General features: G+C 46.1%; 1 protein-coding gene across 4 annotated transcripts; it reads right to left on the reverse strand.

The window, feature by feature from the left end:
• Positions 1 to 26834: 26834 nt before the first annotated feature.
• LOC119968819 (interferon alpha/beta receptor 2-like) lies at positions 26835 to 58094 on the reverse strand. Of its 4 annotated transcripts, none has more exons than XM_038801646.1 (9): positions 57813 to 58092; positions 52088 to 52249; positions 51633 to 51714; positions 43859 to 43988; positions 41650 to 41873; positions 40823 to 41001; positions 36999 to 37170; positions 32683 to 32804; positions 26835 to 27913 (listed from the first exon to the last, which is right to left on the reverse strand). In XM_038801646.1, the coding sequence occupies exons 3-9, from the start codon at positions 51679 to 51681 to the stop codon at positions 27242 to 27244; spliced, it is 1548 nt and encodes a 515-aa protein (XP_038657574.1). In that variant the 5' UTR covers positions 51682 to 51714; positions 52088 to 52249; positions 57813 to 58092; the 3' UTR covers positions 26835 to 27241. The 4 variants fall into 4 exon arrangements, with proteins under 4 accessions (XP_038657574.1, XP_038657575.1, XP_038657578.1 ...); XM_038801647.1 differs by lacking the exon at positions 57813 to 58092 and adding an exon at positions 55724 to 55998; XM_038801650.1 differs by lacking the exon at positions 43859 to 43988 and having other exon boundaries at positions 57813 to 58094.
• Between the last annotated feature and the right edge of the window lie 13995 nt (positions 58095 to 72089).

Below are 72089 nucleotides of genomic sequence, written 5' to 3' on the forward strand. Positions count from 1 at the left end.
CTCCCTAATTCTTGAGACCATCTATGAACAGAAACTTAATCACCTGCCTTCAAAACCAGCAGGTATATTCTTGAGGGCCTGTACTGAAGAGACAGTACTAACGAAAGGTTACATCACAGTCAAGATTGAGCTAAATGGACAAACCGCAGTGTTACCATTCCATTTGGGGTGAGGAGGTTTTCCAGCTCTCTTTGGCCACTCTTGGCTGGAAAGGATTAAGTTGAAATGGAGCGCTATCAACAATTTAGTTGATTGAAAGTTAGACTTACAAACCTATAATGGAAAAAGACACAATGTGGTCCACACTGAAAGATGTACAAGCATCCCTGAAGATTAAGGAAAATAGCCATCTGAAATTTTTCAAGGCTAGAGCTGTACCTTTGCAATATGTCCAAAGGTTGAAGCGGAACTACTGAGACTTGTGGAAATAGGATTTTCCAACCTGTCACTAGTGACTGGGTAACCCCTACTGTACCTGTCATGAAATGGGATGGTACAATTTGTATCTGCAGAGACTTTAAGACAACAATCAATCCGGTACTACATGCGGATCAATACCCACTATTTGATCACAGGCCTAGCAGGATGACAAAAGTTCAACAAGGTTGACCTATCGCAGGTTTAACTGCAAATGAATGTGGCAGCTGAATCTCAACATCTACTTATCCAAGGCCGGAATTGAACCCAGTCCCTAGCACTGTGAAGCAGCAGCACTAACCACTGTGCCACCACAGTCGATTATCATATCTGGGCACCGTATTGAAAATGCACCCAACATCTGTGATGAATATAAGAAATTGGTATATATATCGTATTACATGTATTTGTTGCAGTAATGCTTTGAAGCCCGAGTTTGAGGCTGGTTTAGCACAGTGGGCTAAACAGCTGGCTTGTAATACAGAACAATGCCAGCAGCGCGGGTTCAATTCCTGTCCCGGCCTCCCTGAACAGGCACCGGAATGTGGTGACTAGGGGCTTTTCACAGTAACTTCATTGAAGCCTACTTGCGACAATAGCAATTATTATTATTTTTTAAAAACGCATTTTATTCCCGGGAAACTTTCTTCCCCGACGATCAACTATACAGTTTGTACAGATTTTCCTCCTTTTGCACCCCCTCCCCGTCACGCCCCCCCCATCACGCCCCCCCCGTCACGCCCCCCCCCCCCCCAACCCCTCCGCGACGAACAACTCCTCAAACACGAAACACGGTCACAAAGATCCCCCACCTTTTCTCAAAGTCCCCTGCTGAGCCCGTTAACTCATACTTTATCTTCTCTAACCGCAGGAAGTCGTACAGGTCACCCAAACATGCTGCTACCTCCGGTGGCGATGCCGACCGCCACTCCAGCAAAGTTCGTCGCCATACAATCAGAGAGGCGAAGGCCATGACATCAGCCTTCCTCCTCTTCATGAGCTCCGGCTTCTCTGAAACCCCAAATATCGCCACCAAAGGGTCCGGGTCCACCTCTTCCTCCACTGTCCTTGCTATGACCAGGAACACTCCTACCCACAATCTTCCCAGTTTTTCACGATCCCAAAACATGTGCACATGATTCGTTGGCCCCCGCGCACACCTCTCATTCTCATCTGCTACCCCCTGAAAGAATCCATTCATTCTCGCCCGAGTCTTATGCACCCTGTGCACCACCTTAAACTGTATCAGGCTCATTCTTGCACAAGAGGAGGTCCCGTTTACCCTTCGCAGTGCCTCACTCCGTACTCCCCAATTGATCTCCATTCCCAACTCTACTTCCCATTTCTCCTTGACCTTCACCACCCGCTCGCGTCCCTGCTCCCCCAGCCACTTACATATGTTCCCAATTCTTCCCTCCCCTTCCACATCTGGAAGCAGCAGTCGCTCCAGCAGGATGTATCCCGGCAATCTAGGGAACCCCTTCCAGACCTTTCGTGCAAAGTCCCTAACCTGTAGATACCTGAACTCACTACCTGTCGGCAGCTCTACCCTTCCCCTTAGCTCCTCCAGACTGGCGAACCCTACCTCCAAATACAAATCCCTCACCTTGACCAGCCCACTTCCCTCCACCTCCTGTATCCACTATCCATACCCCCGGCTCAAACCCATAATTCTCGCACAGAGGTGTAAGCACCGACATCCCTGCCACCCTAAAATGCCTCCTCAGCTGATTCCATATCTTCACCGTGGACTGCACCACTGGGCTCCCTGAATACCTACTCGGAGCCATTGGCAACGTTGCTGTCACCATAGCCCTCAAACTAGACCCCTTATAAGATTCCTCCTCCATCCTAACCCACTCTACTCCTTCTCCTTCCCACCACCGCCGCATCTTGTCCACATTCCCCGCCCAATAATAATGAAGCAAGTTTGGCAACACCAACCCCCCCTTGCTGCCTCTGTAGCAGGGTCCTCCCCACCCTCAGCAACCTTCCCCGCCCATACAAAGTCAGAGATGATTGTGTCCACTTTCCGAAAAAAGGCCTTTGGTATAAAGATCGGGAGAGCCTGAAAGATAAACAAGAACCTCGGCAGAATATTCATTTTTACCACTTGGACCCTCCCCACCAATGCTAAGTGCAGTGTATCCCACCTCATAAGATCCTCCCTGGCCTCCTCCACCAGCTTTGTTAAGTTCCATTTATGGAGTCCCGTCCATTCCCTCGCTACCTGAATCCTCAAGTACCTAAACCTATACCTTGCTACCGTAAATGGCATCCCCCCCAAATTAGCCCGCTGTGCCAGCTCATTCACCGGGAATACCTTGCTTTTCCCTACATTCAACTTGTATCCCGAGAACCCTCCAAACCTCCCCAGCAGGCCCATAATCCTTCCCATACTCTCCAACAGATCCAAAACATACAGCAAGAGGTAGGTCATTGGCATAGAGCGACATCCGATGCTCCCTCTGTCCCCTCATTATCCCCTGCCACTCTGCCGACCCCCTGAGAGCCATCGCCAATGGCTCTATGGCCAGCGCAAACAGCAGCGGCGACAGCGGGCACCCCTGCCTCGTACCCCTGTGTAAGTCAAAGCTTTGTGAGCTCATATCATTCGTCCTCACCCTCGCTCTTGGCGCTACATACAGCAACCATACGCATGCCACAAATCTCGGCCCAAACTCAAACCTTCCCAAAACTTCGAACAAGTACCGCCACTCCACCCGGTCAAATGCTTTCTCTGCGTCCATGGGCACCACCACCTCCGGTACCAGAGCTCCCAACGTATTCATCACCACATTCAACAGCCGTCTTATATTACTCACGAGCTGCCTGCCCTTCACAAAGCCTGTTTGATCTTCTGTAACCACCCCCGGGACACAATCCTCCATCCTCCCCGCCAACAACTTAGCCAATACTTTCACATCTGTGTTCAATAGTAATATGGGTCTATACAACCCACATTCCACTGGATCCTTCCCTTTTTTGGGGATTAGTGTGATTTTCGCCTGCTTCACCATCTCCGGCAACTCCCCTTCTCTAATGCTTCATTAAATGCCCCAACAGATGTGGTACCAGGTCCGCTGCAAATTCCTTATAACATTCTGCCGGGTACCCATCCGGCCCAGGGGCCTCCCTGACTTCATACCCCTGATACTTTCCAGCACCTCCCTCAGCCCCAGGGGCTCCTCCAACACCTGCCTCTTTGCTTCCTCCACCTGGGGACATTCCAGCTCATCCAGAAACCGCCCTGTTTCCCCCTCCTCTCCTCCTGGGTCTGCCTCTTAAAGTCCCTGGTAATACTCTCCAAATGCCTCATTTATCTTCCCTGGCTCTGACACCACATCCACAGCCCCAGTCCAGATCTTCAATATTTCCCTGGATGCAGCCTGCCTCCGCAGCTGGTGCACCAGCATGCGGCTCGCCTTCTCCCTGTATGCATATTGCACCACTCTTGCCCTACGCAGTTGCCCTACCGCCCTCCCCATTGTCAGCCTATCAAATTTCCCCTGCAACGTTTTCCTCCTCGCCAATCCCTCCACGGTGGGCACCCTCGAAAATCCCCTGTCCACCTCCACTATCTCGTTCACTAGACGGTCATGTTCCGCCCTCCTTTCCTTATTCGCACGAACCGTAAATGAGATAATTTCTCCCCGGACCACTGTCTTCAGTGCTTCCCAAAAAATGCCCGGCAACACCTCCCCAATCTGATTGAACTCCACATAATCCCGAATTGCCAATTGCACCTTATCACAAAAACCTCCATCTGCTGACAACCCCGAGTCAAACCTCCACCCCGGCCTCTGCTCTCGTCCCGTACTGAACCGAATATCCAGCCAGTGGGGTGCATGGTCTGAGATAACTATCCCCGCTTTCTCTGTCCCCTCCACCCCAACCAAAATCTCCCAACTCACTACAAAGTAATCGATCCTCGAATACACCTTATAGACGTGTGAAAAGAAGGAATGCTCCCTTCCCCAGGGTTCTTAAAGCGCCATGGATCCACCATACCCATCCTCTCCATAAACCTCCCCCAGCTCCCTTGCCATTCGTACCCTACCCATCGACCTGGGGCTCGATCTATCCACCCTCGGCTCCAAGACACAGTTAAAATCTCCTCCCATGATCAACTGGTGCATGCCCAAATCCGGGATTAGTGCCAGCAACCCCCTCATAAAACTCACATCATCTCAATTTGGGACATACACATTTATCAACACTACCGGTGCCCCTTCCAATACCCCACTCACAATCACATATCTCCCACCTGGATCCCTCACCTCCTCCGAACTCACGAATCCCATTTGTTTGCTCATTAAAATCGCCACACCCCTCAATGTCAAATCAAACCCCAAGTGAAAAACCTGCCCAACCCACCCCTTCCTTAACTTAACCTGGTCCCTCACAGGGAGGTGTGTCTCCTGCAAAAAGACCACCCCCGCTTTCAGGCTCCTGAGGTGCGCGAACACCCGCAACGTTTTAACCGGCCCATTCAGTCCCCGGACGTTCCACGTTACCAACCTTACCGGAGGCTTGCGCCTCCAATCCCCTCTACCGTCCGACATCTTCCCCACTTAACTCCTGCCCCTTTAATTCCACTCTGTACCTAGCCCATCCCGGATGGCCCCTTTCTTCACCCTTGACCATGTCATCCCTCACCCCCTGCCATGCCGCAGAACCGCCCCCCAACTTTTCCCCTTCTTCCCCCCCCCCCCACTTCCCCTTTCCCCCCTGCACCCGGCCACCCCTCTTGGCCTTCTCCCCCACCACCTCACTTCCGTTCACCAGCATAACCTGCTAGAGCGGCTGCACCACCCTAAAGGCACATCCTAATGACCTCCCCCCCCCCCCCCCCACCCACTACTCAGCTCAAAGAAGAAGGCCTCCTGCTGGCCTTACCCTCCCCCACCCAAACACGGACTTCTCCTGAACTCCAGGTAGCCTTCTCCAAAAGCAAACAAACAGATGTTGAACACAAACAGTCCCATAAAACAGGAGGGGGGATGGGAACATCCATCCCCACATAAACTTTTCACCCCGACAAATCCTTACAATCTCAACATTGAACAGAACCCCCCCCCATAAAAAAAGGTGAAAATCCCCCAAACCCTATACCCACTTCAAACATGCTCTCGACCATTACATAGTGCAAGCAACCCGGTTCCCAAGCATTATCTACTCAGCTCTCCCCCAGTTTATGCTCCTTAATAAAGTCTTTGGCCGCTTCTGGGGTCTCGAAAAAGTACTCCCGGCCTCCGAATGTCACCCATAATTATGCCGGGTAGAGCACCCCAAACTTGATCTGCCGCCGGTACAGCACCGCCTTGGCCTTGTTGAAACCTGCCCGCCATTTTGCCAACTGGGCTCTGATGTCCTGATAAATCCGGACGTTATTTCCCTCCCAGTCGCGGCTACGCTTCTCCCCGGCCCACCGTAGAATTTTCTCTTTCTCCACAAATTTATGGAGTCTCACGATCACCGCCCGCGGCGGCTCCCCAGCTCTAGGCTTCTGCCTCAGAGACCTATGCGCTCGGTCCACTTCAGGTGCCTTATCCAGCACCCCTTCTGCCACCAGTCACGCCAGCATCCATGAGACGTACCTCGTGGCACTCACACCTTCCACTCCTTCAGACAGGCCCACTATTCGCAGGTTCTGTCTTCTCGAGGTATTCTCCTGCTGCTCCACCTTTGCCCTCAGCGTTTTACAAAGGTCTCCTAGGAGCCCCACCTCCACCTCCAGAGCCACCACGCGATCGCTGTGGTCCGAGATCACTCCTTCTATCTCCCGAATCAGTTACCCCTGCACCTCCAAACACCTCTCCATCCCCTCCAATGTACTCTTCAGGGGTGCCACAGCTTCTGCAATGGCCTTTGCATGATCCTCACGCATTTCGTTCCTCTGTTTATGGAATTCCTCCTTGATAAAAGTCATCAGTTTCTGTATCTGGGGCTTTCCAGCTTACCCCTGCCCCGCCTGCCTGCTGGAAGAGGCTGTTGCTGCAGCACCAGACTGTTTCAGCTTTACAGTCAAATATCTCACTGCTTTCTGCCGGTTCTGGCAATCAGAAGGCATACCATAGCAGGGGTAAACAACTCCTCTAACATTCGCCTATGCCTTTTCATCAAATTTCCACCCGGATCTGCGTGCAAAGAGCCCTTTTCTGTGACTTTAAGCAGGAACAGCCCTGTATGTGACCACTCACTCCATGGTCACAACCGGGAGTCAGCGATTATTATTATTATTATTATGGTAGGGTGTGGCTATATTTGCTGCAGTAAAATGTTTAAATATCCTGGTTTAAAGACAGGCCAAGTGTAATTAAGAGATCGTAAAAGTTAGATCATTATTCTACGGGGACTTCCGGTGGCGGCAATGAGGAGCTAAGCCGCATATTCGGCAGCTCCCGCTGAGAATGGACTTTGGGGCTCTTTTCAGGGCCCCCAACGGAGCTGTGGCGGCAAATCCCAACGTGAGAAGAGGTCAGGAGTCGACCCCAACGGTCCTATGGTCCGGACCAGGAGTGGGGTAAGGAGAAAACCGGAGAAAGCACCCCTGAAAAAGCGGAGGAAGGAAGACAAAATGGCGGCCGGCGGAGGCCTTGAGGAGCTGAGGCAGTGGGCTCAGGAGCAGCAGGCGACTCTGCTGCGCTGCTTCCAGGAGCTTAAGTTGGAGCTGCTGGAGTCGCTGAAGGTAACCAACAGGGAGCTGATGGAGACCAGACAGCCCAGGGGGCTGCGATCCGGGTGCTGCAGCAGCAGGCCTCCGAAAGGGAGGATGAGGGCGTGGCCGTGGCGGGGAAGGTGGAGATGCACGAGACGCTCCATAAAAGATGGCAGGAGTGGTTCGAGGAGCTGGACAACCGGTCGAGGAGGAAGAATTTGCAGATCCTGGGCCTCACGGAGGGGCTGGAGGGGTCGGACCTGGCGGCCTATGTGGTGACAATGTTAAACTCGCTGATGGGGGCTAGGTCCTTCCAGGGGCCCCTGGAGTTAGAGGGGGCCCACAGAATTCTGGCTAGGAGGCCCAAGCCGATGGTGCGGTTCCATCGGTTCGTGGATCGTGAGTGTGTGCTCCGGTGGGCCAAGAAGGAGCGGAGCAGCAAGTGGGAGAACATGGAGGTGCGGATCTTCCAGGACTGGAGTGCGGAGGTGGCAAGGCGGAGGGCCGGGTTTAACCGGGCGAAGGCGGTGCTCCATAGACGGAGTGTGAAGTTCGGCATGTTGCAGCCGGCGCGTCTGTGGGTCACCTATAAGGATCGGCACCATTATTTTGTGTCCCCGGAGGAGGCGTGGGCCTTTGTTCAGGCCGCGAAATTGGACTCAAACTGAGGGTCTAAGATGGGGGAGGCTGTATAATATTGCATTTGTATTTGCTTGGTTTAATGTAGGATGTGGGTTGGCCTTAGGGTGGGTGGGGTGATGTCGATTTGTCTTTTTTGTATGGGTTTTTCTGCAGGGGTCGGGTGGATGGGTTCGGGCAGGGGGGTAACCGGGGAGTTCGGGGAGCTGGTGGGGGGGGGGGGACTGACAATGGGAGTAGCCATGGAGGAGGCGGGGCCCGGCAGGGCGAAAGCGCGGGCTTTCTGCGGGTTTCCCGCGCTGGGAGATGGTGGGGGTGGGGCCGGGGCTGAGAAGCGCGGGTCGTTGCTGGCTGTTTTCTTTTCCCGCGCAAGAGCCGGGGGGGGGGGGGGGGGGGGGGAGGACCCGCTGACGGGCATGATGGAGGAGGGGTAGTCCCACGTGGGGAGGAGTCGGAGGTAGGGCGGGAGTCGCCGGGGTCAGCAGAAGTTAGCTGGCTCACGGGAGTGCTATGGAGGGAGGGGCGCGGCTAGGAGGGGTCCTAGCCTTGGGGGGGGGGGGGGGGGTACCGGGTTGCTGCTGAAACGGTCAGGAAGGAGCTGGAGGACGCAGGGGGTGCTGGAGGGGGGGAGTTGCCGCCGTGGGAAACTGGCAGAGCGGGGGACGCTGGCCGGGGGTAGGAAAAGGATGGGGTATGGCTCGTCAGCAGGGGAGGGGGGCAGGGAGCCCTCTGATCCGGCTGCTAACCTGGAATGTGAGGGGGCTGAATGGGCGGGTCAAACGGGCCCGGGTATTTGCGCACCTGAAGGGGCTGAAGGCGGATGTGGCCATGCTCCAGGAGATACACCTGAGAGTGGCGGACCAGGTTCGGCTGAGGAAGGGGTGGGTGGGCCAAGTATTTCACTCAGGGCTGGATGAGAAGAGTAGGGGGGGTGGCGATCCTGGTGAGGAAGAAGGTGTCATTTGAGGCGTTAAATATGGTGGCTGACAGTGGCGGGAGATATGTGATGGTGAGTGGCAAGCTGCAGGGGGAGCGGGTGGTGCTGGTGAATGTAAACGCCCAAATTGGGACGATATGGGGTTTATGCGGTGTATGTTGGGCCGCATTCCGGACCTGGTGGTGGGGGGCCTGATCATGGGGGGGGACTTCAACACGGTACTGGATCCCCCATTGGATCGATCCAAGTCCCGGACGGGTAGGAGGCCGGCGGCGGCTAAGGTGCTGAGGGGATTTATGGACCAGATTGGGGGGGGGGGGGGGGGGGGTGGATCCCTGGAGGTTTGCGAGGCCTAGGGCCAGGGAATACTCGTTTTTCTCCCACGTACATAAGGCCTACTCGAGGATTGATTTTTTTGTCCTGAGTAGGGGGTTGGTTTCGAGGGTGGAGGATGTGGAATACTCCGCCATTGCCATTTCAGATCATGCCCCGCACTGGGTGGACCTCGGGCTGGGGGAAGGGAGGGACCAACGTCCGCTCTGGCGCATGGAGGTGGGGCTGTTGGCAGATGAGGAGGTGGCCGAGAGGGTTCGGGGGTGTATCGAGAGGTATCTTGAGGCCAATGACAACGGGGAAGTCCGAATGGGGACGGTCTGAAATTTTCCCTGAGGGGATCAGTACAAGGGTTTTTTAGGCGGTGGCAGCCTTTCCTGGACTTCCTGGCGGAACGGTAGGGAAATAGACTGGCAGCAGCAGCAGCAGCCCCGGGGGGGGGGGGGGGGGGGGGGGAGAGAGAGAGGGGGGGGGGGGGGTTTGGATCGGGGGGAGGGAGGTTTTTGTTCCCGTTCCAGTGTCTCCCCATCTTTATCCCGAAGGCCTTTTTTAGGAGGGTCAACAGGAGTATCACGGGATTTGTGTGGGCGCATGGGACTCCAAGGGTAAGAAGAGTGTTCCTGGAACGGGGCAGAGATAGGGGGGGGGGCTGGCATTGCCCAACCTCTGTGGGTACTATTGGGCTGCCAACACAGCGATGGTGCGTAAGTGGGTAATGGACGAGGAAGGGGCAGCATGGAAGAGGATGGAGGCGGCGTCATGTGTGGGCACGAGCCTGGAGGTGCTGGTAACGGCGCCGTTGCCGCTCCCTCCAACGAGGTATACCACGAGCCCGGTGGTGGCGGCTACCCTCAAAATTTGGGGGCAATGGAGACGGCACAGGGGAGAAGTGGGGGGCTCGATGGAGGCCCCGATACGGGGGAACCATCGGTTTGTCCCAGGGAGCATTGATGGCGGATTTCTGGGCTGGCACAGGGCAGGGGTTAGGAGGTTGAGGGACCTGTTTGTGGCGGGAACGTTCGCGAGCTTGGGGGAGTTAGAGGGGAAGTTTGGGCTCCCCCCGGGGAACATGTTTAGGTACACGCAGGTGAGGGCGTTTGCCAGGCAGCAGGTGGAGGGGTTCCCCTTGCTGCCCCCACAAGGGGTACGGGATAGGGTGCTCTCGGGGGTGTGGGTTGGAGGAGGGTGGATTTCGGACATATACCAGGTAATGCAGGAGGTGGACGAGGCCTCGGTGGAGGAACTGAAGAGTAAATGGGAAGAGGAGATGGGTGAGGAGATTGAGGAGGGGACGTGGGCGGATGCCCTGGAGAGAGTGAATTCCTCCTCTTCCTGTGCGAGGCTTAGCCTCATACAGTTCAAGGTGCTGCATAGGGCCCACATGACTGGGACGAGGATGAGTAGGTTTTTCGGGGGCGAGGACAGGTGTGCTAGGTGCTCGGGGAGCCCAGCGAACCACGCCCATATGTTTTGGACGTGCCCAGCGCTGGGGGAGTTTTGGGAGGGGGTAGCAAGGACGGTGTCGAGGGTGGTGGGATCCAGGGTCAAGCCAGGCTGGGGACTCGCAATTTTTGGGGTTGCAGTGGAGCCGGGAGTGCAGGAGGTGAAAGAGGCAGGTGTTCTGGCCTTTGCGTCCCTAGTAGCCCGGCGGAGGATTCTTCTTCAGTGGAACTGTGTACATGGGTCTGTGGCGGGTGCTATCTCTTTCCCTTTTGTTGCTGGGTGTTCTTTTGTTTTTTTGTTTTTCTTTTGTTTGTAGTTGCTTTTGAAGTTGGGTGGGAATTGTTCTTGGGGTGTTACCGCAGTTGTTTTGTTAATAGAGTTGAGTTGTTTATATTTTGTAAAAATTTCAATAAAAATTATTTTTACAAAAAAGATCATTATTCTCCAAGAAGAGGCTCTCATGGGTTTTTGTTATGATTTTTGGGGAGTAGATAATTGGAGATATTGGGAGTGAACTTCTAAGTGTGATAGTAAGTGGGAAATACCGACAGCTCCCCCGTGCTAAGTCTGGCAAGGCCATCACTGCTATAAAACATTAATTGGTTCATCGAACGAGGCCCCATGGGATTTACGCCGCAAATCATGGTTCACCAGCTGCTTTGCGCGGGACTACACTCGCCAGCCCCCCACTAACGAGTTACAGAAGCACTTAAAATTGCTCCTGCACAGCCAACCCCACTCCACTCGCAGCCATGCCGCCAGGGAAACCAGCCCCACGCTTTGGTGAGGCTGACCTGGGACGACTGTTGGACTCGGTGGAGGCCGGACGGGATGCCCTGTAAATCTGAAGGTTCAGGAGGGTCAGCCACAGGGCTGCCAACTCTGCCTGGAGGAATTGGCAGCGGGCATCAGCTTGGGGAGCATTACCAGGAGGACTGGCATCCAGTGTCACAAAAAGGTCAATGACCTCCACCGGGCCACGCGGGTAGGTTTGCACCAGAGTCTCTCTCTTCCCCCCCCCCCCCCCCCCCCCCCCCATACTCTCCTCCCATACTCCCTGAAAGGATCTTAGGATTGTGAAGTTTATTCAATTTCTGGTTACCGGTTGTTCTTGAGACATTGCTGAAACTCAGTAGAAATTCAAGTTAAAAACTTGTCAGGTGCAAATAAGAATTGTTTTATTTGAAGTTCATTGGTTACAACTTGAAAGTCATTTAAAAGGTAGTTTGTAGACAATTTGATTTTCTTCAAAGAATCACAGGAATTATCTTCTGAGACAATAGCCTGAACACAACTTTAAAAGTCAAAGTCTGAAGTCAAAGTCTGAAAATGAAATATGAATACAGAACTCTTTTCTAATTCTCTTCCTTTACTTTCTCTTTCTTCTCTCTCTCTTTGTCTCTTTCTGTTTCTCTTCTCTTTGTCTCTTTCTTTCTCTTTCTTTCTGTTTCTTTCCTTCTTTCTAAAATGGTGGCCAAATCATCCATGGATATACTATTTCATATCTGTCTTAAGCGATCCGATCACACCCCAATATAATCCTAATTGGTTTAAGTTAGACTCAAAACACATTTGATTTGATAACAAGCCGTCCATCTTCACGATGTAACGTTACTTCCAATTGTTGCTTGTCTGCAACAATGGAGACGTTATGTCATCTCATCATGGCATAATTCCGAAAATATAATTGAAACTGTCTTTTAACACAGTCTAAAATGTTTCGGCTTGCATAAGTTATGGAATGTGGTTCAGGCTGTTATCACAAGTGGTCTGAAATCATAACAATAGAGCCTTTAATGCTTCCACCTCATTGCCATGGGATTCAGCCCTTGTCCTTGGAAAAATGTGATGTTTTTATCAGTGGTTCTGTGTTTTCCAAACTCATGACTGAGTTTGGAAATTGTATGTTTCTTTCATTTTAAAACTGGGAATTAATATTTATGCTTTAAACAGCTTTTTACCTATATTAAGTGTATTTAAAATACCTGACTTCTACACTCCCCCTCAATAATCCCCGGCAATACTTCCCATTCCCCCCTCCATATGGCCTGTCCACCCAAGCCCCTCCCACAAACCCTAAGCTCCCACCTCTCGAGTAACTACACCTGTGGCTAATGATACCAGACGTTGGCCCATAACCTACGGGAGAGGGCCCAGACTGGTGATGGAGAGCCGGACATCAGAGTCTTCACCCCCAATGAGGTACGGTCCCTGGGGGTTATGGGGGTGTCTGAGGGCAGATCGGCCACCAACATGGAGGTGGACAGACGGCCCAGAGGTGAGGATCCACAGCCAACACCCAGATGAACTGTCAAACATCTGTTGTTACGACTGACCCATCCCTCCCACTGACAGGTCCATTTTCCCGCAGGACCTCCAGCCGACAGCAGCAGCCAAACCGGGTGGCGCCAGCAAAGCGTGGCACCAGGGCCAACACTGCTCGGGTGTGGATTCCAGTGAAGAGCTTGGTGCATGACATCAGCAGCATGAGTGGAGGTGATGCAGTCGGTAATGGCCATGGCTGAGGGCCTCGGTAGAATGCCCGACTTGCTGGGAATGTGACCCAGTACCAGGCGGACATTGATGAAGTGCTGCGGGATATGTCCCCATCTCAGATGGGAATGGCCGAGGCACTGTGGAACTTGTTCCAATCACAGGTGGGCATTGCCGGGGCACTGCAGAGCACACCCCAGTGACTGAGAGCATCGCCGAGAGTGTCAAAATCATGCTGCAGGCATTGGGGAGCCGCCAGGGATGGTAGAGCCAGAGGATGCAGGGGTAGCCGGGGCTCAAACCAGTTGCCCCTCCGTCCTAAGGTGAACTCCACAGCTATACAGGCACAGACAGGGAGGAGAGGACACCTGATGCCAACCCGGACCTATCCCATGAAGTGGAGGCAATCAGCGAGTGAAGGTGAGGATGATGGCCTCCCTGGCCTTGCTGGATTCTCGCTGCTGCCACCTTTCCCCCATCCTCCGGTTGGTCCTGTGGGTCTCCCTAGGTTCTTCCTCTAGCCCCTCCTCCGTCTCCTCGGTGACTACATATTCCACCCTTCCACTTCCAGAATATCATCCCACTGCTGTACTAAGATGCACAGAGCACAGCAGACCACAACAAAGCAGGAAACCCTCTTGGAGGTGTACTGGAGTGCACCGCCAGAGTGGTCGAGACATCGGAACCGCACTTTGAGCAGTCTGATGCACCGCTCAATGACAACCCGGCTGGCCTCATTGTATCGTTCTCCACATCAGTCACCAACTTCTGTACTGCCGTCATTAACCAGGTCCTGACCCAAGAGCCAACCAGCAATCCTGGGGTGGTTCTCAAAGAGGCTGGGGATGTCCAACTGCCCGAGGATGAAGCTGTCATGCGCACTCCCTGGGAAGCATGCATACATGTGCATGATCTTCATGATGTGGTTGCCCACGAGGTGGAACCCCTTCTTGTTGACCCCATTGACCGGCCGGAGTAACGGAGAATCCCGCTGGCGGGTGGGGCAGATATATGGCACGGCGGGGAGGAGAATCCAGCTGCTGGTCTGTTTGTATCTCTGGCCCTCTCTACCTTCTTACAAAATGACCCATCTTCAGTTCTTCACGCAGTCCTATTGCTTGCCTGCTGGCAGCTACAACATGGAGGAATCTCACCTCTATGATTTTGCACCCAAAGCACAGACGTGCCGGATGGGTGACCTTCTCCCTGCCGCTGCCTCAGGCGGAAAGACTCATCGTTCATATTTAAAGGCCGGTCGCGGCCGGCAGTCTTTTTTTTAAACTTTGAAACTTTATTTCTAATACCTAACTTTTCCAAATGTATGACTTTTTACTGCTAAAAATTAAAGCAACTTCAATTGAATATGTATATCCTTACATTTACACACAAACTTTGTTTTAAATATATTCCCATTTCTTTAGAAATTTAACCAATTAGAGAAAAAAGTACAATCTTGATTTTACTTTACAAACTCCGACTTTAGGGGAGGTTTGTAACTTGCCAAACACACACAATGTCACACTATTTCTTATTGGTTCCACTGCATTGCACTATCCAAACGTCCAAGTCACCTCCTGCTCCATTCTCACCAAAAGCACTTACTTTCCAGAGAATGTGACATAAAGTGATCCCCTATTGACTGGCCTCGTTTAATCAAACAAATTTTGTCCAAACGAACAAGTGTCTAAAAAGAGGTTAGGTGGGGTAACTGGGTTTATGGGAATAGGGTGGAGGTGTGGGCTTAAATAGGTGCTCTTTCCAGGAGCCGGTGCAGACTCGATTGGCCGAAAGGCCTCCTTCTGCACTGTAAATTCCATCTATGAACCTTATCAGTATTCCTACAAACCTGGCCTGGCTTCCTCTCACTGTATCCACCCCAGTCACAGACCACTTTCTGACCAGTGCTTACCGTTGTGGGAGTGCAAACGGACGTTTGCTGACTGTTGAACGGATTGACCAAGTAGCCGCAGGCTGCATACCGCCGATCGGTGACGGGGGACGGTCCGAGCAGCGCGCAAAGGACGAGCAATAGAGTGGAGCTCCAAGCTGGGGCCACCACTGTTAGCATCACGTCCTCGTGGACGCTCGTCAGCCCCAATCCCCCCCCTCCACTGCACTGAGCGCGGTGACCAGCACACAGCCCAGCCTTGTGCCGCCTGCCCCCTCAAACGCCGCAACCAATCGGGACTGCCCGCGGCCGGCATTCTTAAAAGCCGGTCGCGGCAGTTGGGAACTTCTTCCCGCGATCGGGAACGCCACAACTGATTGCTCCACGACCCTCCCGCGACCCACCTGCAGGTCCCGATCCTGAGTTTGAAAACCCCTGATGTAGGGCACTCCCAGACAGCTGGTGAGCGTAAGGTGGCAGCATGGCATCTGTTAGCCCTGGACCTGGGACATCCTGTCAATGGTGGAGAATCCTGCTGCCTGGGCACCTTCTGGGCCTGGGTCCATGTCAAAGTTTATATAGTTTGTTGCCCAGGCCAACAGGACGTCCTATTGGGATGCTAGGCGATAAACCCCGCATGCTTCATGGCACGCCTACCCACGGGGATCCACTTGGGAAATGCGAGGTGCTCACTACTACGGTTGTCAATTCCCAATTGGCAATAGTCTTCAGCCGCATGGACAGAGGCCTCTGCGGTTAGTGGGAGGTATGGGCGGTTGGCGGGCAAGACAAGCAGGGGCTAGTGTTGGCATGGCTGACTCAGAGGCGATTAAAGCCCCCTCCCAGCCAAAACTATGGGCAGCACCCCCTGCTCCGCCCCCAACCCCCCATGGTGGTCCACCCCAACCGAGGTTGGTCCCCAGTTGACCCCCATCCTCCCGAGCGCTGAGGCTGCAACCCCAGTGCCACTGAGCTCTTTGCCTGTGAGCGAAGATTGCTTCTCACCTCCTCGGGTCCCTCAGAAGCCCTTCCGCCAGCACTAATCAGCAGCTGCATGACCACTTGCTGGGGAGGCCATTAGATAGGAGCTCGCTCCCGTTAATTATATGGAGATTGGGCTTAAGCGATGGTTATTGGTTTCTCGCTATGCTAAGGTGCGATCTGGATTTCGGCAAGGGGTGCAGGCCGGTTAGATTTAAAGAGATCGGCACCCGGCACGGTTCTCAATTTTGGCTTCTCCGCGATTAAATGCCCTGATCTTGCTGTTGCTTAACAGCAATACGGCCACTAAATTGAGCTCGTTGCGTTTAAACTTAAGTAATTAGGTCATGGGGTTTAAGTGGGATAAAGCTGATGTAGTAATGAGTGGAACCAGGTCTGTGGCAGTCAATTTTGGAAGCTGTGAACTGTTCAGCAGCATTTGGCAAAAGGTTAAGCAGTAGTCCGACTACTCGGACAGAACTTCTCTCTCTCTCCAAGCAGCATTTCCAAGAAATCTCTATTCTAGACAACAAGTAATTCTGTGTTTACTAACTTTATTTAAAATTGTTTTTTGACCCGTGATGGATTTTGCTTGACTGGAAATGGAGAAGGCATCAGTTAGGAGTTGAAGTGTTGCATCTTATTGTTGAACAATTGACAGTTGAACAATGCTTAACTGATAGTAATAAGCTATAATTCTGTGATAAGGTAGTTTAATGCAGTGTTGTTAAGTTTGTTTTAATATACCATATCCCTATTTGAGTGTGGGATCTCTCATGGAGCAAAGAATCCTTCCCTCACATTGTACAAATTAAATTACGTATTGGGGTTTATGTCCACGAGGGGCTTTTCACAATAACGTCATTGCAATGTTGATGTAAGCCTACTTGTGACAATAAAGATGATTTCTTATTTTTATTTTACCCTGGTAAATGTTGGGGTCTGGTCTGGGATGGTGGTACATCACTGACCCATTATTGAAGTAAGAAGATGGACATCCAAAGGATTTGCCGCAACATTGAGACTGGATGATGGACCTCCTTCAGAACACCACATCTGGAAGATCCAGCTGAACATCCCCCAACCCACTGTAGTGGTGCTCCATGGTCCTGTGTGGGTGGTGGCCTCCATCCTGAATCTAGCCCCAGGCATTGTTCAGGTGAATCCCAACATCTGCATGCCATGTGTTCCAAATGCGTGCCAGTATGCGGTCAATTCCCACCCCACTTGACCCAGAGTAATAACACAATTGAATAAACCAATAATTATTGGAAAATACCCAAAGTTTTGTCCCAATAGTTACAGTCTGCGGGTTTGTAAATTTGAACAATTACTTTTTATTTATAAAAATAACTACAGTATTATGAACTATGAGCAGCAAATACAACTGGTTAACTGTTATTATTCCTAATCTCCCCCACACACACCCACCCACACCCCCACACACACCCCCCCCCCTCCCCTCAGGGATGGCGAAAAGTCAAGGTTCCGCTGTCTTAAAGCTAGCAACATCATATACTACGTTGCACTTCTTGAATTCCTCCTTCTATCTGCTACTTGACTTAAAGATACATGTCCATTAAGCATCCATGGATCAAAAATAATGGCAAAAAAAGGGGAAATAAGAGAATCAGCAGGAAGGACCCTTACACGTGTTTCACGCTCGCTTGTTTTCCCGCTAGCATCCAAGACAATTGGGTATTTGGAGGGGGCAGCCGGGGAGGTCAGACCTGCATTTGTATCCCATTAGCAGGATGTAAATGGGTTTAATTCCAGCCTCCAGTGGGGTTCCTGATCTACCATGGTAGGCAGCAGAAAATCCTGCAGTAAACCCACTGTGGCATAAAACAGATTTCTGGCCTCCCGCTGACCTCTTTCCTCCCTGCTCACTGTTAAACCCACCACTAGGCAGAATAGAGCCTTGCAAGTCTGAAACAGCCTGCAGATTTCAGTTAAGCACCGCCCGAGTGAAATCAAGATGTTACAGCATGTATTTTGCCAAAGTCAAAATAGAAATGCTCCTTGAAGATCCTGGCGGATGTTGCCTCCTGTTGATATGGGTTTTGTTCTCCACTTTCTTTTCCTTCAGTGCAGCTTATTCTCCCGTTGCCTCTCGTCATGCTGCAGGCCCAAGGAGGTAAAAACTCCCACACTCATGAGGGGGGAGAGCAAGCGGTCTGAGCAGAATTAGTGAAGCGAGAACCAATGCCTTCATTTTATGCCACACCACACCCTCTAAAATAGCTGCAAAACAAAACACCTCTTGCTCGGTAACTGCCAATAGAACCAAGTGGTTGATAATCCCTCCTTCCTTTTGCTAAATGCATATTCAAGTCTTGACAGTGCATGTTAGTTGAAGCATTCAGATTGAAAATGGCATACTAAATTCGAATCAGCATTACATGCTGAATATCGACTTTACATATTTTCTGTGCCTCTGCCAGTAACTTGCCTGAACTGCCATCTGCCATGGTCTGCACCACACACGTGCGTGTACAGCACAGGCACACTTTTGGACCAAACCTGCACAAGGTAGCACCCAAAAGATCAGTATCGTGTGGACAAATTTGCAGTTGTGCCATTATACACCAAGAAATGTTTGTCCTCAAGAAAGAGGTGTAATTGTGGAGCATTATGGAATCGTAGAAACCCTCCAGTGCAGAAGACCATTCAGCCCACCGAGTCTGCACTGACTCTGAAAGAGCACCCTACCTTGGCCTATCTTATTCACATACCTTTTGGACACTAATGGGGAAATTTAGCATGGCTAATCCTCCTAACCTGCACACCTTTGGACTGAGCACCCGGAAGAAACCCATGCAGACACAGGGAGAATGCGCAAACTCCACAGGGTCATCCAAGGCTGGAATTGAACCTGGGTCCCTCATGCTGAGGCAGCAGTGCCAACCACTGTGCCAACCTTAGTTTTGCAAGAAAATGAACTAATATTCCATATCCTCAATTTACATTTAATTGCATGTGGCACTACATACGAAAGTATTACTGTAGATGTCCGTAACAATCAGTCTTTCATTTTGTTGTAGTCTTGATCTCTAAATCCTTAATGCTATATAAATGCATATTCTTTGCCTCCTTCCCTTATAATCAAGACCAATCATATTCCTGTAAGTATGTGAGGGATGGCGGAGGGACATATTTTATTTACATTGTCAGAACTAAAGAGAGGGAGGTTCTGACAAAGAGCTGAACCGACTTGAAATGTCAAATCTGCTTGCTCTCCTTACAGATGCTGCCAGATTTTTCCAGCATTCTTTATTCTTGTTTCAGTCAGATTCCAGTATCTGGAGTACTTTTCTTATTTTATTTTTAGTTAAAGTTCACAGTGATATTACTCACCATCATACAACAGAAGTACAAATAGAGTCCTAAATCAGAGGAATAGTTAAAATAAAGATGTGATGTTAGACCAGAAAGGAATGTACCACATTTACTGTTGGGATGGATTCCCAGGGCAGAAGCAACTGCATTATATGTTATATTTATATTCAATATACACAGTTTGCTATCACACTAAGAATGTCTACATCCCACCCCAGGTAGAAGTGAGGAAGGCGCTGGACGAACTGTACACAGTCATAAACAACTACGAAACAGAACACCCGGAGGCCTTGTTCATTGTGGCTGGAGACTTCAACAAGGCCAACCTAAAGAGTGTACTGCCAAAATTCCACCAGCACATCTCCTGTCCCACCAGGGGCGGCAACACTCTTGACCACTGCTACTCAAAAATCAAGGGTGCCTACCGTTCCAGCCCCCGACCGCATTTTGGGAAATCAGACCATAAGACTGTGCTCCTTCTCCCGGCTTACAAGCAGAAACTCAAGCGGGAGAATCCAGCTAAGAAGGTTGTGCAGTGCTGGTCCGAGGAGACAGAAGAGCTCTTACGTGACTGCTCAGAGACAGTGGACTGGTACATATTTAAGAACTCAGCGACTAACTTAAATGAGTATGCCACCACCGTCACAGACTTCATCAGCAAATGTGTGGACGACTGCGTGCCAAAGAGAGCAGTACATGCGTTTCCCAACCGGAAACCATGGCTCAACCGCGAGATTGACTCCCTACTGAAGGACAGATCTGAGGCGTTCAAGGCAGACGACCCTGTCCTATACAAGAAATCCAGGTATGACCTCTGCAAAGCCATCCGAGATGCCAAGAGAGAATATCAAACTAAGCTAGTCACAGACTCTCGGCGGTTGTGGCAAGGACTAAACAACATAACGGGCTACAAAGCAAAGCCGAGCAGCATCTTTGGCAGCAGCGCACCCCTCCCCGATGAATTTAATGCATTCTATGCTTGGTTTGAGCAGGTAACCAACAATCCGCTGTCGAGTGGCCCAGCAGCCCATAATTCACCCATACCCACTATCACAGCTTCGGAAGTCAGATCAGCCTTCCTGAAAGTGAACCCGCGGAAGGCGACGGGCCCAGACAGGATCCCTGGTCGTTCACTCAGAGCCTGCGCAGACCAGCTGGCAGAGGTATGCACAGACATCTTTAACCTGTCCCTACTCCACTCCGAGGTCCCCACCTGCTTCAAGAAGACCACCATCATACCGGTACCAAAGAAGAACCAGGCAACGTGCCTCAATGACTACCGCCCGGTGGCCCTGACGTCAGTTGTAATGAAGTGCTTTGAGAGGCTGATCGTGAAGCGCATCACCTCCATACTCCCAGAACGTCTTGACCCACTTCAATTCGCATACCGTCGCAACCGGTCCACATCAGACGCCATTTCCCTGGCCCTACACTCATCCCTAGAGCATCTCAAAAACAAGGACTCCTACATCAGACTCCTCTATTTATTGACTACAGCTCCACCTTCAAAACCATAATCCCCACCAAGCTCATATCAAAGCTCCAAAATCTAGGACTTTGCTCTCCACTCTGCAACTGGATCCTCAATTTTCTGACCAACAGACCACAATCAGTAAGATTCAACACCAACACCTCCTCCACAATAGTCCTCAATACCGATGCCCCGCAAGGCTGTGTACTTAGCCCCCTACTCTACTCCCTGTACACATGCGACTGCGTGGCAAAACTTGGTTCCAACTCCATCTACAAGTTTGCTGACGATATGACCATAGTGGGCCGGATCTCGAATAATGACGAGTCAGAGTACAGGAGGGAGTTAAGAGAACCTGGTGGAGTGGTGTAATGACAATGCCAGCAAAACTAAAGAGCTGGTCATTGACTTCAGGAAGCAAAGTACTGTACACACCCGTCAGCATCAACAGGGCCGAGGTGGAGATGGTTAGCAGTTTCAAATTCCTAGGGGTGCACATCACCAAAAATCTGTCCTGGTCCACTCACGTCGACGCTACCACCAAGAAAGCACAACAGCGCCTATACTTCCTCAGGAAACTAAGGAAATTCGGCATGCCCACATTAACCCTTACCAACTTTTACAGATGCACCAGAGAAAGCGTCCTATTGGGCTGCATCACAGCCTGGTATGGCAACTGCTTGGCCCAGGACCGCAAGGAACTTCAAAGAGTCGTGAATACCGCCCAGTCGATCAAGCTAACCTGTCTCCCATCCACGGACTCCATCTACACCTCCGCTGCCTGGGAAAGCGGGCAGCATAATCAAGGATCCCTCCCACCCGGCTTACTCACTTTTCCAACTTCTTCCATCGGGCAGGAGATACAGAAGTCTGAGAACATGCACAAACACTCAAAAACAGCTTCTTCCCCACTGTCACCAGACTCCTAAATGACCCTCTTATTGACTGACCTCATTAACACTACTCCCTGTATGCTTCATCCGATGCCAATACTTATGTAGTTACATTGTATATCTTGTGTTACCCTATTATGTATTTTCTTGAATTTTGTTTAATTCCCTTTTCTTCCCATGTACCGAATGATCTGTTGAGCTGCTTGCAGAAAAATACTTTTCACTGTACCTCGGAACACGTGACAATAAACAAATCCAATCCAATCCAAGAATATAAAAATCCTAACCAAAATGGAGGATAATAAGTTGCAGGGGCATCATGGGTTTACTTAGCCACATTCTTACAGCAGGTCAGTTTACACTGCCACACACAATGATTCATCAGCAGCGAGACTGGATCAAACCAACACAATGACCCATTGGGTCCATATGTAATCTATAATCTGTACAATTGGCTCGTGTCCAGCCGAAGTGGGCTGAGGAACTGTTCGAAAGTGCTAAATATCGATGATTTGCCTTTGTTCAGGGAAGAAATGGGATGTTGTGCCCAGTGGCTTGCTTCCCGCTGGCGTATTCAATAAACTGTTTGACCTTTGGAGCAGACCCGAGTATGGAGTGATTCTTTCAGGATTCTTTCCTGCTAACATCTACTACATGTAACAAAGGGTTCAGCGCCACCCTTTAAATAAAACACATTACACTTTACAATATAAACATTTATTGTAATGTCATTTTATTTTTGATGAGCTTGAAGACAATGGCAAATATCCACATTATATTGAACAATTAACTGGAGAAGCCTTGCATTTTACACATTATAAAATTCAATTCGTCCTAAAAAATACAAATCAATATTTGCAGTGATAATAAAAAGGTTACAATATCCACACTACATCCTGCATATTCTGATAGCACTCACGACACTAGACAGTGTGATATTATTATCCATTCTTTTCACAAAGTAGTGCTAGAAACCATCATTCTAACATGTTTCAAGTTCAAATTTGTCATAAGTTTTAAATGATTAGCACCCTTATGGCTAGTCCAATATTGTTTAGGTAGCTTCTTAGAATGGATAAATATACCGTTAATTCAAAAGTGGGATGATTTTTTATTTAGAAACAACAGTTCCATTTTTAATGGCTATAGTATTGACATGAGGCATAGGATTCAGCCCAAACTACAGTGATCAAACCAAATTCTTTGTACTGTGGCAAGAGACCAAGGTGAAGCAAGTTCAGTGATTTGTCATGGAATAAGCTTTCTGCCTGCTCTCTCTTCCTACCCATGGGTTAGTTAACTGATCCGAGGTGACTAGAGGTACATGGCAACTTTGGAATGCAGCAAAGACGAGCGAGCAATTCTGCATATCCACCTCTTTGCTATCTGCCAGTGGATATGCCCATGAAGTAACCACACAGGTGGGCAGGTGAAAATACATAGGTATATATGAAAGCAACATAAATAGCAGGCAACAGTTTTTAAATGCTGAGATGTTATATTGTTAGGATGTGGCACCCAGAGGAGAAGAGTGGGAATAGCAGAACACAAAGGAAGATTGCTTTCAGGACAGCCATTTCCAGGCATCAGGCAAATTTAAAATACATTCAGTGGTCACCAGCAGCTGTTTCCTTATCCTTGATACCCACATATCAAGTTTCTGCCCCAGATTAGATAAACCTCCTGGGAAAGACAAGTAAGCCTACTGGGAAAGGTTAACCAGAGTCCTTGGGATAAGGGATAGCCAGACCCTGGCTGTAATGCACCCAATCAAGGGCAGCAAGTACAGGCTTCTGTGATGAATTCATAAGTTCACTTGTGTGTGTGCCAATTCAGTAATTGGCCCTAGTATTCCTCCAATTAACACTGCTGTCTCACAGCACCAGGGACTCGGGTTTGATTCAGACCGTGGGTGACTGTGTGGAGTTTCCTCCGGGTGCTCCGGTTCCTCCTATAGTCCACAGATATGCTAGCGAAGTGGACTGGCCGTTCTGAATGGCCTTAGTGTCCAAAGGCTAGGTGGCGTTAAGGGGAAAGCGCAGGAGAGTGGGCTGAGATTTGGTGCTCTTTCAGAGGGTCGTTGCAGATTTGATGGTCTGAATGGCCCCCATTCTGCACTGTAGGGATTCAATGAAATTGGGATAAGGCACATTATGGGGAGGCACAAAGGCAACTTACAATTTGTGAACTACTAGACTTGAATGCTCAACAGTGTACTATTTCTCAGCAGAGACAAAAGGGCCAAAGTAACAGGAACAGGACCATACTGCCTCTCGAGCTTCCTCACTATCATTACAACAATGGCGGACTTTCTACCGAAATTCCACTTTCCTGTCCACCTCTTTTATCCCTCGATTACCTGAGAAAACCAAATCTAAGTCAGTCTTGAATATACTCAACCATGGTACATCCATACATTCTGGGGTTGATAATTCCAAAGATTCACAACTCTGGCTGATGAAATTGATCATCTTAAATGATCAACCCCTTATAATGAAGTTCTGCCAGTGTTCTGAATTCCCCAGTCGGGGGAAACAGCCTCTCAGTCTCAAATCTGATCTGTCAAGTGCCTTCAGTATCATGTAGCTTTAAACAAGATCACCTCGAATTCTTCTAAACTCCTATGAAACAGGTCCAATTTACTCTGCTTCTAATCCCAGGGACTGATCAAGTGAACATTCACTGTACTATCTTGTTTGCAACTTTATCCTTCTTTAGATATTGAGACAAAACATCTAAACAGTACTCCAGGTGAGTGCTAAATCGCTGGCTTTGAAAGCAGACCAAGGCAGGCCAGCAGCACAGTTCAATTCCCGTACCAGCCTCCCCGAACAGGTGCCGGAATGTGGCGACTAGGGGTTTTTCACAGTAACTTAATTTGAAGCTTACTTGTGACAATAAGCAGTTTTCATTTCATTTCATTTCGCCAAAGCCCTAAACAACTGTATCAAGACTTCTTTATTCTGGTACTACCACCTCTTGTAACAAAAACCAAAATATCATTTGCTTCCTAATTGCTGGCTGTACTTACCTCCTAATTTTATGTCTGAGCATCAGCATTTAAAAGTTTCACAGCTCTTTAGAAAATATTTTTTTCTATTCTTACCTGACAAAGTGAATAACATCACTTTTCCACATTATGTTTACTTTGTTGCCCATTGACTTAAACTGTCTATTTGCAGCCTGTCTGTCCTCGCAGCTTATATTCCCATCTAGCTTTCTATTGTCAACAAACTTAAGACACGTTACTCTTGGTTTCTTTGTCCAAGTTATTAACAGCCGAGGCCTCAGCAGGAATTCTTGCTACACTCAAGTCAAAGCCTGCCAACATGGTCCATTTATCTCTACTTCCTGTCAGTTAACTAATCCTTCATTCATAACAATGTATTGCCCTGAACTCCATGAGCCTTTACCTAGCCTATCAACCTTTTGTGTGGCATCTTATCGAATGTCTTTTGGAAATCCAAGTGTATCTACCGGTTCCCATTTAGCTAGTCTATTAGTTACATACCCAAACACGATTTCCCTTTTTTTTTGGATCATTCTAGGATTTTCTACATGCATTGCTAAGATTTCCATAGTAATAGATTCCAGTATTTTTCCCAATGACTGATGTCAAGTTAACTGGATTTGCATGCGCAAAATTTCCCTGTGCCACGAGCTGCATTCTAACTGTCAGAACACAATTGTGGCCGAGGCAAGGAGGGCTCAACTTTGCACCATGAGGTATTCTGCGATCTGCAGCAGTGTAAGAATTACAACTAGAATTAGATTTAAAACAGTTTGTCCAATATATATTAATTTTGCATAAAGCAGTCTATGAATTGCTGCATAAAACATGGGAAATCACATTATAAAAATACAGTAGGCCATATGGAGAAGGAAGACTTTCCAGACATTACACATCCATGGTGAGAACACCCTTCCTCTAACTGCGGTTAAAACTGCATTGTTGCTAAGGAATGTAAATACCCTGTGGGTATCAGTACATCTTTGTGCAAAGAGGCAATGGGAATAAAACTGCATACCCAGCAAATAACAAAGTTACTTATTGGATTTCATCAGAACAAATGAACATACAGCAGAGCTCACCAACACGGAACATTGACATTTCTCTCACCATAGGAGTTGTCTAATATGGTGAGTATTGCCAAGACTTTCTCTATTTCAGATTTACAGTATTTTCAGTATGTTAAATTTGTTTTACAGAAGCAGTTTGCTCTCAGTTTAAAAACAAGTTTCCTTCAAGATGACAAAGATAAATCATGAATAGCTGGTCAATTCCCTTAAAGGTGGAATAGCAGATACCAACACCAAGAAATTCTTCATTTATAAAACTGCATTCGACAAAAAGTTCTCTCAAGCTACAGAGAATCAAAGGAACGTTATGTACCTTCATATTTTGAAGGCAACAAGCCACACTACCATAACTTTATTAACATAGAACATACAGTGCGGGAGGAGGCCATTCGGCCCATCAAGTCTGCACCGACCCACTTAAGCCCTCACTTCCACCCTATCCCCGTAACCCAATAACCCCTCCTAACCTTTTTGGACACTCAGGGCAATTTAGCATGGCCAATCCACCTAACATGCACATCTTTGGACTGTGGGAGGAAACCGGCGCACCCGGAGGAAGCCCACACACACGGGGAGAACGTGAAGACTCCGCACAGACAGTGACCCAGCGGGGAATCGAACCTGGGACCCTGGCGCTGTGAAGCCACAGTGCTATCCACTTGTGCTACCGTGCTGCCCAAATGTGAATTTTGAATGTGAAAGAAATGTAGAATGCTGTATATTGCCATGAATAAAACCAGAATGCACAGAAACAAGAAGTCCAGAGGAGGTGTTTTGTACTGTATGTCTTGCTAAACTTGCCATACATTGCAAGCCAGTGCAATATGGGACTGCAGAATCCATGTTGTTAGCTTGGTTGCTCCATCACTTCAGCACCCAAACTAACTAACAACATGGATTCTACGATCCCATAATCACTGGCTTACAATATACGGCAAGCCCAGCAAGGCACAGTACATAACTGGGAGGGCAAAATCATTCAGCACATCAATTTCCATGCATGATGATGCGATTATGGATTTCTCTCCAAAGCACCTGATAACCTTCACTTTTGTAAGCTCATTTTCTTTACCCCACATCCTTTGAAACCCTTTGTTCCATTTATCAACATGCCAATCCAGAGCATTTGTAGAACATACTGACAGACCCAATTAAGTATCTTTGTTGGTAGTTTCTTCTACATATCTATAATCCTATGATTTTTGCACTTCTCTCCCTATGTTCGTTTTCCAAATTATTTAATATTCATTTCATCAATATTTTGCAGTAACAAAAATGATCAGTTACTTATTAGAAGCATTTATTTCCCTCAGGTGCTCATCAATATTCACATCATCAGCCCCCAGCTTTGGCAGATAAATTGAAAATGGAGACATCTTAATAAAATATATCAGCTCCAAGCTGGACATTCTACTCAAGCTCTATGGGGTTATACTAAGACCCAACATTTTCTTTTTTGCTAAGCTAAATTAGTCATTTAAAATCCTCTCAGCAGCTTATAAAGCTCAGGTTGGTCACTTACTGCCAGATAAGAAAAATCCCATCAGCTGAACCTGTTAAAGTGAAAACATCAAAACCACAAAGCAGCAGTGTTTTTGCTTCTAAAAGTTCTGAGGATATTCCAAACTATTTTACAAAAAGTTATCCCATCTCATGCAAATATATCTCAGCGCCTCATATAATCAGAATGTAAAGTCTGGGGTAGAAGTGAAGTGCCTGGTATGTCACAGCGACTCGGTTTTTCGTACTGGTAAATTGAAGGATTGTCACAAACCTTAGAAAGCAAAGAATTGCTCAAATCATCAGGTTCGACACTATCAGGTTCATGTGCCTCCTGGTCAAACATATTTTCATTTGAAAAGTCTACAAAGCAACAGTCTTGGTCTTGGATTTGGATAGACCACAATGGGACATCAGAAACATTGTTTGCAGAAGCTGAACTGCTCTTTCTGCTGTGGATTGTCTCTGTCTGGCTTGCGGTCTCAGCACTGGGGAAATCATTTTGTATCATGTCTATTGGAGCCAGCTGACAGTCACCGAGATTAGTTAGAAGGTGTCCAGGTACTGAGTCACATAGTCGATCATCACAAGACATTGTGCTGGCTTCATCTGTTCCTACTTTAGAAAATACACTGCAACTCTGAGCACTGTTCTGCACAGGTACAGTTAATGAATTCTGCTCATAGCCGGCTTCCTCAAAACAATTCATTAGTTCCTCTTCACTGTCTTCTTCAATGTTTTCAATTTTCTTTTCTTTGAAATGAACAGGTTCCAAACTGCTGAGTTTTTCTTGCACATTATTACAATTGTAGACAGGGTGGATGTGTTTCAAATTATTCTGATGGGACAAAGTAATACATTCAATTTAAGTGTTCAAATTACATAAAGGCTCTTAATTTTTTTCTACTTCACCTCAAGTTGGGGGACTAGAATGTGATCTAATTCAGCCGAATTTGTGGAAATGCACAGAAGCGGGAATCTTGGATTAGCCCCACCCTTCTTACTTGCAGCACGTTTAGGTCAATTGGAGCAACCTTATGATCAGCTGGCAAATGTGGTCAGGATCAATATAAAATTAGGAAAGATCATTGCTGTGCCCTTCTGGCTTGTCTAGTTACATGTCATACCACATGGTACACTCCATTGGGGAAATCCCTTATCCAAAATGCTTGGGGCCCAGTGTGTATCGGATTTCAGGATATACTGCGCACATGTGGTGCGCGTTGGGAATTGCGCATGTGCAATTATTGTTGGGAGCTGCGCATCACCCGGGAGTTTTGTGGGATTTCCCATCAGTGACATCACTTCGGCACTCGAAAAAAAGTGCAGATATTGGAATTTTTTGGTTTTCAGATAAAGGATGCTCAACCTGTACTCCCAACTGGGATTTCATGGAATGGCCTTGAGATACTGCTGAATCGTTACATTTTAAAATGTAGCCATTAAAAAGAAATTGATGATTTATTAAAGTTTATGACAATCAGTGTCATTTTGGTACAATGTATTAGCATGTACAAAATAGGATATTCAATTAGATAGCCTGAAAAACAAACGTTTTCACGTACAGAAAGTAATTCTGCTCAATAGTCTTACCCCTTGACGCAACAATCAATACAGTATCGTCCTGCTCGTGTGCCTTTGTAACATCAATCAGGTCACCTTCACAACTTCTCTCCCCACAAATTTTCTTGGCCTTTATAGAATTTAAATTTCCAGTACCTAGAAGCATCTTTATTGCATGCCTAACTAGTCTATGAAGGGAAAATATATTCTTCCCTCATTGGGACCATGCCAAAGAGGAGGTCTGACTAATGCCTTTCATAAACAGTACAATCTATATGTTGTACTTAAAATTCTAATGCAGCCCTTTACTTATTTTACTGTACTGATAGTTTCATGAATCTAGCTGCTATGTTTCCAACTCTTTAAAAATTATTTCATGGGATGAGGGCATTGCTGGCGAGGCAATCATTTATTGTGGATTCCTAATTGACCTTGAGAAGGTGGTGGCGCGCTGCCTTCTTGAAATGGTGCAGCCCATGTGTTGTAGGTACACCCACAGTTCTTGACTAGTACAGGTAACAGACGATGACCTGCGAGTGGGTATCTTTGCATCAGTCTTCATGGTGGAAGACACCAGTAGGATGTCAGAGCTCCAGGAGAATCAGGGGGCACAGGTGAGTGTAACGGCCAAAGGAGAAGGTTCTGGGGAAACCAAAAGGTCTGAAGGTGGATAAATCACCTGGACCGGGTGGACTACGCCCCAGGGTTCTAAAAGAGATAGCTGAGGAGATCGTGGGGGCATTGGCGGTGATCTTTCAGGAGTCACTAGAGGCAGGGAGGGTTCAGAGGACTGGAAAATGGCTAATGTAACACCCCTGTTTAAGAAGGGAGGGAGGCAGAAGACGGGAAATTATAGGATAGTTAGCCAGACTTCAGTTTTTAGATTTTAGAGTCCATTATTAAAGATGAGATTGCGGAGTACATGAAGGTGCATGATAAAATAGGACTGAGTCAGCACGGCTTTGTCAAGGGTAGGTCATGTCTGACAAATCTGTTTATGAGTTCTTTGAGGAAGTAGCAAGGAGATTAGATGAAGGAGGACCGGTGGACGTGATTTATTTAGATTTCCAGAAGGCCTTTGACAAGTATTGGATGGGATTTTTTTTTATTGTCACATGTATGGAGGTACAGTGAAAAGTATCGTTCTGCGTGCAGCTCAGACAGATCATTCTCTACGTGAAAAGTACATAATAGGGCAAACATAAAATACACAATGTAAATACAGAGACACAGGCATCGGGTGAAGCATACAGGAGTGTAGTACTACTCGGTAGAGAAGATGTGTGAAGAGATCAGATCAGTCCATAAGAGGATCGTTTAGGAGTTTGGTAACAGTGGGGAAGATACTGTTTTTGAATCAGTTAATGCATGTTCTCAGACTTTTGTATCTCCTACCTGATGGAAGAAGTTGGAAGACTGAGTAAGCCGGTTAAATAAGTTACGAGACAATGGTGTTAAGGGTAAGATCCTGGCATGGATAGGGGATTGGCTGACTGGCGGAAGGCAGAGAGTAGGGATAAAGGGCTCTTTTCAGGATGGCAGCCGGTGACTAGTGGTGTGCCTCAGGGGGTCAGCGCTGGGACCACAACTTTTCACAATACACATTAACGATCTGGAAGAACGAACTGAAGGCACTGTTGCTAAGTTTGCAGATGATACAAAGATCTGTAGAGGGACAGGTAGTATTGAGGGAACGGGGAGGGGGGGGGGGGGGGGGGGGGGAGAACTGGACAGGCTAGGAGAGTGGGCAAAAAAGTGGTAGATAAAAAATTGTGAAAAAGCATGAGATTATGCACTTTGGAAGGAGGAATGGAGGCATAGACTATTTTCTAAATGGGGAAATGCTTAGGAAATCAGAAGCAAAAAGGAACTTGAGTCCGTGTTCAAGATTCTCCTAAGGTTAACGTGCAGGTACAGTCGGCAGTTAGGAAGGCAAATGCAATGTTAGCATTCATGTCAAGAGGGCTAGAATACAAGAGCAGGGATGTACTTCTGAGGCTGTATAAGGCTCTGGTCAGACCCCATTTGGAGTATTGTGAGCAGTTTTGGGTCCCGTATGGAAGGAAGAATGTGCTGGCCATGTGAGGAACGGTTGAGGACTCTGGGTCTGTACTCGTTGGAATTTAGAAGGAGGGATCTTTTTTTTTTCTTTAAATATATCTTTATTTTCCTTTTTCACATTTTCTCCCAAATTTACACCCAACAATAAACAATAATCAGTAATGACTGTAATGTCAATCCCCATATCAATAACAACATTTCATTTCAATTTTCATTTTTTCAACAATCCCATCCTCCCACCAAATCCCAGACATTGGCCCGCATGTTAACATAAACGAATGACAAAAAGGAATCAGGAATCGCCCATAGTCACCATTAACACATACAGTCCCCCTCCCCGCAATCCTCCCAGCCCCCAACCATCCGTATGTTCGATGTGATCCAATACTCAAAAGTGCATAATGAATAACGCCCAGGAATTGTAGAACCGCCTCAGTTCAAATTTTACCTTTTCAAGCGTTGAGAATTCCAGCAGGTCCCCCCACCACGCCAGGGCACAGGGTGGAGAGGTTGATCTCACCCTAACAGGATTCACCTTCGGGAGATCAACGAGGCGAAGGCTACAACATCTGCCTCCACGCCCGTTTCCAACCCTGGTTGGTCCGATACCCCGATTATGGCCTCCCGAGCGCCTGGGTCCAGTTTCACGTGTACCACTTTAGAGATTACCCTAAACACCTCCTTCCAGTAATCCTCTAGCTTTGGACAGGACCAAAACATATGAACGTGGTTTGCGTGGCCACCTCCACAACGTTCACACACATCTTCTACCCTCTCAAAGTGCCGGTTCATCCTCACCCTTGTACGGTGTGCTCGACACACCACTTTCAGGTGTAACAGCCCCAACCTCGCACACGAGATGGAGGCGTTCACCCTCCGGAGCACCTCACACCAGAACCCCTCCTCCATACCCTCTCCTAATTCTTCCTCCCACTTTGCCTTGATCCCTTCTAGTGGCGCCTTCTCATCCTCCAAAATAGCCCCGTAAACCGCTGATACTACCCCCTTCTCCAGCCCCTCTGTCGTCAGCACCTCCTCCAGCAATGTGGAAGCCGACTCTACTGGGAAGCCCTGTATCTCCTTTCTGGCAGTCTCGGACCTGCATGTATCTAAATATTTCCCCCTGCTCTAGCCCATACTTTTCTCCCAGGTCCTTCAATCCCGCAATACGACCCCCAAGAAATAAATCTTTTAGTGTTCTAATTCCTTCTCCTCCCATCTCCGAAAATTTCCATCCCACTTCCCCAACTCAAATCGATGGTTCCCCGAATCGGCATTTCCCTTGACCCAGCCCCCAACCCGAAGTGCTGTTGAAACTGCCTCCAAATTCTCAACGAAGCTATTATTACCGGACTCCCGGAGCTTCTCCCTGGGGCCGTCGGGAGCGGCACTGTCGCTAGCGCCTTCAATCCCAACCCCCTACACAAACTCTCCTCCATTCTGACCCATTGGGAATCAACCCCTCTGACCCAGCTCCGTACCTTCTCCACATTTGCCGTCCAGTAATAATACATCAGACTCGGAACACCTAAACCTCCTGTCTGCCTTCGTCTCTGTAGTAGCACCTTTTGAATTCTGGCCACCTCCCTTCCCCATATGAACGAGGTAATCATCCCTTCAATCTCTCTAAAAAATGCCTTTGGCAGGAAAATCGGCAGGCATTGAAAAATAAACAGGAATCACGGCAGCACATTCAATTTAACCACATGTACCCGACCCGCCAATGACAGAGGGAGACCATCCCACCTTGCCAGATCAGCTTTCATTCTCTCCACCAAACTGGAAATGTTGTACCTATATTTTTTATAATATTCCAACGGAAACCCATCCGGCCCTGTCACTCTGAGCCAAAGGATTGAATTGCTAAAATTTTAAATCACACATTCTAAAGCTATTTCATTAAGCTCTTCCATTCAGTACTGAAAAACTATTGTTGCATGCAATGTTTCAATCTGACGATCCTTTTTTAAATCAGTTACTTACCAGAGCTTGTGGACCGTATTTGCTTAAGAAACCAAGGTATCCTCCTTTGTATAATACTACGATGACCGTGACCAAGCCAACTCCCAAGACGCACAAGAAAACTATTACTAGTGTTTGCGGTACTGCAAAAGAATGGGATATATGAGAAACATTCCTTTGTGCCAATTTTCCCCTCCCTTAGGACTCTCCAGATTAATTCTGAAGCAAATCCCATTTCTTTATTTAAACTCTGTATGGTCTTCATTTAAAATTTAAATGCGGTTAGACCTCTTTGCAAAAGCCCATTTAGGTTCTTTAATGCATACTAGCCGATACCTGAAGAAACACTAACATTAGCAGCTAAAAATTATGTAGGATATATAGCACAAAAGCAGGCCTTTTGACCCAATCAGGCTATGCTGGTGTTTGTGATCCACTTGAGCCTCCTCCAATCTTTTCATCTAAATCTACCATAACCATCTATTCCTTTCTCCCTCCGATGCTCATCTAGCTTCCCCATAAAAGCATCTAAACTATTCACTTCAACCATTCCCTTCGGTAACGTGTTCCACGTTCTTACCACTCTTTGGGTAAAGAAGTTTATTGCAAATGTCCCAGTGGGTTTCTTGGTGACTATGCTCACAAGGTATTCTTTTGTTCTTCATTTTTATATGTTAACAAGTTAAAGTACCAGACTTAGGAGCGTAATTATTGGCGACTACCAATGGTTGCATGTAAACTTGGGCAAAGTCATACTGTATGGGCATAGTAGTCTGGTTTTGTTGCAAAGCCAGGCCTGATCTGACAACCTAAATTGCACATGCAGGGATAGCAGTTTCGTTTTAGAAATGCAGATACATTGGATGAGCTCTAATGGGATTCTAGCTCAATATAGCTTTAACATTGTCATCGGCCAAGCACATACAACACATGCCATTAAAAGCATTAACAGGTGGATCTTTTTCATAGTTTCCTCCCTCAGGCTATCTCATTAGCATGTTCAGTGAATCACTCAGTCATAACATTTAGAAATATGTTAGATTAGGATTGTGTGGAATTAGCAACATTTTGGCTCCAATGATAGAAGAAAATAATCTGCTTAAATTCCTGCTCATCACTATCCAGCTAGTTTAACCTCAGTGGTGAGAAAACTACTAGAAACTTCCCGTCTGAGTGTAATCCATGCTTCTCCAAGTGAGATTATAATAAATTATAGCTAGCACAGATCTTTTTTTTTTTTTAAAGACACGTTGTGTCAGTCCTAACCTGTTGAGTTCTTTGAAGCATCAAGAGAAGTAAGGTTGTTCAGTGCAATGGTATATATGGACTTTTGAAAGGACTTTGAAGGATCACATAACTAACTTATTTGAAAAAAGGAAGCACGTGGGATCAAAAGGTCAGTGGTAAATTGGATGTTTAACTGGCTACGGGGTAGGAAGCAAAAGATGGTGGTGAACAGATATTTATTGGACTGGGTGTCAGGGTGAGTGTTAGGACACTTGTATCTGCATAAAGGGAGTGCAATTTTGAAATTGCAGATGATACTTGGCAACATAATGAATAAAATAGTAACTGACTTCAAAAGGACATTAGCTGGTGAACCGGGCACACACATGACAGATGCAATTAAATGTAGTCAATACTTGTCCCTCAAACATCAGTAATGAACAAAAAATTATGATATGGCTTTTTCTGGGAGCTTGCAAAGTGCAACTGACTGCCGCATTTCTTAAATTACAGCCAACGTAGTGACAATGTAAAAGTTATGGATGGCCCGAGGTGCTTAAAAAGTGCTAAAAATGCCAGGTACTATTTTCTTCCCTCACCTAGGGAGAAATATAAAGAGACAGTAGAATATAAACATCATTTTGAGGAGGGCGGGACATATTTACAAATTGATAGTTGATACGGTAGATAAAGAGCTTATGATATTTGGTTTTGTAAGTGGGGCATTAAATAGAAAAACGAGGAAGTCATGCTAGACCGTACCAATATCCAGTAAGGCTTCAGCTTGAGGAAAAGTGCAGAATTCTGGGCAACACGTTTCAGGAAGGATTTTGAGACTATGGAGGGGGCTCAGAGGAAGGGTTAAAGAATTTCAATAATATAAAGTCACTGGAGAAGCTGATGTTCTACTTGGTGCACAGAAAGCCACCGGGAGATTTCGTAGAAGTATTCAAAATTGTGGGTTTTCATTAGAGCAAGTGCAAAGAAAATGTTACCTTTGGCAAGTGGGTCAGTAACCAGAGGTCATAGGTTTAAAGTAAGTGGGAAAAGAATTTGAGGGGAAATGAGAATTTTTTCCCTGGGTTCAAACTTCAAAAGGGTGATGGAAGCAAATTCTCTAGGAATTTCCAAAATACATTTGGATACATATTTAATGGCTAATTTGTAGGGTTATGGCAAAATAACTGGGGTGTGAGACTATAATAATAAATATTAGTGTCAAATGTAGTGGCAAAAGTAGGCTTATATTAACACTGCAATGATGTTACTGTGAAAATCTCCTCGTCGCCATATTCTGGCACCTGTTCGGATACACAGAGGGAGAATTCAGAATGTCGAATTCACCCAACATGCACGTCTTTCGAGACATGTGGGAGGAAACCAGAGTGCCCGTAGAAAACCTACTCAGACATGGGGAGAACGTGCAGACTCCGCACAGACAGTGACCCAAGCTGGGAATTGAACCCAGGTCCCTGGTACTGTGAAGCAACAGTGCTAACCACTGTGCAGGTTAGGCAGTTCTTACTACAGGTCAGCACAGGCACGATGGGCCAAATGGCCCCCTTCTGCCCTGCGAGATTTTCGGTCTGTTTTGGAAGTTTGTTGTAATACCCTTGCAATTGAACACCCAGCCAAGAATTAGTATTCAGGTGTACACATGAAGAAGTCACCAAGATGGTGTTCAGTGCGCACAGAACCATACTCCAGCCCAATGCCTTTCTAGGAAGAGAGCGGAGAAATTTGGAATAGTGCAAAATCTTTTACGTAGAAACATTCATAGAAAATAAAAGCAGGAGGCGGCCCGCTTTGAGCCTGCTCTGCCATTCATTATCATGGCTGATCATCAAGTTCAACACTCCTGATCCTGCCTTCTCCCATATTCCTTAATCCTTTTAGCCCCAAGAACTATAACCAATTCCATTTTGAAATTACACACCGTTTTCACCTCAACTACTTTGTGGTAGTGAATTCCACAGATTAACCATTCTCTAGGTGAAGACATTTCTACTCACCTCATGAGTCTTAAAAGGCTTCCCCATATCCTCAAACTATGACCCCTAGTTCTGGACTTCCCCATCATCAGTAACATTCTTTCTGAATCTACACTGTCTAATCCTGTAAGAACTTTGTAAGTTTCTATGAGATCTCCTCTCACTCCAAGCTCCAATGAATATAATCCTAACCGACTTAGTCTCTCCTCATATGACAGTCCTGCCATCCCAGGAATCATTCTGGTAAACCTTCGCTGCACTCCCTCCATAGCAAGAACATCCTTCCTCAGATAAGAACACCAATACTGCACACAATACTCCAGGTGTGGGCTCACCAATTCCCTATATAATTGCAGTAAAACATCCCTATTCTTATATGCAAATCCTCTCGCTATGAAGGCCAACATATAATTTGCCTTCTTTACTGCCTGCTGTACCTGCACGCTTACTTTCAGCGACTGATGCACAAGAACATCAAGGTCTCGATGAATATCCACCTCAGTTTTTACCCACAAGAAATAATCTGCCTTCCTATTTCTGCAACCAAAGTGGATAACCGCACACCATCTCCAATGTAGCATTGTGCAGTTACAAACTGGGACAAAATGAGCAACGTCAAATGTTTTAAAATTCCTCTCAAGGAGGAAAATTTATTTCAAGAAACAAGACCGATAAGAGTGTCCAAGCAATCCATTACAATTGTGTTTTGTCAATTTTCACGCCAAAGATATTAAGGGGTTAATTGTACAGATGCTGCCAGACCTGCTGAGATTTTACAGTATTTTCTCTTGTGTTTTCAGATTCCAGCATCCGCAGTAATTTGCTTTTATTAATTTTAACCTAACACACCTAATTATGTCATATTGGGCAGGTAGTAACTCTGGCATTCCACCCAATCCTATCAGATTCTGCCTAGGAATGTTAGGTTAAAATTACATCCCAAAATCCAATTGATTTACATCAACTTTAAATCAACCCGAGTACATCTTAATCCCACCCCACACCCACAAATATGGTTTGGATGGAAAATGTTGGTTATTTGAACTAAAACTTGGGGTTTAAAATTTAAATGAAGAAAGCTAGAACCCTGTCATCCCAGCTTGTGTCACCATTCTGTACCTTGAACTTTACTCCCATACTGCGCGACTATACATTTTGTTTCCATAGGGTCGGACTGGTCTTCTTCAAAAGTAAACAGTTTTATTGTGACACAGTAATTTGTGTTAGGTTGCACATTTGCAACTATTTCTTCAACACTTATTTTCTCTGTGCGTTCAAGCACATCTCTAACCTGTTGAAGGAAAGAGGCCAGAGTTATATCCAAATCAATACAGGACAATTAAAATTCTAAACTTAGAAAATGGACTATTGAGACAATATTGCATTCAAGTGCTTTGTTGTAGACCAATTTATATAATAACCTTTATTGTCACAAGTAGGCTTACATTAACACTGCAATAAAGTTACTGTGAAAAGCCCCTAGTCGCCACACTCCGGTTCGGGTACACAGAGGGAGAATTCAGAATGACCAATTCACCAAAGTCTTTCGGGACTTGTGGGAGGAAATCCGTGCAGACACGGGGAGAACGTGCAGATTCCGCACAGATAGTGACCCAAGCTAGAAATCAAACTTGGGACCCGGGCGCGGTGAAGCAACAGTGCTAACCACTGTGCTACCGTGCCGCCCATGAAATGAAAGTTCAGCTAAAACAGGCACAGAAGTGTTGATCAGATGCAAGTTTTAACAATTTTGTTTTCTCTATTTAAGTACCCACAAAGAGTTGAAGTGTTTATTGTAAATAGCTAGAAATGTCATTTTTGACAAACCTGTCCCCTCTAGACCCAGATCCTTCAATCACGTAAATCTTTAAACTTTCGACTGAGAAAGAAAGACTCTACTAGAAGGATAGACTCTACCAGAAGAATATACCATCAGTGGCTAAATAAGGAAGTTAGAAGGTGCTATCAAATTGAAAGATTAGGCATATATGCTGTGAAAATTAGTGCTAGGCCTGAAGATTGGGAAAGTTTTAGAAATCTGCAAAGGATGACTAAAAGGGAGAAATTGACTATACTAGAAAATCAGCAAAAAGGTTAGACAGAAACAAATTCTACAAGTATAAAAAAAGGAAAGGAGTAACTAAAATGAGGATAGGCCCTTATGGAGAAAGGCTGGGGAATTAATAATGGGAAAGGAGGCTTTGAACACAGTAGAAGACATAAATAACATTCCAAGAATAGTAGAAAATCATGAGGCAAAAGGGAAGGAGTCTGTCGGGACAAAGTAATGGGAATATTAAAGGCTGACAAATGCCCTGGACCCACTGGCCTGTATTCTAGGCTTTAGTAAAAGTGCATGCTTTTGTGATATTCAGATTTCCCTAGATTCTGGAAAGGTCCCACCAGATTGGAAAATTGCAACTATCACACCTGTTTGAGACAGGAGGGAGGAAGACAAAACTGTCAGCCAGTTAAACATCTGTCAAAATACTAAAATTCATTATTAAAGATGTAGTAGCAGAACATTTAGAAAATCATAAATCAGACGGTCGGCATAGTTATCATAATAATCTTTATTATTGTCACAAGTATGCTTACATTAACATTGCAATGAAGTTACTGTGAAAATCCCCTAGTCGCCACACTACGGTGTCTGTTCGGGTACACTGAGGGAGAATTCAGAATGTCCAATTCACATAACAAGCACATTTTTCGGGACATGTGGGAGGGATCCAGAACACCCGGAGAAATCCCACATAAACACGGGGAAAATGTGCAGATTCTACACAAGCAGTGAAGGAAAATAGTTTTGGGTTATTTGAGGATATATTAAATAGGTATAAAGGGGAACCAGTAGATGTAACATATTTGGATTTAAGGTGCCATGTAAAAACTGGCACAAGAGAAGAGGCTGTGGCTTTGTGTTGTTGATATATTTCCATGGATAGAGGACTGGCTAACGCAATAGTTGGGGTAAATGAGTAAATTTCAGGACGGCAAACCCGATCTCGTGGAGTACAATACTTGAGCTCTAAAATATTTACAATCTATATTAATAATGACTACATTTTAGCCAAATTTGCAGACAATATAAAGATAGATATGATAAGTTGTGGGGGGGGGGGGGGGATACAAAGAGTTTGAAAAAAGATATAGATAAGTTAAGTGAGTGGACAAAATTTGGCAGATGGAGTATGTGGGACACGGAGGTTGTCCACTTTGGCAGAATAGAAAAGCAGAATATTGTTTAAATGGAGGAAGACTGACGAATGCGGAAATTCAGCAGGACCAGGCGCCCTTGTACATGAATCACCAAAAGTCAGCATGCAGCTATAGTAAGTAATTAGAAAGGAAAATGGAAGGTTGGCCTCGATTGCAAGGAGAATGGAGTGTAAAGGTAGGAAGGACCTGCAGCAACCGTATAGGGCATTGCTGAGACTGCCCGTGATGTAGTAGTTTTTGTCATCTTACTCAGGAGGGTAATACTTGCATTGGAAGCAATTTCAGATAAGGTTCACTAGACTAATTGCTGGGATTAATAAATCGCTTGTCGTCACAAGTAGGGTTCAATGAAGTTACTGTGAAAAGCCCCTAGTTGCCACATTCCGACGCCTGCTCGGGGAGGCTGGTACGGGAATTAAACCCGCGCTGCTGGCCTTGTTCTGCATTACAAGCTAGATGTTTAGCCCACTGTGCTAAATCAGCCCGCGTTTACACTTCCTGAGTTTACAGTTAGTGGTTTCCTTTCAAAAGCAGTCGTCAGTCATTTGGAGACACGCATCTGTTCAACTAACTTTCTTAATCTTTTTTTACCTCTTCAGAATTGTTTGGCTTCTGCCATTGATAACACTGACCAACATCATAATTGACATCCTCTGTAAATGTGTTTTGTAAATAAGATTCCTGTTTACATTATTAAATACAGTTGACCACTCCAGTGCCTATACTATTCTATGTCAGGCCAGTGTGGCACAATCCAATTGGGTAATGTATCTGTCATTATGGAGTATCTGGCAATGTTTGCAAGCTGTGAGATGCAAGTTAGAGGCTTGCAGCAGTGCTTGGTCCGTTTGGGAAAGGTGAAGCAATGAATGTTAGGAATGCATTGTGATTGATAACGTTGATGGGGGGAGTCTTGGGGTGTGACATTTGATGATGCATCCACCCACTAACCTTGACAACTTGTGTTTGATCATGGAACTTTTTACGGCACTATATGCAGGTTCTTGAGCCTAAACTGCTAGCGTGGGCTGTGATGGCCACCTGCTCAGGTTGCTTTTGCGGTATCTGTCTGGGGAAACTCCTGGTCTCCTGTAGGTAGAGGAAGAGTTTTATATTCTCCTGTCCACCTCCTACAATGGGCCTTCAGTACTGTGGGGAACTTTGGAGCATGTGCTGTGTGTTGGTGAGGCACTAGTGTGCTTCCTGCTTGGGCACTTTCCCCAGCTACCTCCTGCACTTGTTACAGCCAGACTGCATTTCTGCTGCAAGAGTGCATCCAAACTCCAGTCTGCAGTGTTGAGTAAACAAACTTTTTGAATGAGAAAGGAATGAAGGAACAAGTTTATGTAGCACAACCTCATAAACCTATAACTTAATTTTGATGTTTTTTGTATGTTTTTAATTACACTTGAAAGCACTCAAACAGGAAAGTTGTAGATCTGTACACAGATCATTTATGAGGATTTTCTTCTTTTTTTTTTAAAGAAAGATTCAAAGGAAGAAAAATTTACCCTTTTTAAACAATCAAATTGGGCTTCTCAGGTTTTAGGTGGTGTTTTGAGGGAAGTCTTTCCAGAGAACAAAGTAGCACTTATAATAACCAGAACAGAGTTTTGAAAATAATTCATCCAGTTATGTTATTTGGAAATTAAATTCAGTACTGTTTTTGAAATTGCATTTATCCAGAAAACGTGACTTTTATTCATTTTATTAAATCATACCTTTTCCAGCTCTCCATCTTTAGACACAGAAATGCTGTAGTACAATGCAAAATGAATCTCTAGGAACGATTTGGATCCAAAATCAGGTATAAATGGTGGGATTGATGGAATATCAAAATTAATTTTAAAGTCGCCGATAGGGCTCTCTGAGAGATTAAAATTAACTGGTCGTAGTTTTGCTGGAGAAGAAAAAGAAATTGAATTGAGAGGTAAAACATTTACAAGTTAACAGCATTCAACTGTATTATCAACTGTATTAACTAGCAACATAAACTGAAAGAAATATTGAACTTTCTGGTTTAAGAAAATCATATATATTCTTGTCCTGTTCAAATTTACGCAATCTGAAAATATTACATTTAATTTTTGCAACCAAAGTTTAAGAGAGTTAAACATGTCAATAAGCTGAAATTTGGTTTATCTTTCAGGCTTTCTTTTTTAAATTTGATTGTGAGCAACATGGTACACAATGGCAAGGTTAGTGGTAACATTTCATATACAGTTAAACAAATAAAGCTTGCCTTTTTTATTTAGTACATGTATCTATTTGAATAACATTCGCACATTAAAGTTTCTACAAGTTTGGAAAGAGTACACGCTAGCACAAAATGGTAAAATAGGTTAAAAAAAATTCAGTGAGAGGGAACTTGTGCAAAAGTATATAGGAACAGAAAGTGCTTTGCAGAGAAAATATATGTAGTGGGTAGTTATAAATAAAAATGACTTTGTAGATGCGCAATAACAATGAATATAATGAGTAAGCCACACATGATTATGGTCTGAAGAAATGCTGTACATAGCCAAGAACTAAAAGATGACATGCTCACAGTCTTCAAAGGGCTGAAACACGTTTGAGGAAGTCCAATTGGATTCATCCATTTCTGTAACTGCTTTAACCCGAGTAAAGTAAGATTCATAGATGTCAGTGAACTCATTGGTTAGATCACATGTTCGATTTGAGATCAGTGAACAGTTCTGCACAGCAACCCATGAACGCTCTTCATCGTCTGTTTGGTTCACGTTCTGTGGGTGTTCTTCCATACCGAGCGTGCTATTTGGAATTTAAACAAACATTTTGAACAGAGGAGACATATCAAGGCAACCTATTATGTCCCAAATGGTTACATGCAAAAATAAAATCATGCCATCAACTATTTTGTGAAGAAGTAGTAACCCTAGCTAGAGTTACAATCCCACCGTTTACACCTGACTAGATTATAAGATTACATAGGATATAGGGCACACAAACAAGTCATTCTATGCTGGTGTTTATGTTTCACTTGAACCTCCTCCCTTCTTTCCTCATCTAAATCCATCAACGTAACCCTCTATTCTCTTTTCCCTTATAGGAGTGTCTAGTTTCCCCTTAAATCTTCCATACTATTCCCTTCAACCATTCCCTGTGATACCAGGTTACACATGCTCACCGCTTTTTGGGTGAAGATGTTTATTCTCATTTACTTGTTGGGTTGCTTGGTGACCATCTTATATTGATGGTCTCTAGTTCTGCTCTTCCCTAGAAGAAACATTCTCTCTGTATCCACCATCAAAACCTGTTTATTTTACTGATCTCTTTAAGGTCAAGCCTCCGCTTAATTTCTTCAAAAGAAAAGAAACCCTGCTTCTCAAAATATTTCCTGATACGTATACTCCTGCATTTCTGGCATCTATCCCTGTAAATCTTCTCTGCACCCTCTCCAGTACCCCGACTTCCTCTTTAATATGGTGACCAGAGTTGCGTAACCAAGATTCAATACAGGTTTGGCATAACCTTTCTACCAGTCAATTCTATCCTCCTAGAAATGAAACCTATTGCTTGCTTTGCTTTTTTTTTTCAATGGCCTTGCTAACCTGTGGCACAGCTTTTGGTTATTAATGTATTTGATTGGATTGAAACCTTTTAAAGACCCCCGAGGGATATTGACAAGGTAGAAAAGATGTTCCTCTTGTTGGAGAATCTAGAGCGAGGAGGTCACTTTTTAAAAATAAGGCATCACTCATTTAAGATGGAAACAAGGTGAAAGCAATAAGGAGAAAGTGTTGAATAGACTGTTGGTCTAGACTTAGAGTTGACCAGACACCAGGACCGGATGAGATGCATCCAAGGATATTGAAGGAAGCAAAAATGGAAATTGCAAGGGTGCCAGCAATACTCCTCCAGTCTTCTCTAGACTCAATGGAGGTGCCAGAGGGCTGGAGAATTGAAAATGCTAGCTGTAAGAGTAGCTCCAGCAATTACCAGACCAGTGAGTTTAACCTCCGTGATGGGAAAGCTTCTAGAAACAATTATTTTGAATAGAATTAGTAGTCACATGGAAAAATGTGGGTTGATTAGCAAGAGCCAGCATGGATTTCTAAAGTGAAAGTATTGTTTAACCAACTTGCTAGAGTTTCTTGAGGTAACAGAAAGGGTCGATGAGGGCAAGGCAGTTGATGTGGTGTACAAGGCATTCGGTACAGTGTCACACAACAGACTTGAGAGAAACACCAGACTTGAGAGAAGTTATAGCTCATGAAACATAAGGAACAGTAGCAACATGGATACAAAATTGGCTGAATAATAGGAAGCAGAGAGTAATGGTCAATGGATATTTTATGGGCTGCAGGAAGGTTTGTAGTGGAGTTCCCCAGGGGTTGGCATTGGGATGCTTGCTTTTCCTGATATATATTAATGATCTAGATCTTGGTGTGCAGGAGACAATTTCAAAATTTGCAGATGACACGAAACTTGGACACATTGTAAACTGTGTAGACGACGGTGCAGAACTTCAAAAGAACATAGACATGTTGGTGGAGTGGGCAGATATTTCAACTGATTGGAGACACAATTAGAACTGAGTTTCAACCAAGGTACTGAAGAAATTTTATTTTCTTGCCTTGAATGTACATTCCTCACTCCTGATCGTCTTATAAGGCTGCTCCACTATAGTGTCCACCCAAATATACAGGCATACAATTTGACTTTAACAGGTCAACAAATACTTGCGTTTTTAAATTATAATTTGAAAAGATTAAAAAAGACCAGAGGGTACAAACCTTAAAGCTAAGTATTGCACTGTGTAGCGAGTTGTGAATGGTGTATCTGTCCCTGCTTCCCACATTAAGACATGATGCAAGTTTTCCGATGTAAATGATAGTTTGACAGGTGGAGGCACCACAGCAATAACTGTAACAATATTTTTTAAAAGTGTAAGTATCAATTTGCAGAAGTTTAAGCCCCACCCCAGCACAATGCACCCCTGGTCCGACCGCCAGAACACGAAATGTGCCACCTTGGCAGTGCCAGGCTGGCACTCAGGTAGCACTGCCAGGGTCACACCATGCCTAAAGGGCATGCACCTATGGGATTCCGATCCCCTAGGAGACCCCCACAAGTGCTGTTCCGTCTGATCTCCATTTGCAGGACCAGTTCACCTGAGGTCTCCGAGACAAAGGGGAGAGATCCTCAGATGGTTTGGGAATCGGCACATTAAATTGAGACTATCTCTCTCGCTCCCGCCTTTCCGGCCAAGCTGCACGGTGGCATGCTGCTTTCTGGACGCGTGGCCGTTGGGCTCGATTATCCCAAAAGGGAACAAAGCCCCCTGGCGGGTGCATTTAGCTGCGTCTTTCCCAGCGCTCGAAGTGCCGTGAAACACATGGCTATTCAACACGACTTGATGTATATAAGGGGCCTGAACGGTGAACATGCAGCCGAGGCCGCACACAGCTCCGTTTTGTACAGTGGGGAGTTCTGGCGGAAATCCCCAGAGTAGCAAGAGATTGGGGCACAGATGCCCCCGAAACAATCCCCGAGCTCCCCCCAGCCCGAATGCACTATAGAAGGGTCTCGAGCTCCCCCCAAAAACATCCAGGCCAGACGCCTTGGCCTGCTGCATGCAACAAATGCTAGCTTGGCACTTTGGCAGTGTCAATGCTGCCAACTCAGCAGTGCCAGGGTACCACCCTACCCAAAGGACACGCAGCTGGGGGCCTCCGAACGCCTGGGAGACCCCCACAAGTACAGTTCCATCAGGTCCACGTTTGTGGGGACCAGTGCTGAACAGCGCTCACCCGAAGTCTGAGGCGAAGGAGGTAAAACCCAAAGCCTCAGATACCTCGGGAATCTGGACATTAGAGTGAGGCGAGCTGCCTCGCTTTAATATGCAGATTTGTCAAAAAGTGATCCCACCCATAATGGCTGGGATTTACATTGCGAGCCGGATAGATCCCGGGAGCGGGGTCTCCAGGCTTTCATCAGCCAAGCCGCGTTGTGGCAAGCTGCTTTTCTGGCGGAGTGCGGCCGTTGGATCGCGTCCATAGTCTATTTAATCACATAGCATTATATCGTATTTACTTTTAAATTATTATTTTTATTTATTTTTTTTAAAAAAAGAGTACACAATTCTTATTTTTTACCAATTAAGGGGCAATATCACCATGGCCATTCCACCTCTCCTGCACACGATTGGGTTGTGGGGTGAGACCCATGCAGATACGGGGAGGATGTGCAAACTCCACACGGACAGTGACCCGGGTCCTCGGCACTGTGAGGCAGCAGTGCTAACCACTGTGCCGGCCCAATTATATCATATTTGCAACACAGAAATAGGCCATTTAGCCCAACAGGTCTATAAACATCCTCTCACACTTAATCTAACTCCATCAACATGTGCTTTTATTCCCATCTACATTCCCCTGAAATACATTCATGCAATTTGCCTCAATTACATAATAATAATCTTTATTAGTGTCACAAGTACGCTTACATATAACGCTGCAATGAAGTTAGTGTGCAAATCCCCCAGTCGCCACACTACGGCGCCTGTTCGGGTACACTGAGGGAGAGTTTAGAATGTCCAATTCACCTAACAAGCACATCTTTGGGGACTTGTGGTAGCAAGTTCCACATTATAGAAACATTTTTTAAAAAGGAGGCCATTCCCCCTTTCACGCATTCTCCATTTAATATCATGGCAGGGTTGCATTGTTAGTAAGGAATGAAGTTAAATCGATAGCAAGGAGCGATATAGGATCAGAAGGCATAGAACCTCTGTGGGTAGAGTTGAGGAATCGCAAAGGTAAAAAGACCCTAATGGGAGTTATGTACAGGCTCCTTTGCAGTAGTCAGGATGTGGGGCAGAAAATAAATCAGGAGATAGAAACGGCATGTAAAAAAGAGAATATCACAATAATCATGGGGGACTTCAATATGCAGGTGCACAGGGAAAAATCAGGTTGATAGTGGATCCCAAGAAAATAAATTTGTAGAATTCTAAGAGATGATTTTTTGAGCAGTTGTGACAGAGCCGATAAGGAACAGGCAATTCTGGATTTGGTGATGTATAATGAGGCAGACTTGATTAGGGAACTTAAAATTGAAGGAGCTCTCAGAGGCAGTGACCACAATATGATAGAATTTATCCTGCAGTTTGAGAGGGAGAAGCTGCAATCAAATGTAACAGTATTACAATTAAATAAGGGTAACTACAAAGACATGAGGGAGGAGCTGGCCAGAGTGGATTGGAAAAAGAGCCTAGCAGGGAAGACAGTGGAACAGCAATGGCAGGAGTTTTTTGGGGTTATTCGGGAGGCACAACAGAAATTCATCCCAAGGAGGAGGAAACATGCTAAGATGAGGACAAGGCATCCATGGCTGACGAGGGAAGTCAAGAACAGCATAAAAGCAAAAGGAAAAGCATACAAAATGGCGAGGATTAGTGGGAAGCCTTTAAAAGATGGCAGAGGTCAACAAAAAAAGTAGTAGGTGGGGGGAGAATGAAATAGCTGTGCCAGTTAGCTAGTAATATAAAAAAGATAGGAAGAGTTTTTTTTATATATAGAAGGTAAGAGAGTGGCAAAAATAGGACCACTGGAAAATGCGGCTGGAGAAGTAATAATAGGAAACAAAGAAATGGCAGAGGACCTGAATAGTTACTTTGCATCAGTCTTCACGGTGGAAGACACCAGTGGGATGTCAGAGTTCCAGGAGCTCCAGGGGGAGAGGTGAGTGTAGAGGCCATCACTAAGGAGAAGGTTCTGGGAAAACTGAAAGGTCTGAAAGTGGATAAATCACCTGGACCAATGGACTACACCTCAGGTTCTAAAAGAGATAGCGGAGGAGATTGTGGAGGCATTTGTGGTGATCTTTCAGTAATCACTGGAGGCAGGGAGACTCCCAGAGGACTGGAAAGTGGCTAATGTAACACTGCTGTTTAAGAGGGAGGGAGGCAGAGGTCGGGAAATTATAGGCCAGTTAGCCTGACTTTGGTCATTGGTAAGATTTTAAGAGTCCATTATTAGAGATGAGATTGCGGAGTACTTGGTAATGTATGATAAAATAGGACTGAGTCAGCAAGGCTTCGTCAAGAGGAAGTCATGTTTAACAAATCTATTAAGAGTTCTTTGAGGAGGTAACAGGGAGGTTAGACAAAGACAAAAGACAACCAGTGGACATGATTTATTTAGATTTCCAGAAGGCCTTTGTCAAGGTGCCGCATAGGAGACTGTTAAATAAGTTAAGAGCCCATGGTGTTGAGGGCAAGAGCCTGGCATGGAAGCAGACTGGCTGACGGGCAGAAAGCAGAGAGTGGGGATAAAGGGGTCTTTTTCAGGATGGCAGCCGGTGACTAGTGGTGTGCCTCAGGGGTCTGTGCTGGGACCACAAATTTTCACAATGCATCTTCATGATCTGGAGGAAGGAACTGAAGGCACTGTTGCTAAGTTTGCAGATGGTACAAAGATCTGTAGACGGACAGGTAGTATTGAGGAAGCAGAGGGGCTGCAGAAGGACTTGGACAGGCTAGGAGAGTGGGCAAAGTGGCAGATGGAATACAATGTGGAAAAGTGTGAGGTTATGCATTTTGGAAGGAGGAATGGAGGCATAGACTATTTTCCAAATGGGGAAATGCTAAGGAAATCAGAACCACAAAGGGACTTGGGAGTCCTTGTTCAAGATTCTCTTAAGGTTAACGTTTAGGTTCAGTCGTCAGTTAGGAAGGCAAATGCAATGTTAGCATTCATGTCAAGAGGACTATAATACAAGACCAGGGATGTACTTATGAGGCTGTACAAGGCTCTGGTCACACCCCGTTTGGAGTATTGTGAGCAGTTTGGGGCCGTGTATCTAAGGAAGTAAGTGCTGGCCTTAGAAAGGGTCCAGAGGAGGTTCACAAGAATGATCCCTGCAATGAAGAGCTTGTCGTATGAGGAACGGTTGAGGACTCTGGGTCTGTACTCGTTGGAGTTTAGAAGGATGAGGGGGGGGGGGGGGGGTCTTGTTGAAATTTACAGGATATTGCAGGGCCTGGATAGAGTGGACGTGGAGAGGATGTCCCCACATGTAGGAAAAACTAGAACCAGAGGACACAATCTCAGACTAATGGGATGATCCTTTAAAACAGAGATGAAGAGGAATTTCTTTAGCCAGAGGGTAGTGAATCTGTGGGACTCTTTGCCACAGAAGGCTGTGGAGGCCAAATCACTGGTATCTTTAAGATAGAGATAGATAGATAAGTTCTTGATTAATAATAGAGATAGATAGATAGATTTTTTTGTGACAATCTTATATTTTTGGTCCTTAGTCCTGGTCTACCCTCGAAATGGAAACACCTGTTCTACATCTACTCTGTCGAATCCTTTCCTAATCTTGATGACCTTAACAGGTCACCCTTCAGTTTTCTCTTTTCTAGAGGAAGAGTTCCAGCACATTCAAAACTTCACTTCTGGTATCATACTCGCTAATCTTTCTTATTGTGCCCCTATATCCTGGACTCCAGAGCTGTTCCTTTCTCTGCAAGATCCTATTCAGGTTTAACATAACTGCACTGCTTTTCAATTCTATTCCCAAGGATCCCAGCATTTTGTTTAATACCTTTAAAAAGTGCCTTATTAGCCTGTATCACTGCATTTAATGATTTGTGTAACTGGACGAACGTTTAACTCTTGGAAGTATTTGTGAATTTGACAATAGTGGCATATACATTAACATCAGACTGCTGCAATATAATGGGCTAAAAGTCTATACTTCCATCTAATTACCTTTGACATTAGATCATAGGGAGGGAGACGTGCTGCAAACTTGACAGGATTAGCAGCGAAGCTGGGTGAAAATCCTGGAAGCCCCCTCCCTTACAGACCTACGGGTGTACCTACACCTAATGGACAGCAGCCACCATGGGGCCCGGACTGCAGCTGTGGTGCACCCCAATCAATGACATACCACTGAAGGCTGCTGAATTTTTGTCAGGGGGCAGAGAGCTCAATTTAGCCACTGTGGAAGCTATTGCCTGGCAGTTACTCCACATACTAAAAACACCACCACCTTCTTGGGGCAATGAGAAATGGGTAATACATTAAATGCTAGCCTAGCAGAGATGCCCATATTTCATGAATGAATAAAAAGTATTTAAAAGGAGAACAAAAAAAATGAGAATGAGGAAAGAGAAAGCAGCCCCCTGTATTACATCAAATAACGTTCTACATGTGCTGTCCATGGTCTTGCAAGGGGTACAAAATGGATGCATATTATATCCAGAGCACTATTTACATTAAATGAGTTGAAATATTAATATGCAGTTCAGTTTTTAAGGTGGTGCTCAGTAATTACATGATTGTGGCTCTATTACACATTTCTATTTATATATTTTGTTGCAAAATTGTTCCAGAGAAAGGTTCATAGCTACTGGAGATTTGGCTAAAATTCTGATGGAGCGGCGGAGGGCAAATCAATGAGTCATAACTCCAGTAAGTGAATTATTGTACCATTTATACAGAAAGGTTGTCATGCAAACATGATGTCCCCATGTGCTCTCCAGCTAAAAAAATTCAGTTTGAACTGTAGTTGGCAAGTATTATTATTTGAGAAATCTAAGCAATCAACAGAGCAAAAAGCTTCATCCATTAACAGAAGTGTAAAAATAATTTAGTAGTATTGGTTAAGAATATATGCTACGCTGATTACTGGAAGAGCTCCTGGGCTTTTCTTTGAATAGTGCCACAGGATTTACTTTTTCAAAAAAAAACACCTGAATTGGCAGACAATGCCCAAACTGAATGTCTCATCAGAAAGGCATCAACTCTCAAAATGCAGTGGACCATTGGTGCTGCATGAGCAAACGTTGTGTAATGAAATCCTAGACTTGGGCTTGAAGCCATCACGAGCTTAGTTCAATACATAGAGATAAGCTGGAATACAAAGCAAGGCAAGGTCCATTGAAAGTATACCTTTATGTCCAAAAGCATTATCCAAAACATTAATGCTACATTAATTTCCCGTACCGGACTCCCCGAACAAGCACCGGAATGTGGCGACTTGGGGCTTTCCACAGTAACTTCATTGAAGCTTACTTGTGACAATAAGCAATTATTATTTATTATTATTATTATTATTATTATTATTATTATTAATGGCTGCTATTTTTCATTGATAAAGCAACACAAACTGCTGGCATCAGAAAGATCAGGGCAACCTCTGTTAATTTAGCCTCTCAGTTAAAGGACATATCATTTCCTCCAACTAAACACGAATAAGGCCATCAGAGATTTGCCAGTGTTCACCATTATAAGCAATGGATGGTACCGTAATTGAGACCAAGCATTCAATTATGCTACCGTATGATTTTGAGTATCTCTTTTGTGAAAGGAAGAGGAGTAAACAATGGCATGAAGAGCTTGTATTTATACAACACCTGAATATTAGGATAATACCCAGCACAATACTAGGGCATTCTAAAGTGCTTCACTATTCAAGGCACGTTGAACTGCAGTCGCTGTTGTAATGTAGTAAAACATGGCAGTCAATTTTGCACAAAACAGACTCATATGCAAGTCATGATATAAACGGACTGTAGATTAATCTAATATATTTCAGTAATAAAATAATCTTATCTATTTTCGTAGACCATAAGATGTCAGAGCAGAAGTAGACCATTCAACCGCTCAAGTCTGCTCTGCCATTCAATGAGATAGTAATATTAGTTTAAGGTATATACTTGGCCAGAACATTACCCTTTATTGAACATTTCAATTTGATCGTTATGTCCACTCGAGAAGGCAGATGAAGACCCTGATTTAATGTCTCATCCAAAAAGCACACCCTTGACCGTATAAAACTGCACCAAAAAGGTCAGCCGAGATCTCACAAATCTCTGGAAGGAACTTTAACCCACACCTCTCTCAGGAGCAGGTGTATTATTGCCACGCCAATATTACATAGAATTTACAGTGCAGAAGGAGGCCATCCGGCCCATCGAGTCTGCACCGGCTCCTGGAAGGAGCACCCTACCCAAGGTTAACACATCCACCCCATCCCCATAACCCAGTAACCTCACCCAACACTAAGGGCAATTTTGGACACTAAGGGCAATTTATCATGGCCAATCCACCTAACCTGCACATCTTTGGACTGTGGGAGGAAACCGGAGCACCCGGAGGAAACCCACGCACACACGGGGAGGATGTGCAGACTCCGCACAGACAGTGACCCAAGCCGGAATCCAACCTGGGACCCTGGAACTGTGAAGCGATTGTGCTATCCACAATGCTACCGTGCTGCCCCTATTGCACCCAAGGTTGTAATTTTTCAATGTTAAAATAATTCACATTATTATTGTTCCACAAAATTCTCAAATGCATGCGTTGAGATAATTTAGAAACAGATTTTATTCTGAAAGCTTGATAGAAAAATGAATTATTTTAACTACATAAATGGGATATTTTTCAGAGAGAAAAAAATATTTTGCCAGAAAATAGAATACATAGATGTGGAGTACATCTATGAAACAGAAAAATATTTGAATGATGCTTTTACATTGAAAAAGAACATATTTACCAGAGTTCAGAAACTGAAGGCTGTACAAGAGGCTCACTATTGTAAACATAATTAAGGCTGATTAAAATCTTCTTCTTTCATCCTAGGATAAAAAGAAAATAGATTATAAAGAACAATTTATTATATAATCAAAATGGTTAACAGTTTTGTCACTGGTTCTTGTAGAAATAAGTTCAGAAACAAAATTAACCAGCTTTTTGTTGCAGAAATAGATGCTAAGTAAGACTCCCATTTTTGGTTTACTGACGTAGTATAAATGAGATGCTTTTATCAATAATAATAATTCAATAAACAATGCTGTTTTCCACTGTGACAACTTTGAAATAATTTCCTCACATTGCAAGCCTATAGACAAACATTGTTATTGTTTACCCTCTGAAACAGATTGCACCAAAAATGCAGACAAATAAACTAGTATACAAATTTAAGTTTTTAAATTCTGTAATGGCAGATACTTTATTCAATTCTCCTTGCTCTTCTCTTGATTTGGTTCCTTCAAGTTTGGCCTGCTTTTCATATTTCTCCAAGCGGAATGTGGTTACTAAGTCTCCAACTTAGCTGACATCGCAGAGATAACATGTTCATTTTTCAGATGCTTGTGGCTTGACAGAAGGCACCTTGAATAATGACAAACCATCAACTAGAAATTTGTTCACAGGACAATTATCCCATTTAGATATACATTTTAAAAGCTGCAACATGTATAGCACAACACATTGACAGTCTTGTCATGCTTTTAGTTCCTCCTTAATTTGTTATGGGAGGACATCATGACTGATGTGAACTCTTTGCAATAGGTTTCTCAGGACGCTGATACTGAAGGATTCATTGAAACGTGAATTTAACTGCAATCCTGTTGCATGAGAAACTCAAAAATATTAATCACAATATATTAGATAAATTACAGATACCTAGCTGCACTTCTTTGGATAAAACATGTAGCATACTTTGTGGAACATTAAACTGGTCGCAGCCATAGAACATTGTGCTTGCCCAAACTTTCATTTCCTATTATAGTCTTTCATAGTAAATTAGCATTGAAGAACTGACCCATTTCCAGTTAGGGGCAACAGGAATGTTCCAAATATCTGACGTTCAAGCTTTTATAATTTTCTCACACAAACACTGGTTCAATAGTCACCATGGCTAAATGGTGACCTAGAGGTAAAACATTATGCAAAGAGCTGCTTCAGAATTAACATCAGTGAATTCTCGCCATGATTTTGAGTAATTGGCAAGAAATATTTATCTTGATTTTGCACTAATTGAGGTAGAGAACATTTGGGAATCATTCTAACGCGTGCCAGGGCAATCAGAATCATGTGGCTACTTGACATTGTTAATGATTCTTACCTCATGTATGGTCCCCATCTTTTTCAAAATGTTTCTCATCACCTTCTCTTTTTACGCCATCCATCGTCTCCAATATGCTACCCTCTCCAATCTGCCTTTCCACAACAACCTTTACTCACCAGCTGCATGTTACTCTCTATCAAAATCCTTTCAAATCAACCTGTTCCTTTTGCACAGAACCAAAGATCTTCCTTGACAGAGGTACCTTACTGTGCAGTGATGGCCAACATAGCTGACCTTCAAGCTGCCTCAAATTGGAAACAAGACAGGTTTCATAGAATTTACAGTGCAGAAGGAGGCCATTTGGCCCACCGAGTCTGCACTGGCTCTTGGAAAAGGCACCCTACTTAAGCCCCCACTCCCACCCTATCGCTGTAACCCCAGCTAACCTTTTTTGGACACTGAGGGCAATTTATCATGGCCAACTCAACTAACCTACACATCTTTGGACTGTGGAAGGAAACTGGAGCACCCGGAGGAAACCCACGCACACACGGGGAGAACGTTCAGACTCCACACAGACAGTAACCCAAGCCGGGAATCGAACCTGGGACCCTGGAGCTGTGAAGCAACTGTGCTAACCACTATGCTACTGTGCTGCCCGTTTGATACAAGTTGAATGAATGACAAAGCTTCACCAAATGTTATAAATCAGGATGCTTTGCAGAGTCGAAACATTCTCCCCCCTACTCCCCAAAGTAAATTGCTGAATTCCACAAATTGTCTTTCACAGTTAGAAAAAACCATTAGACCATGACAGAAAGTCATAGAAAGTCTGGCTATGAGGCCCATATTAATTTTCAAATAAACAAATAAATAATACTCAAGAGCAGCTCTAAATATGAATAAATGATAACAAGCCAATAACAATTGCAAAACCTCCAAAAACTGCTTCAAAGATCAGAGCTGGTTTACTTCAAAGGAGTCATAAAACCAGTCAGGGGGAATGGTACAAGGTAAAGTAAGGTAAGGTGGTTTAATTTTGTTCAAATTTGTGAAATCGTCTTTAGAGTGTAATACAGTAGAGAAGTGGCCCTTCTGCCCATCGAGTCTGCACCCAGAAAAATTACACTAAATCTACACTAATCGCCCTTTCCCATAGCCTTGAATGTTATGACATTTCAAGTGCTCATCCACATACTTTTTAACGGTTGTGAAATTTCCTTCCTCTACTACCTTTTGGGGCCTCACGGTAGCATGGTGGTTAGCATCAATGCTTCACAGCTCCAGGGTCCCAGGTTCGATTCCCGGCTGGGTCACTGTCTGTGTGGAGTCTGCACGTCCTCCCCGTGTGTGCGTGGGTTTCCTCCGGGTGCTCCGGTTTCCTCCCACAGTCCAAAGATGTGCGGGTTAGGTGGATTGGCCATGCTAAATTGCCCGTAGTGTAAGGTTAATGGGGGGATTGTTGGGATATGGGTTACGTGGGTTTAAGTAGGGTGAGCATTGCTCGGCACAACATCGAGGGCCGAAGGGCCTGTTCTGTGCTGTACTGTTCTATTTCCAGATAGTGCATTCCAGACTCTCACCACCATTTTGGCTCAAACCCCTCAACCTCCTGCTCCTCACCTTAAAATGATGCCCCCTTGTTATTCATCCTTCAACTAAGGGGAACAGTTGCTTCTTATTATCCTGCCAATAACCCTCAATCTTAATAGCTGCATTTTCAAGTATTTCACCAGACAGCAAGACAGAGTTCAGGATTTACTGGAATAGAATATTTCTGTATAAACATTTTAATTTGAAAAGTTACCGTTTTTTCAATTCTACTATCCTAATAGTCAGTCCAAATAATTTAATGTCGTATCTGCGAAATAATATAAAGGTGCGCCTTTAAAGAGCCAGGCCATCCTTAATCTTCTAAAATTATTGGTCAACCTAACCATGATATGTCTTTCACCATTGACTGCCATTACTAATTAACGGTGACTATTACTAAACCTCAACCTATAGTATCCACACTGTAGGTGATGAGGATTGCATTGCAAATGGAGCCACAGTTCACCTAAAACAGGTGTGGCACTGCCCTGTTGGCTATTGATTGTTTTTCACGAGGCAGGTTAGGTATAGCATTTTCAAACACCATTTTAAAATTATAAATCCCTTTGTGACTTCATCCATCTTTTTTTTAAAACCTGGCCCATCCTCCCCCTTCTATATTTCTCTGCACCATTACCTTACCTGTCTCATGTCTTGCTCCACCAATTATGGCAGAGGTTTTTGTCCTGTTCTGGAACTTCTCACTCACATCCTCCAACCTGTCACCTCAATTCATACCTTTTCAGTCACTTCAAACTCTTAGCGCTTTGGCCATCGTTTTTCTCCTGTGTAGACTTTTATTAAAAAATATTCGAAAAATACAAGTCATAGACAGTTGGTTTGTGTTGCAGAGCGAGGCCAGCAACACGGGTTCAATTCCTGTACCCGGCTGAGATTATTCATTAAGGCCTCGCCTACTCAACCTTGATAACAAAGGTTGGTAAGGTGTAGTGATCCTCAGGTTAAATCGCCACCAGTTAGCTCTCCCCCTCAAAGGGGAAAAGCAGCCTACGGTCATCTGGGACTATGGAGACATTTTGCATTACATCCCTGATCATTATACTGAAATAGAAACAAGAATCCGGTACAGAAAAGCTGGTTGTAAGAAACTTCAAAAACAAGCACAATTAAAAAGAAATTCCAAGGCCATTTCCACAAACAGCAACTCGAAAGATCCAACACTGACTTTAAAATACACTCACCTTGCGATTGTGGCTGGTTTTGAACTAAACTGTCGCCCTTTCACGGGGCTCAATAAACTGCACTTCATTCTGAAACAGACTTCCGATCCTTCCGCTGAGTTGATTAGCAGAAATAAAAAAAAAATTTGTGCGAAACTCACTTCCCTTGTAGGTCACACAAACTAAGATCTTAATTTAATCAACAAAATCAGTCACCCTGACGTTGTTTTGTTGTTGGACACTTCCGCATAACACCAGAAAATTTCAAGAGGTTGGAATAATATAATTTGATAATGGTCAATAATTAAACCACACTTACAATACAATGAGTGCAATGTGCAACACAAGCCTCATCCAGTCCCTGCCCACCCACACACTCTTAAATCACCCACCCCCAACAACCCTCCCCACACACACACACACACACAGACTGTCACCCCCACTCACACCCTCGCCCATCCCAGACACACACACACCAACACTCCACCCCCACCCCCCCCCCCCCCCCCCCCCGGGTTATCAAATCCCCTCCAGACTCTCACCCCCCCATCCAGATTCACCACCACACACAGTCCATCACATCCCCACCACCACACACAGTCCGTCACATCCCCGCCCCCCCACACAGTCCATCACACCCCGCCCCACAGTCCATCACGCCCCCCCACAGTCCATCACGCCCCCCCCACAGTCCATCACAGCCCCCCCCACAGTCCATCACAGCCCCCCCCCCACAGTCCATCACAGCCCCCCCCACAGTCCATCACAGCCCCCCCCCACAGTCCATCACAGCCCCCCCCCACAGTCCATTACAGCCCCCCCCCACAGTCCATTACAGCCCCCCCCACAGTCCATCACAGCCCCCCCCCACAGTCCATCACAGCCCCCCCCAGTCCATCACAGCCCCCCCCCACAGTCCATCACAGCCCCCCCCCCACAGTCCATCACAGCCCCCCCCACAGTCCATCACAGCCCCCCCCCCACAGTCCATCACAGCCCCCCCCACAGTCCATCACAGCCCCCCCCCCCACAGTCCATCACAGCCCCCCCCCACAGTCCATCACAGCCCCCCCCACAGTCCATCACAGCCCCCCCCACAGTCCATCACAGCCCCCCCCACAGTCCATCACGCCCCCCCCACAGTCCATCACGCCCCCCCCCACAGTCCATCACACCCCCCCCACAGTCCATCACGCCCTCCCCCACAGTCCATCACACCCCCCCCCACAGTCCATCACACCCCCCCCCCCCACAGTCCATCACAGCCCCCCCCACAGTCCATCACAGCCCCCCCCACAGTCCATCACAGCCCCCCCCACAGTCCATCACAGCCCCCCCCACAGTCCATCACGCCCCCCCCACAGTCCATCACGCCCCCCCCCCACAGTCCATCACGCCCCCCCCCACAGTCCATCACGCCCTCCCCCACAGTCCATCACACCCCCCCCCACAGTCCATCACACCCCCCCCCCCCCACAGTCCATCACACCCCCCCTCCCCCCCCAACACAGCAGCACAGTAGCACTGTCGATAGCCCAATTGCTTCACAGCTCCAGGGTCCCAGGTTCGATTCCGGCTTGGGTCACTATGCGGAGTCTGCACATCCTCCCCGTGTGTGCGTGGGTTTCCTCCGGGTGCTCTGGTTTCCTCCCACAGTCCAAAGATATGCAGGTTAGGTGGATTGGCCATGATAAATTGCCCTTAGTGTCCAAAATTGCCCTTAGTGTCCAAAATTGCCCTTAGTGTTGGGTGGGGTTACTGGGTTATGGGAATAGGGTGGAGGTGTTGACCTTGGGTAGGGTGCTCTTCCCAAGAGCCGGTGCAGACTCGATGGGCCGAATGGCCTTCTTCTGCACTGTAAAATTCAATGATAAAACACACAGACCGTCCCCCCCCCCCCCTCCACCACCACCACCACCACCACCACATCCTCTTACCCCCACCCCAGGCTCTCACCCCCACCCCAGGCTCTCACCCCCACCCCGGGCTCTCACCCCCACCCCGGGCTCTCACCCCCACCCCAGGCTCTCACCCCCACCCCAGGCTCTCACGCCCACCCCAGGCTCTCACGCCCACCCAGCTGCTCAATCTCTTCGTTATTGTTATTTACCTGAAGTCGATTAGTGATGATGTTCGCTGCTGCATTGGGTCTTTTTATTTGGGGGGGATGGGGGGCAATACCAAGCCCTCCCCCTCACACACAAATTAAACTGCTACCTCTCGAATCCCTAGAAACTCCAGACCTTGCCGCAGCTTCGATTGCGACACTTCCTCAACCTGTTTCCCGTCAGTCTCCGTGAAAGGCGGTGGCATTCTCCGACCTGCCCACCGGCTCCCCCTCCTCGGCAGGAGGCCCCGGATGGAGGCGGGGCGCCAGGGCCTGTCAATCATTGCCCCGGGGCGGGCCCCTAGGCCAATCAATCACTCCCCCCCCCAGCCGGTGACGTCACAAAACCGCAGCTGTCAGCCTTTACCGGAAATCACGTGATCCGGGAATGGACACGGCCCCAGGATGACCTCTGAACTTCAGATAGAAAGTGCTGCTGGTTTTAAATGCTGATTCTAGATGGACGCTCCATTGAAGACATGTCTGGTTGTCGGGGGGGGGGGAGGGTTGCGGCAGTGGAATAATATCATTGGACCTTGTTGAAACCCCCCACCTGGTTTACTGGGTCCTTTAGGGAAGGTAACTCACTTCCACAGCAGTGTGGTTTAACCAAGCTGTTCAAGGGAAATTAGGAGTGGGCAACAAATGTTGGCATTGCCAGCAACGCCAACATCCCGAAAGAATAAGTGAAAGAATCCTTGAATTTAAAACCCAGAAAATAATGGAAACACGCAGCATGATAGTCAGCTTCTGTGCCAAGAGGGAGTTGGGTTAATGTTTTTTATATATTCTGCGGATGTGGGCATCATTGGCTGGGTCAGCATCCCTTGAACTGAGTGGTTTACCAGGCTATTTCAGTGGGGGGGCAGTTAAGAGTGAACCAAATCGCTGGGTGGATGTGGAGTCACATGTAGACCAGCTGGGTAATGACAGCAGATTTCCTTCCCTGAAGGACACTAGGGAACCATATGGTTTTTTTTACAACAAATGACAATGGTTTCATGGTCATCATTACGCTTTTAATTCCAGATTTTTATTGAATTCTGCCCTGGTGCAATTCCAACCCAGGACTCCAGAGCGTAACCCTGGGTCTTTGGATTATTAGTCCAGTGACAATATCACTGCACCATTGCCTCCAGGTTATCCACTTGCACTGCTATTTGTTTCTTTCCACAGATTCTGATCTTTTGGGTGCTTGAGGTCAGTTTTTATTTCAGATAGGTGGAGTTATCCAAAAGGGGAATTTTATTTTAAAGGAGTTGCTAGCCACGATAAGCAAAAGTGAAACCCTTTCCAATTGCAAGTAAACATGAATTATTGGACTCAACTCCAACTCTGCTCCTCTCTCCATAGGTACTTCCAGACGTGCTGATTTTTCCCAGCATTTCCATTTTTATGTCAGAGCTCCAGCATCTGCAGGATTTTTCTCTTCAAAAAAAGTGGGTCAGGTCAGAGATCGTGGGTGGGATTCCCCCCTTATCCACCCACAGTGTGTTCTGCAGCAGTGAAGGACTGCTCGCCACTGGCCATCGGCAGGATCTTCTGGTTCTGCTGTTGTCAGCGGCGTTTCTCGTTCAGTGCACCCCTCGCCACCGCAAAATCCACGGCTGAACACACATGATCTTCTGCTTTATGGCTTATTAATTATATATCCATGAGTAGCTTGGCAAATCTTGTGCCAGGGTGGGCAAGAATACTGTCGCTCCGCTGTTAACTATGGGGGGCTGTCTAAGGTCCCGGTGCCATATTTAAACAGCAACCAGACAGCCATTCACCCACTGCAGGCTGGGAGTTCCAGATTGGGCATCAATCGCAATGTTTAAGAGGAAAAAGCAACCTTCGGGCCCACGGTACAACAGTGCTTCTCTGGAACCTTTCCTCCAGGCTGTTATGGAAAGGCAGGAGGTGCCCTTTTGAAGAATGGGGGCAGGATGCCCTCCCACCTGACCAAGGTAGCCTGGGAGAAGAAGAAGAAGAAATTGCTTATTGTCACAAGTAGGCTTCAAATGAAGTTACTGTGAAAAGCCCCTAGTCGCCACATTCCTGCGCCTGTTCAGGAAAGCTGGTATGGGTGGAGGTCGCTGGAGTAGTTAGCAGCCATGGGATCCAAAAAAAGGACTGACCTGCAAAGCTGGAAGAGAATGAATGATGTGCTTAGCTCCACCAGTATGAGTGAAATACCTTCTCGTTGGAAACTCAAACTTTCATAAGGGTATTGGGTTTAGCCTGGTTTAGCTCAATTGGCTAGACAGCTAGTTTGTGATGCAGTGCAAGGCCAACAGCGCAAGTTCAACTGGAGGCCCGTGTCCAGCAGCATACCACAGGGATCAGTACTGGGTCCCTTACTTTTTTTTATATATAGATAAATAATATAGATGAGAACATGGGAGAATGATAAGTAAGTTTGCAGACGACACCAAGATTAGTAGGGTGGCTAACGCTATAGGTTACTGGAAGATATAGGTGGGTTGGTCACATTGGCGGAACAGTGGCAAATGGTATTTAACCCTGATAAGTGTGAGGTGATGCCTCCAGTTACTCAAATAGCCTTCCATCACCACCCTTTGTGTCCTATTACTAAGCCAGATTCGGATCCATCTTGCCAAGTTTCCTTGAACTCCATGTGCTTCAACCTTCTCCATGTAGGACCTTGTCAAAGGCTTTGCTAAAATCTATATAAACTACAGAAACCACACTTCCTGCATCCACACACTCAGTCACTTTATCAAAAGATGCTCTCAAATTTGTTACGCATAACCTCCCTCTGACAAAGCCATGCTGACTATTCCTAATGAACCCATGCCATTCCAAGTAGAGATTAATTTTCTCCTTCAGAATTTTCTCCAATAGTTTCCCTACCGCTGATGTGAGACTCACCGGTCTGTAATTTCCTGGTTTATCTCTACACCCTTCTTGAAAAGTGGAACCACGTTAGCTGTTCCCCAGTCCTCTGACACGTCCCCTGTGGCCAGAGAGGAATTAAAAACCTGCGTCAGAGCCACTGCAATTTCCTGCCTCGCCTCCCACAGCAACCTGGGATGCAATTTGTCCAGGCCTAGGGATTTGTTTATTTTTAAGTCCATCAAAGCCCCCAGTACAGCTCACTTCCTATGTCAAACTGCTGAAGGTTCTCACAGTCCTCACAGTTCCATTTCCTGAATTCTGCACCTACGTCTCCTTCTGAGTGAAGACCGATGAGAAGTATTCATTTAACAACCTAGCAATATCCTGCAGCCTCAGACAAATTGTCCTCTTGGTTTCTAATGGGCCCTACTCCTTTCCTGGTTAACCTCTTTCCCCTTAATGCATTTATAGAATATCTTAGGGTTCTCCCAAATCTTATTTGCAAGTCCTTTGTTGTGTCCTCTTTTTGCTCTTCTAATTTCTTTCTTCGGTTCCCTCTTGCCCTTCCTATCTTCCTCTCGGGCTGCTGTTGATTTTGTCCCTTTGGACTTGTTAAAAGCCTTTCTCTTCCTCCGGATCCAGTACTGGATTGCCCTAGAGATCCAGGGTTCCCTGAAATTATTGCTCCTAGATTTCCCTCGATAGCGAACATGTTGCACCCGCACTCTTACCATTTTGAATATCCTCCACTGCTCCACTGTAGATTTTCCTGCAAGAAGCTATTCTCAGTCAACTTTGGCCAGATCCTGCTTTATTTTAGTAAAATCTGCCTTGCCCCAGTCCAAAATCATCTTTTGCATGTCATCCTTTGCCTTGTCCATAATAAACTTCAACATACCGTGTTGTGCCACTCTCACTAAAATGTACCCTCACTGCCACATTGAACAATTGTCTGGCTTCTACCCTCAGAACCAGATCCAGCACAGTTCCATCTCTTGGTGGTCTTTCTAATAATAATAATCTTTATTAGTGTCACGAGTAGGCTTACATTAACATTGCAATGAAGTTACTGTGAACATAGAACATAGAACAGTACAGCACAGAACAGGCCCTTCGGCCCTCAATGTTGTGCCGAGCAATGACCACCCTACTCAAATCCACATATCCACCCTATACCCGTAACCCAACAACTCCCCTCCCCCCCTTAACCTTACTATTAGGACACTACGGGCAATTTAGCATGGCCAATCCACCTAACCTGCACGTCTTTGGACTGTGGGAGGAAACCGGAGCACCCGGAGGAAACCCACGCACACATGGGGAGGACGTGCAGACGTGAAAATCCCCTGTCGCCACATTCTGGCGCCTGTTTGCGCGCACCGAGGGATAATTCAGAATGTCCAATTCACCCAACAGCACGTCTTTCGGGACTTGTGGGAGGAAACCCACGCAGACATGGAGAGAACGCGGAGGCTCCGAACATGGTGACCCAAGCCAGGAATCGAACCTGGGACCCTGGCGCTGCGAAGCAACAGTGCTAACCACTGTGCTATCGTGCAGCCCTATAATGAATCCAGTGTTCGTCCACAATATATGAGCAATGATGTGGATATCCCTGTTCTCCCCCATTCCCTTCAAAGTGCATGTCTCAGTGTCCATTTTTAATCTGACCCATCCCCTTCTAATGGCCACCTGCACACTCACTTTCAGAGATCCCCCCCCACCAACATGAGACCATTGAATACCTCTCCTGACCATTATCTTAGAATTACCACTCTACCAGATCCACATGCCTCCCCTGAATGTGACTGTGACCTCTGCATCAAACACCCAGGACCAAATGCCTTAAATGACTGAACACGGCCCACACACAATTCTGTAAATGACTGTCAATGCCCTGAGAGGCCTTCTTGCACCCAATATTGGGACCAAGACATGTGTGCTATCGAGGAAGGTAATTGGGAGAGGAACATGATTCCAGCAAGTTGACCTTTTAATAAACATTCATAGCAGGCTGATGAATTCAATGGTGAACACAACCTGCCTTTAAGCTGCTTTGAAAATCAGGAGAACAATTCCAAGCTATTTTCAGCCATTAAGAAAGCAATTTTTTGATTAACAGCAAATTAAGTGCCACCGCCTATCACAATTCCCTCCGCTGGCTGGAGCGGATGATTCCGCCCATTGGGCCGGTTTTATATAAAAACACAATTTCTTTCCTCCTTTCCCCTTGTGCTTTGGGTATGCTGGACAATTTAAAGTAGTGGTTTCCTGGGACTGGGTGGGTGGGGCAGCAATCCTCGGCCATGTTGACACTCCCTTAATTGGTCACACACCCCCGAACATCCATCATAACCTAATTATAGTACCATCTGAAAGGCAGTACTTGTGCATTGAAGCTGCTTCTGACAGTGCACCATTCTCTCAGTACTGCACTGAAATGTCAAGCAAGATTATGTGCTTGATGTGACCATCAATTTACTCGAGACACGAGAGGAAGTAAACTGTGGCTTTAATAGACTTACAACTGAGCCTGCCTGCGACCAGAAGAACTGAGGGCTGCAGCACTTTATACTTCTGGTAGTGGGAGGGGCCATGGGCGGAGCCAAGGGTGGAGCCCTGTACAAGCTCCTCATCTCCCCCTGTGGGCAGGGCCATGCAACGGCTCACAGACAGAGCCCACAAGGACACAATGCTATACAGTATGAATTAAGCAATGTACATTCACCACAGTGCTCAAATCCCTGGAATGGGGTTTGAACCCACAACCTTATGCCTCAAGGAGCAAGACGGCTGCCACTGAGCCAAAACTAAAACACCTTCTATTGTCTTTGGAGGCCCTGTGATCCTCCATAGATCCCCTGGGATCTGCCCTGCAGGAGAGGTGTCCAACCTGTAGCTCAGATCTCATTCATGAGCTCCATTTTTCTGATCTACAAAGCCCTTGCTGATCTCTTTTGTCTTTAGATGTTTGCACGCAAAATCAATTCAGACTTCAGTTCAGCTTTGGTTCTTTAAACATAGACTGGAATGAAATGGCAAGGGAAAAAGGGAAATGCGTGAAAATAGCAGGGACTGGTTGACACAGCAGAAAGTAATTTCATAGAGGAACTTTACTAGCGTGGGCATTTAGAATGGAAATTTCCATTAGATCAATCTGGCTTTGATTTCAAATGTTTTCAGATTGTCAGTATTTTTTGTTCTTTTCATCCCTAGTGCAGCGATACCTTGCCCACTTTTAATGGTGTCTGTAGGTGACTAGCGCATTGTCTGAAGTGTGAGATAAATGAAAATATATCAACTATATTTTGGAACAGAAATAAATGAGTCTCATGCAAAAAGAATGAATCTTGGCAGATCTGCTCAGGAAGCAAACACTCCTGCCAATATTTGATGTTAGTTTTGGAGGGAAAAGAGCCTCCATTTTACTTTCTCTGAACCTTTGCTAAGCAACAAAGCATACATTCGTCAGGTATGTTCCATTTGTGAAGAGTGAATTTGTTCCATCTGACTGGGTTTTACAAACCTGCCTCTTAAATTAGCATCTGTCCTCTTAATCTGTCAGGAGTGGTATGATTGGTATGACACACACTCACATTCTTTCACACACTCACTCACACACACAGACACATAGAATCAAAGAATTTACAGTGCCATTCGGCCCATTCAGTCTGCACCGGCCTTTGGAAGGAGCACCCCACTTAAGCCCACAACTCCGTCCCATACCCGTAAACCCACCTAACGTTCTTGGACACTAAGGGCAATTTGGCATGGGCAAGCCACCTAACCTGCACTTCTTCGAATTGTGGGAGGAAACTGGAGCACCCGGAGGAAACCAACGCAGACACTGGGAGAACGTGCAGACAATGTACAGTGAGCCAAGTCAGGAATCAAACCTGGGACCCTGGAGCTGTGCACCTGATTTGACTTAATTCATTGTTTGCTTCTCCGCCATTCCTCTGTTTCTTTCTTAATTTTTAAATAACATTGAGTGAATAGAACATAGAACATTACAGCGCAGTACAGGCCCTTCGGCTCTCGATGTTGCGCCGACCTGTGAAGCTATTCTAAAGCCCACCTACGCTATTCCCTTAGCATCCATATGTTTATCCAATGACTATTTAAATGTCCTTAATGTTGACGAGTCCACTACTGTTGCAGGCAGGACATTCCATGCCCTTACTACTCTCTGAGTAAAGAAACTACCTCTGACATCTGTCGTATATCTATCTCCCCTCAATTTAAAGCTATGTCCCCTCGTGCTAGACATCTCCATCCGAGGAAAAAGGCTCTTACTGTCCACCCTATCTAATTCTTTGATCATCTTGTATGCCTCAATTAAGTCACCTCTTAACCTTCTTCTCTTTAACGAAAACAGCCTCAGCCTTCCCTCATAAAATCTTCCCTCCATACCAGGCAACATCCTGGTAAATCTCCTCTGCACCCTTTCCAATGCTTCCATATCCTTCCTATAATGGGGCAACCAGAATTGCACGCAATACTCCAAAGGCGGCCGCACCAAAGTTTTGTACAGCTGCAACATGACCTTATGGCTCCGAAACTCAATCCCTCTACCAATAAAAGCTAACACACCGTACGCCTTCTTAATAACCCTCTCAACCTGGGTGGCAACTTTCAGAGATCTATGTACATGGACACTGAGATCTCTCTGCTCATCCACACTACCAAGAATCTTACCATTAGCCTAGTACTCTGTCTTCCTGTTATTCCTTCCAAAATGAATCACCTCACACTTTTCTTCATTAAACTCCATTTGCCACCTCTCAGCCCAGCTCTGCAGCTTATCCATGTCCCTCTGTAACCTGCAACATCCTTCCGCAGTGTCCACAACTCGACCGACTTTAGTGTCACCTGCAAATTTACTCACCCATCCTTCTACGCCCTCCTCTAGTTCATTTATAAAAATGACAAACAGCAGTGGCCCCAAAACAGATCCTTGTGGTACCCCACTAGTAACTGGACTCCAGGCTGAACATTTCCCATCAACCACCACCCTTTGTCTTCTTCCAGCTAGCCAATTTATGATCCAAACCGCTAAATCACCCTGAATCCCATGCCTTTGTATTTTCTGCAATAGCCTACCGTGGGGAACCTCATCAAACGCTTTACTGAAATCCATATACACCACATCAACTGCTTTACCCTCGTCCACCTGTTTGGTCACCTTCTCAAAGAACTCAATAAGGTTTGCGAGGCACGACCTACCCTTCACAAAACATTGTTGACTATCTCTAATCAAATTATTCCTTTCCAGATGATTATACGTCCTATCTCTCATAAACCTTTCCAAGACTTTGCCCACAACAGAAGTAAGGCTCACTGGCCTATAGTTACCGGGGTTCCTCCAATCCCCTTCTTGAACAAGGGGACAACATTTGCTATCCTCCAGTCTTCTGGCACTATTCCTGTAGACAATGATGACATAAAGATCAAAGCCAAAGGTTCAGCAATCTCCTCCCTAGCTTCCCAGAGAATCCTAGGATAAATCCCATCCGGCCCAGGGGACTTATTGATTTTCACACTTTCCAGAATTGCTAACACCTCCACCTTATGAACCTCAAGCCCTTCTTGTCTAGTAGCCTGTATCTCAGTATTAGGGGTTGTTTAGCCCAGAGCTAAATCGCTGGCTTTGAAAGCAGACCAAGCAGGCCAGCAGCACGGTTCGATTCCCGTAACAGCCTCCCCGAACAGGCGCCGGAATGTGGCGACTAGGGGCTTTTCACAGTAACTTCATTTGAAGTCTACTCGTGACAATAAGCAATTTTCATTTTTCATTTTCATTTCAGTATTCTCCTCAACAACATTGTCTTTTTCCTGTGTGAATACTGACGAAAAATATTCATTTAGCACCTCTCCTATCTCCTCGGACTCCACGCACAATTTCCCACTACTGTCCTTGACTGGCTCTACTCTTACCCTAGTCATTCTTTTATTCCTGACATATCTATAGAAAGTTTTAGGGTTATCCTTGATCCTACCCGCCAAAGACTTCTCGTGTCCCCTCCTGGCTCTTCTTAGCTCTCTCTTTAGGTCCTTCTTTGCTAACTGGTAACTCTCGAGCGCCCTAAATGAACCTTCATGTCTCATCTTTACATAAGCCTCCTTCTTCCTCTTGACAAGTGATTCAACTACTTTAGTAAATCACGGTTCTCCCGCTCGACCACTTCCTCCTTGCCTGACAGGTGCATACTTATCAAGAACATGCAGTAGCTGTTCCTTGAACAAGCTCCACATTTCAATTGTGCCCATCCCCTGCAGTTTCCCTCCCCATTCAATGCATCCTAAGTCTTGCCTCATCACATCATAATTGCCTTACCCCCAGCTATAACTCTTGCCCTGTGGTATATACCTATCCCTTTCCATCGCTAAAGTAAACATAATCGAATTGTGGTCACTATCACCAAAGTGCTCACCTTCCTCCAAATCTGACACCTGTCCTGGTTCATTACCCAGTACCAAATCTAATATGGTCTTGCCTCTCGTTGGCCGATCTACACACTGTGTCAGGAAACCCTCCTGCACACATTGGACAAAAACGGACCCATCTAAAGTACTCGACCTATTGTGTTTCCAATCAATATTTAGAAAGTTAAAGTCCCCCATAACAACTACCCTGTTACTTTCGCTCCTATCCAGAATCATCATTGCAATCCTTTCCTCTACATCTCTGGAACTTTTTGGAGGCCTATAGAAAACCCCTAACAGGGTGACCTCTCCTTTCCTGTTTCTAACCTCAGCCCATACTACCTCAGTAGATGAGTCCTCATCAAACGTCCTTTCTGCCACCGTAATACTGCCCTTGACTAACAATGCCACCCCTTCCCCTCTTTTACCACCTTCCTTGAGTTTACTTAAATATCTATACCATGGCACCTGCAACAACCATCCCTGTCCCTGCTCTATCCATGTCTCCGAAATGGACACATCGAAGTCCCAGGTACCAACCCATGCCGCAAGTTCACCCACCTTATTCCGGATGCTCCTGGCATTGAAGTAGACATACTTTAAATCACCTTCCTGCCTGCCGGTACACTCCTGCAACCTTGAAACCTTACTCATGACCTCACTACTCTCAATCACCTGTATACTGGAGATATAATTCAGTTACCCAACCCCCTGCTGAACTAGTTTAAACCCTTCCGAAGAGCATTAGCAAATTTCACCCACAGGATATTGGTACCCCTCTGGTCCAAGTGTAGACCATCCCATTTGTAGAGGTCCCACCTACCCCAGAATGAGCCCCAATTATCCAGGTATCTGAAATCCTCCCTCGTGCACCATCCCTGTAGCCACGTGTTCAACTGCTCTCTCTCCCTATTCCTCGTCTCACTAGCACGTGGCACAGGTAACAACCCAGAGATAATAACTCTGTTTGTTCTAGATCTAAGTTTCCACACTAGCTCCCTGAATTCCTGCCTTACATTCCTATCCCTTTTCCTACCTATGTCGTTGGTGCCTATGTGGACCACGACTTGGGGCTGCTCCCCCTCCTCCTAAGGATCCCGAAAACATGATCCAAGACATCGCGGACCCTGGCACCTGGGAGGCAACACACCAACCGCGAGTCTCTCACGTTCCCACAGAATCTCCTATCTATCCCCCTAACTATGGAGTCTCCAATGACTAATGCTCTACTCCTCTCCCCCCTTCCCTTCTGTGCAAAAGGGACAGACTCTGTGCCAGAGACCTGTACCCCCATGGCTTACCCCTGGTAATTCCCCCCCCAACAGTATCAAAAGCGGTATACTTGTTACTAAGGGGAATGACCACAGGGGATCCCTGTACTGACTGCTTCCTCCCAGCCCTTCTCACCGTCACCAATCTATCTTTATTCTTTGGAGTAACTACATCCCTGAAGCTTCTATCTATGACCACCTCAGCCTCCCGAATGATCTGAAGTTCATCCAGCTCCAGCTCCAGTTCCCTAACGCAGTTTCTGAGGAGCTGGAGATGGGTGCACTTCCCACAGGTGAAATAAGCAGGGACACTGACAGCGTCCCTCACCTCAAACATTCTGCAGGAGGAACACTGCACTGCCTTCCTTGCCATCGCCTCTAGATAAAACAAGAAAAAGAAAAAGAAGGTCCCAGATTGTATGAGTTTGTGCTCTTCCAGCAACTTGGAGGACAACATTTTCTTCAAAAATGGGTGGCGTGGAGGTACAGTGGTTAGCACTGCTGCCTCACGCACCAGGGACGCGGGCTCAATTCTGGCCCTGGGTGACTGTCTGTGTAGAGTTTGCATGTTCTCCCTGTCTGCGTGGTTCTCCTCTGGGTGCTCCGGTTTCCTCCTACAGTCCAAAGATGTACAGGTTAAGTGGATTGGTCATGTAAAATTGCCCCATCGCATCTGAAAGATGTCTGGTGTCGGGGGGGGGGGGGGGGGGGGGGGGGAGAGAGGTTATGGGGATGGGACCTGCGTAGGCCTAGATAGGGTGCACTTTCAGAGGGTCCGTGCAGATGTGATGGACCAAATGGCCTCCTTCTGCATTGTAGGGATTCTAGAATGCTATGATTCAACTGAAGAATGAGGGAAAAGTCTAACTAATGGGGCACATCATGAGATGACGCTGCAGCAAGTATGGATCAGTAATTAGTTCTAGCATTTGAGCAGAGGGTGATGTGAATTACTGCCATATCAATGCTTAATAGCACAGGCTGGGATCAAAACCTTCCAAATCAAGGCGTTAATGTTGAGATGTCAGTCATGCTGGATTCCTCCAATAACATTGGTCAAACTGACCAATAACATTCCCTGTCTGCTTCCTCAGTTATCCTACTTGCAATTCTGTAACTTTTCAAAGTTTGAGGTATTTAACAGTCCTGTTGCATTTAATATGCTAATGATTCCTTTCTGGGAGGTTTGCTTACTTGCCATCTATAATACCATGAGTAGCCTGGATCAGAATGCCTTAATCACTAAACAAGAGCCAAAATAAAATAACTAACAGGGTCACATTTAACCTTTGCAACATTAGCTCAGATAAAAGTTCATATTTTATAATATGAAGCATTTTTGAGCTTCAAGTCACATTGATATTGGATTCTCAAATGTTTCCAATAGCTGAATCTATAGAACAGACAGTTAACTTGCTCTTATGATTCTGCTAATGCTATTCTGCAACCATTTCTGAGAAATATAGGGCGCGATTCTCCCATATGGGGAGAAATCGTAAGGCTGGCGTCAAATCCGGGCGGGTTTGACGCCAGCCCCCCCCTTCCCGACCGGGAACCGATTCTGGTCCCCGGTCGGGGCTAGCATCCCGACGCCGTAAACTCCGGCATCGCGGGCTTAACGAATTTCGTTAAGCCCGCTTGCCAGAGTTAGCGCCGGCTGACGCGTCAAATGACGTCAGCCGCGCATGCGCGGATTGGAAGACTCCAACCCGCGCATGCGCGGATGACATCATCGCGCATTTGCGCGAAACCCGCACATGCGCGGGCCGGGATGCCCCTCAGCCGCCCCGCGAATGGATACTGCGGGGCGGCGGAAGGACAAAGAGTGCACGGCCATCGGGCCCGCTGCCCGCGATCGGTGCCCACCGATCGCGGGCCCATGGCACCCTTGGCACGGCCGTGGTACTGCCGTGCCAATCGGTGCCATGGTTTTAAAAATCGACAGTTTACGGCCGTTTTTACGAACGGCCAGACCAGGTGTGTTTGCCGTTCGTAAAAACAGCCGTAAAGGGCTGGGAACTCGGCCCATCCATCAGCTGAGAATCGCTGCCGGCCGTAAAAAAAACGGCGGCAGCGATTCGTATCGGGAGTCGGGCGTGGGGGGGGGGGGGGGAGAATAGCGGGAGGGCGTCGGAACAGCGTGGCCGTAAAATTTTACGAGCCACGCTATTCTCCGCACCGTCGGGAGTGCGGAGAATCGCGCCCACAAATTGTCCTTTGAGTATGTCCCTCTTAACTCCCTACAGAGTGGGCCTTTAGTGAAAACATTCTTCCCGTTGAACTTGAAAAGTGCAACATTCAAACCTGAACCAACTTTGAATTCCAGTCGGAAATCCAGTGCGTCCGATGGGTATGCATAGCTCCCTCTCACAGAGTGGCCCTTCACAAATTCATACAATCAGCTGGGGTAATGAGAATTATGTTCATGGAAGGAGAATTCACATCATGGTCTTTCAGGCTATTATTCAACCCGTAAACCTTTCTGAAATATTAGATGAATTGAATCTAACTGAGACCATAATCTATTGGCTATCTCTCACATTCTTCAGTGATGCTGGTGTACAGCTATTGAAAAGTTTCAATCAGTGTATAATGGTATCTTACCGGAAATGCTCATTTGCATGGAGACTACTGAAATTGCAAGCACATGAAACTTGACAGAAGCCATTTTTGTCTATGTGAAACAAGCTAATGCAATTTTGCAATTATCAGTCACAACCAAAATGTAATTAATGCCATGATATTGCAATAGAAATATGCACCAATAGGAATTAGAGAGAAGAAGCTCAGAAAGTCTGGCAAGGTTGAAATCAATAGCAAAAGGGCAACTTTAAGCACCCATATAAAATTATCCCCTGCACTAAAAAAGGACACCTGCTTGGGAAGAACTGGATGAGTAATCCAGAGACCGTGGGCTGGTTTCTCCGATTGCTGATGCTGAAATTGTGTTTGCCGATTGGCCGGAGAATCCGTTTTTACGCCAAAATCGGGGTGGGGCCATTTTTTGGATGCTCCGCCCTCTCAAAAACAGCGTCATTGCTGAGTACGCCGCATGTCATTGGGACAGCCTCAGGACGTCACCTGAGGCCCGCCCCCCCCCCCGATGCTCCGCCCCCAGATGGGCCGACTTCCTGACGGCATGGGGCGCGTGTTCTCACAGGGGGACTCGCGTGCTGGTTGCGGTCTGTGTCCAGCACCGCAATAGTCAGGGGGGAGCCGTTCTGCTGGCTGGGTGAACTTTGGGCGGGGGGGGGGGGGGGGGGTGGTGGCTAGAAGGGGGTTGTCTGAAGGTGGCGAGGGGGGGGGGTTACAGGTGGGCGCTATCTGCCAGGCTGGGTCCGCGCATGGCTGCGCCATGTTGTACGGCACGGCCGCAGCAGGTCGCAGCCATGCACATGCGTGGCCACAGACCTGCCAATTCTCTATCTGTATCTGCAGGTCAAGCCGGGGGCTTTACGTTGTGTGGCTGTTAGCCCCCCACAGGACGGAGCATTGGTGCGGGGGAGGGGGGTGTTGACTTTTGGTCGTAGACACATGCTCCAGGCTTAGCCTCAAAATCGGAGAATCCAGCCTGTGAGTTCAAATCCAATACTGCAGTTGGAGATTTTGAATAAATTTTTTTTAAATGTGTCAGTAAAAAGCGCTTGGATTGGTATACAGCACAGCTGCTTCAATCGTGTCCTTAGAAAAAAAGAGACCTGCACTTTTCATGGCTTCAGCACCATCACTGCTGTAATGA

This window comes from Scyliorhinus canicula, chromosome 7 (genome assembly GCF_902713615.1).
Source record: "Scyliorhinus canicula chromosome 7, sScyCan1.1, whole genome shotgun sequence".
NCBI lineage: Eukaryota > Metazoa > Chordata > Chondrichthyes > Carcharhiniformes > Scyliorhinidae > Scyliorhinus > Scyliorhinus canicula.

Excerpts from the sequence above, each read along its gene's own strand:
- LOC119968819 (XM_038801649.1), bottom strand. The coding sequence starts at position 51,681 with ATGTTTACAATAGTGAGCCTCTTGTACAGCCTTCAGTTTCTGAACTCT. Across the intron at positions 41,874-43,858 it reads GTGCAATACTTAGCTTTAAG|CACGCTCGGTATGGAAGAAC; the intron begins GTTTGTACCCTC and ends AATTCCAAATAG. Across the intron at positions 37,171-40,822 it reads AAGATGGAGAGCTGGAAAAG|GTTAGAGATGTGCTTGAACG; the intron begins GTATGATTTAAT and ends TTCCTTCAACAG.